Source organism: Camelus dromedarius, chromosome 11 (assembly GCF_036321535.1).
Source record: "Camelus dromedarius isolate mCamDro1 chromosome 11, mCamDro1.pat, whole genome shotgun sequence".
Lineage (NCBI taxonomy): Eukaryota > Metazoa > Chordata > Mammalia > Artiodactyla > Camelidae > Camelus > Camelus dromedarius.
This window is the reverse complement of record NC_087446.1, coordinates 57,562,221-57,617,578: the sequence shown is the minus strand read 5'-3', so window position 1 is coordinate 57,617,578 and position 55,358 is coordinate 57,562,221. Positions and strand designations below refer to the sequence as shown.

The window sequence follows — 55,358 nt, the reverse complement described above, 5'->3', positions numbered from 1 at the left end:
TATATTTTTAATATTATTTTCCGGTTTCAGAATTAGATTCAGAAATAGTCAACACAGAATCCAGATGGAGATTAAATTAGAAAAATGCAGTTATCAGCTTTTTGTTTTGTTTTATTAGTATTTTACTATAAAAACACAGCAAAGGTGGACACAGGTAGTTTTCGTATCTTGGCTACTGTAAATAATGCTGCAGCGAACATGGAAGTGCAGATATTTCTTTGAAATAATAGTTTTGTTTCCTTTGGGTATATATCCACTAGTGAGATTGCCAGATCATATGGTGGTTCTGTTTTTAATATTTTGAGGACCCTCAGTACTGTTATCCATAATGGCTGTGCCAAGTTACATTCCCACCAACAGTGCACAAGGATTCCCTTTTCTTATCAGCACTTAGTATCTCTTAGCTTTTTAACAATCACAATCCTAACAGATGTGGAATGACATCTCAAGGTGCTTTTGACTTGGATTTCCCTTATAATTAGGGATGTTCAGCACCTTTTCATATACATTTTGGCCCGTTTATATATCTTCTTTGGAGAAATGTATATCCAGGTCCCTTGCTCATTTTTTAACTATTATTTGTTTTTTGCTATTGAGTTGCATGGGTTCTTTATATATTTGGGGTATTAACCCTTATTGGTTTGCAGATACTTTCTCTCATTCTATACGTTGCCTTTTCATATTCTAAAAATCATTGCCAAGACCAATGTTAAAGAGGAATATTATTCAGCCATAAAAAGTGAAGAAAATCCAGCCATTTGTGAGAACATAGATTTACTCGGAGGTGGGGACATGGGGATTATGCTAAGTAAAGTAAGCCAAACATAGAAAGACAACTACTATATGATATCACTTATATGTAGTATCTGAAAAAATTATTTTTTCTTGATCAGGCCCATTTATTTCTACTACAGACCATTTAATCATAGACAATGAATAAGGTGAATGTTCTCTGTGGCTTTATGGAGCCTACTTTGTGTCCTGCATTGGGTCTATTGACATCATGAAGACCTGAGCTGTCACTGTCCATTGGAGAAGCTTAAGGAAGATTATTATGTCAAATATCCATACAGTTCAATAATTATTTAAATTTCAAGATGGAAATCAATTAAAAACTGTTAGTTTTACACAGTGAAATTTAAATGATGTAACTGAAAGCAAAAGATTACCTCTGAAAAATGTATTCAAATAATGAAATCCAAATCTCCATTGAATGTCATCGTTGTTTTGAACAAATTCCCCTTGAGACAAATATAGTTACACTGTGCGGTGATGCAATCCCTATGGTCTCCAGTAAGAATATAAATACTACCTGTTCCATCACCATGTTATAATTTGGAATTATAGGATGTCTACAAGCCTGACAAGGAACAGAAAGTTTGCCTTGTGGTTCTAGGTATGTCCTCCCATTCAAAATTGTCTGCAAAATTACACTGAGGTTGTAGAAAGTAGATTCTGTTAGTTTTGGTTTCCAAGATTTTAGCTGCGTAAATATGGTCTTACTTTTGTCAAATCAAAATGAGTAAAAATACGTAAGAACAAGAATAGATAAATGGCTAGAAAATTTCCCTTTCAAGCCCTTAAGTGCAGCTCTAAGGGAAAACTGTGGAATCCAGAGGGACGGGGTATAGCACCTTTGTATTTAACTCTTCTCACTTAGGTTTCATGTGGCTCCTTTACGACTGAAACGCCTTCGTACATATTACTCACATCACAGTCTGTGTATATGAGTAGAATATCAAGATAAAAACAAAAATCAGATTATGTAAATTAACGCCATTGTTTTCTCTGTTTCTCTGAAAATCCAGAACTCAAGGTCAGGTAGAAGTTTTGCATGCAGTTTAATTGGGCAGTTATTTCCAAAGCTGTAGCAAAAGGAATCCAAGTGTGTAGGTCGCACGTCAGACCTCTGATCCGAGGAACGCTCCCTTCTCTGAGTCGGATGGAGACCTGCGCCAGGTGACGGGATTCCTTTAGGCATTAGCTGCGCTCTCTGTTGTCGCCACAGATGCCTGGCTCTGAGCCGATTATGAGTGGAAACCGGTCCCTCTGCACCACGTTCACGTTTGTGGCGTTTTCCTCCCTGGAAGAGTTACAGCCTGTGCTCTTTGTTGTGTTCCTAACCATTTACTTGTTCACGGTGGGAGGGAACCTCCTCATCATCTGCTTGATCGGGGCCACCCCTTCCCTGCACACGCCCATGTATTTCTTCCTGGTCAACGTCTCCTTTCTGGAGCTGTGCTACATCACCAGCGTGGGGCCTCAGATGCTGGTGCACCTGCTGGTGGAGACCAAGACCATCAGTGTGGGAGGCTGTGCAGCTCAGATGTACGTATTTACCATCCTGGGACTGACAGAGTGCTGCCTGCTAGCAGCCATGGCTTATGACCGCTTTGTAGCCATCTGTCACCCGCTGCATTACACTCTGCTGATGGGCCCTCCCGTGTGCCTGAAATTGGCCGCAGCATCGTGGACCACCGGGGTCGTGGTGGAGTCAGCCCAGACCACGTGGGTCTTCACTCTGCCCTTCTGCGGAACAGGAGAGATTCAGCACTTTCTTTGCGACATCATGCCTGTCGTGAAACTGGCTTGTGTTGACACGTCCCACAATGAGACTGTGCTGTTTGCTGTGTCCGCGCTCTTCGTCATGAGTCCCCGCCTGCTCACCCTGTGCTCCTACGCGCGCGTTCTGCTGACCATCTTGGGAATCCCTTCGGCCGCCGGCAGACGCAAAGCTTCCTCCACTTGCTCCTCTCACGTCCTGGTTGTTTCTCTCTTCTATGGCACCGCCCTGTTCGCGTGCCTCCAGCCGAAGGCTGCGCACTCTCCGCAAACAGACAAAGCCGCTGCGCTCATGTACACGGTGGTCACGCCCGCTCTGAATCCCGTCATCTACACCTTGAGGAACCAGGACGTGAAGGAAGCCTTTCAGAGACTAACACGAAGGAGCCCTTTCAGACAAATGGCCTGAACCTCACACTACCGCACAGAGAGGTCACCCAGGTGTCTGATCGCCCTGCCAACACGGTGCGTCATTCACGTACTTACAGGATGGCGACCAAGAGACCCTTGGATCTGTTCCATGTTTCTCAATGTTTAGGCAGGGGAACTATGTGGTAGGGTCATTTTTCTATCATTTGCTTATTAAATGATTTAAATTATTTATCACTTGTTCAACAATATTCAATGAACAAATGTACTGAGCATCTCCTGGGTCCTGGACACCATTCATTTTTTCCCTTCTACAGTGGTAGTGGAATTAAGGTTAGTATGTTTCACACCATTTGACCAAAGAAAATGAAATGTTCTTCTCTAGAAAAAAATTAAAAATGAATATGAAGTAATTAACACATTTTAGTGCCAAACATAGGATGCTGTGATTTAAGTCCTGAAGTGGAGTACATGCTCCTAATTAGTCTGCTCTGTATACATCTTAATAATCAGGCATCTGAAATAATCAACTGCTAATAAATACTGACAAGTAATGTACACTGTGATACGCCTCTAAGTATTTAACTTGTAAATCCAGTGAGGGACACTGAATTTTTGTCCAATGCTAGATTCTTCCTTTTCTCTTATCTGCTGATTTCTTGGTTTTTCATATGAATTAAGTTTTAGAGAAATAAACATTATATATATATATATAGGCCAATTATAAAAATATGACACTGCTATTCAAGTTTTTTTCCCTATTTATCTAATTTTAAAATTGTGATTGTTTTTGCTCTCAATTTTTCTATCATTCTCTGCACAGTTTATTGCTTTGTTCAACTGATTATTCTAGTCACATTGAATTTCAAAGCAGTTCCTCTCCAAGGTAAAAGTTTAAAAGACTATTTTCCACACATATCATTAGAGACCTATCAATACTGACTGTTGGTTTAGAAGAATGAGGAGAAGATCCAAAAAAGCAACCTCAAATATGCCCTATTATATAATGTACGGCAGGGGAAAGATGTGCACAGATCCTGAGTTTAAGTAACAGAAAGTCATGGACACCAGTGAGATGCTTTCTAGTGCACGCCCACTCCTGGGAGACAGGCCCACTCCTGGGAGACACGCCCACTCCTGGGAGACACGCCCAGCACAGCTCCCCAGGTTAAGACTACTTGACATGACTTCCAGGCCTACACGGATTTTCAGTACCAGAAATCTTCAGTATACTCAGTACCTCCACCGACCTCCAAAATGATAAAACCTGATATGACATTTATCACTATAAGATTTTTTTTAAGATAGTAAAGCATTTTAAAAGTCATGTAATAAAAATTGATATTATATTCACTGGAACTATGCTTTTATGCTCTGGAGTGGGGCTTTTTTCACTTGTTTATCAATTTCAGAAGCAGATACAGCTGAAGGAGAGGAACTTTAAATTCTTAAGAAGACTGAGAATGAGCCAATAAGAACTGGGTTTTCTAAAAAGGTGGAAAATCACCCCAGCCATCTCCAGGCACCCACCTGCATATAAGGCTGACTGAGGAGGGGTGAGGCAGGTTGAAATTGTTGTACTTGTAAGACTGGGCTTCCTGGGGAGATGTGCCTTCCACTTCTCACACTAGATGGAAGGGAGGGCTGTGAGCACATCTAATTATATTGAAGGTGTTGCTGGTGCCACAAAGAGAATCATCGTCGGAAGCGGGATGCCTGCTAAAAGGTGAAACTGGACTACAGGTCTCCATTTGCATGTTTGCTGAACGTGGCACCTGGGGCAGCTGAAGTCCTCCCACCTGAATGGAGCCTCAAATGATGACATGTTAAAGACCGATCTTGCTTGTATCCACTAGTGTTTGGAGGGATCTGTGAACATCAACGTCAGGGCCATGTCATATCCAGTTATTGCTGTACTTTTGAGGTTCACTGTAGCAATCTTTAAAAGCAAGGTTTGAAAGGAGTGGATTAGAGAATGCTTTAAAAAATAACCAACTGAAATACAAATTTAACAAAATATGTATAAAATCTATATGAGGAAAATTACAAAGCTCTGATGGAAGATAACAAAGAACCAGAAAAATGGAAAACTAATAGCTTCATATATCAACAACTGAGCCACAGTGTAAACTACCTGGGTTTCACCCAGTAAAGACATTTGCCCTTTTCCTCTCTCTCACCCCTGACTTAATTCCCTGGGTGACACAGGGTCTAGAAGCTGTTAGGCATTGCCTGAGTTTCGAATTAGATGTGTTTCCAAAATTTCAGTTTACTAAATTTCAATAATTAAAAGATATCTGAAAGTTACAGAAACTGACAGAGATAGTCCAGGGCTATGAAAGGAGGACTCAAACGAGCAAGATTAAACAGTGATTGGAAAAAGGCAAAGCCAGGTCATAATTCTGTTCCTAATGAACTGAGCATTGTTACAAATATTTGTTTTTGTTATATGAAAGCCAGTGACACACATAGCATTTATGCTATACCCCGTCTTAAGTAGAAATTTGAATGGCTAGAATCATCTATCCTCACGTGATTTCTCCAGTTTGAGAATTGACCAAAAACAATGAGCATCTCATGAATGGAAAATTGGTAATCTTTTTATAATTAACAGGCTGATCTATAAATTAATAAAATACGGTGTATGTAAATCTTATTCATTTTATCTTCAGAGTTCTTATTTCACTAATATTTTTAAAATTTCCAACTACTTTGGTAAGAAAGCCTCCAACGCATACTAGAAATATTAAACCCAAACTTCACTTTTTAGAAGAAAGATATATTTGCTGTTCCAGGCACACACAGCAGGAAACTTCTTTTTTTTAGAAGAAGCTGTCATTTCAACTCAATGGAAAAAAGACAGAGGAAGAACAAGTGTTGGGCATATGTGAAATTGTAAAAGTCTATTTTTTTTTTTTTTTGGTAAAGATTTACTATCAGAATGTCCCTTGTAAAGGTTTTGAAGACACTTACCATTTTTAAGCCTCTTTTGTCCTAAAAAAAAAAAACGTATTTAGCCAATTCCTTCAGTAAATGATCTATAAGACCACGAAGACCAATTCCTGAAGCTGGCTGATAACATAAAGTCTCTAATGTTATATATCTTCCATTGACATTTAGATACGTCCCCTTTTCATCTTAATTTCAATAATGCATTAACCAGTAACCTCCCACAGTACCAGTTTTGAAATTTGAGATCCAGTTTCTAATTGATACCACACTCGGAAATTCGAGGCATCCCAACAGGACACACCCAAACCAAACTTGTGAGTAAACCCCACCTTGAAAAATATGCCAGAATTTTCCATTCTATATCTTAGCACAAATTACTATACCATCCACCCTGTACAGAAGACAGGAATCTCGGGATTGTCCTTGTAACATAGCTGTCTTTGTCACTATATTCAGTCTCCCGTAAAAGAATGACAGTGATGCACAGGAAACTTATGAAAATCCGTCTGCCTCTCCTTATTTCTGCTGGCATACTCCAAATTGTCATCATCCTTCACCCTTTACTTGACCTCTTTGCATCCACTAGGACTGAACTTTCTCAGTCTGTTCCAAACTACAGTCCTGCTGATAAGTTGTACAGTATAACTTTCATTATACCGCCACCATGTTCAAGCACATACAATAGTTCCTATAATTTTTAGGGTGAAGACTGAAACGATTAACATGGCCAAAATGACTCCATATGATCTGGATCCTCTTTGCTCTCCCAACCTCAGCTAGCACCGTGCTCTCTCTGTTCCGGTTTCAGTGATTTTCTTTCAGTTTCCTGAGTACCATCTCATCATGTAGACAGAGTGCATGCTGTTTCCTCTCCCCAGAACCTCCCACTCCAATAACTATTCCTCTCATCTAATTAATCCATGTTCTTCCGTCAAATCTCAATCAGTAATCACTTATTTATGAAATCTTTGTTTTGTTGCCACAATGCCATCTTTTCTTCCTATTATGTAATTTATGACACTACCTAACTTCCTTTGGGTCGCAGGTTTTTCCATACTTATGGTGCTTTCATTGTTCATTTAGTTGCGTTTCTTTTATTAATACCTGTATTTTCACTAAATTGTAGATTCCTGAAGGCAGGGACATGTCTTATTACTGTATCCCCAAAACTTAGTTCAGAGTCTGATAATGATAGGTATTCAATTAATTTCAATGTAAGAGTGAAAAACTGAATGACATAGTTATTTTCAAGATTTAAACCCATGTGAGATATTCAAGTTTACATTCCTTCTTCAAACTGCTTGTTATTACCCCACAGATCTTGTACTTTTCAGATCTTTCTCCATAGTTAGACAACGGGCCATTGTGAGAATGTAATGTAGATCTTCGCCTGAAGCCACCTCTCCTTACAAGAAAGGGGACAATAATAATTAGATCAGATATTCATTTGGCACCAGCTGCATCCCAGGCATGTGTTTTACAAGCCTATCTCCCTTGTATCTCACAACACTGCAGGGAGGGTATTATTATTTCCATTCTAAAGATGAAAAAACAGGCACAGAGAATATAAGAAACTTGCCAATGGCAACAGCATTTGTAAATGATAAATTCATGACCTTAAATATTATACTATTATATATTTTTAAATAAGTTATACCCTTTTCTTCAGGGTTCACATTTAGAGGTGACTGAATGGTGCAGCAGTCCACTTCCTCCTTGTTGCAGATATGAAGAAAAATTATTTATAAAACATACTCAAAATGTTTTAGTTAATTCACAGGAAATTCCCCGCATTGTCTTTGGCTGTGGCAATGAGGTCTGCAGCTGCCTTGGAAAGATCATAACTTGTTTGAGCAAATGATACTCAGGGCCTGATTAGGCCTGGTCCCAAATATCAGCTTTCTGTTGATAATGAAAACAGAGGATTCGGGAAGTTTGAACTCGAAGAATAAACTGGTTAAGGTGAACAAAATTTCTTAAGCATAAAAGCAAAAAAAAAAAAAAGGCTAAAGAAAAAACACAGATATGGAAGGTTAATTCAGTCACATGGTATTAACGTACCTAACCTTACCCCAATCCCCAAACCAATTTAGCCAATTTGTATTTTTAATTTCAAAAATTTTATAGGAAATTAGAAGTATATAAAATACTCAGTTTATACATTTTCTTGACACTCCACCAACCATGGGTTAGAGGAAAGAAATCTATTTTAAATATGTTTCACTATGCTTTCAGTTAGCTACATTCAGAGGCAGTTTATTTCACTGTATGGAGTTAGGAAGACCATCAATCGACTTGCCTATGAAGAGCTCCCTAACAGTGCCATCTGGTGGACGGAATGTGTGGTAATTGTATCTGAGTGCAGGTTAAGTCTGGACATTTTTACACCTTTAAAAAAAATCCGACACTTTGTGACATTTTTAGCTATTAAGATAATGTGACATATGCAATTCTGTTAAAAGTATTACATTTATTAAAATTATTTAAAATTTACTCAAGGACATAGGATCCTTCCCTCTTTTGCTTCTTCACTGTTTCATGTGTATACCAAAGGAAGAGCATTTCACATATGACTCATTTTTTTTTTGTCACCTATTATTCTCAACAGCATTTATAACTCCTTAGAATCCCTCTCTACAATAATTTATAAACTGCATTAGAAGAGCTGAGTATCATACAAGAAGAGTGAAGTCACTATCATGAGACATGTAAAGGACTGATACAAGGGGTCTGATTTATTCACAAAGGTGAAAAGGGTAGAATTTAAAGGAATGGGAGGAACTCACAGGAAAGCACTCTTCTGCTTAGTATGAAAAAAAACCTTTCCAAGAGGCAGAGCCATTTGAAAATGAAATAGACAGCATTCAAAAATATGAAATGCTCAATTGATGAAGCTATTTAAGTATATGCTAACTGGTTATTTGTTTAGGAAGCACATAGAAAGGATTCACTTTGAATTTTTTGTTAAGTTAAATTATTTAAGGCACCTCCATGAAATAAGAAAACACATTTTGCGTTTGAAAATGTTAAACACTAAAAGAGGGCACCTAAAATGTAAATCTCCACTGTCATCCGCCTTCCAGATCCCCACCCTCTATCTTTAGGTAGAATGTGTTTTCCAGTCTTTGGAGGGATTATTTATATGCATGAATGCTATAAGATAGACAAGTGTAATTAAATGTAATTAAGAATAATTTCTGTTCCATAATCATCTGATAACCTATCATCAAAACAAATTCTCTTATTTAACTAAAAATGATAATAAGAATATCTAAATACTTTAGGGAAAGCTTTAAAATTTAAAACATTACCTCTCTTAGGTAAAATAATTAATCCCCCATCTAGAAATGATATGAGATTCTTGGAAATGTAAAAACATTTATGAATTATGGCTTAATTATTTAGTGTCTGAAATTAGCCTCAGTCAGAAGGTATAATATGCATTATTTTTGATGAACAGCTGGCATAATGCCTTGTTTCCTTTTTCAATTATTCTGAACATATAAGTAGAAAGACTCTACACATTGTTTTATGTAGTTACAGACAGATTTATCATTTTCACCTTTTCACTCACTTCTTTCATATTTACCAGTTTTAATCATCACAGTCAAATAATTCCTCCCCATAATTATCTTCCCCGAGTTATTTCAAACTCTTGGTGGGTGACAGGAAGAAAACTCTTTTGTGGTGGCTAATAGATGTCTTTGAGAAGATTTGGACGAGGATTTTTCGATAGCCATTCCTCAGATCCTGTGTATACTTAATAGCTACTACAGGTTGCTTGTGCTATGATTTTGATATTTAATTGATATCAAATCCTAAAATCATGAGTGGTGAAATTAATTCTTTATTTGTGTGGCTGCTCTGGTTAAAAAGACTGGTTGAGATCACTGCATCACACTGTGATAGTACGTAACGTAGTTCAAAACAACTACTCAGTCTAATCAATCAAACGATAGCCCCGAGGGGGTTATATACATCTATGTATGTGTATAAAACATCTATAATCTACATTTGTGACCTTGAAGGGAATATAAATAATGAGTACGTTAACTGAGGAAGTAAAATTGTAATGTATTTATCTAATTGATTAATGGAAATGCCTTCTTTAATTCTCCCAATATATAAAATGACTATAACTCAACAAAAAGTGATTAAAAAAATTCTCCCAATAACAGCATCTCAAGAGAAATGATTTAATGGCATCTTACCATTCAAACTGATTTTTAAAATCTATACTTAAAATGCCAAGAAATTGGGTAAAATATTGTTTTATGTGTGTGTGAGAAGTAAGAGAAACAGTGATTCAAATTTGTCCATGTATAGAGAAAACAGTTTTAGAGAAAGAGTTTTTATTTTTCCCTATTTATTCTAGATTCTATTTATTAAACCTGATGAATAATATAAGATCATTATTTCCACTGGAGGAATAATAAATGTAAATAAATTCTGAACTAACTTCCAGACAGTAAGAAATGTAAAATGAGTTTAAACAGAAAGCTACAAAGTATTCCTTCAAATAGATTTTTTAAAATGTGGTCAAGGGCAGATAAAATTCCCCATGGAAGGAGTCAGAAAATAACAGTGTTTGCATATACACTAAAATTACTTTTAACATGTGGACTCTTTGGAAACTAATCCATTAATGCTGACATTCACCCAAGAGATTCCTGTGAGGATATGTGTGTTTGTCTGTGAGTGTAGGACAAGTATGAAAACTTAAGCAAACACTTGCTTCTGACTCTATATTTTAAAATATTTAATGTACCACTTAAAACTGTTTCAAGCTTGTGTTGTCCTATAATCGCCTATTCAGAGATTTCTTTAAGTTCTTTCTAATTTTGTTCTTTGACTAAATTTACTTTTTAATAGGGCCCAATGAGACTGATTAAAATTGTGAGTTATTTTGCATGGGCTTTATTTAAGATAATTCATAGCAGGATACAAAAGTTACCTGCTATGGGAATCATCCGGTTGCCCTGGCATAACCTACAGCTAATTATGGCAAAACCAGATCAATTTGTCTGAGGAAGTTTGAGGAATTAGCTACCCTATCCCCCAACTGTACTTTGAGACCAGTGGAGTCCCATTTTCTCATTAACCTTCTCTAAGGCATGATTCTGTCTCTCTTAGGTCTCTCTCTAACTGGCACACTTGCTGTGAAAATGCAGTATTATTTTAGACATCTGTTGGGTATTACACTATTTGGAAACCATCAAAGTAGAACTGGTTCCAAACATGCTACCCTGAGGATGACTTCATCATTAATTAAAAATATTTGTATAATATTCTCCAAGGACAAAGATGATTAATGGCAACAATAGAAGAGTTCTCTGTGAGTTTCTGATTGGTCTCCAGGGTTTGCTGCCTTAAAGATGTAAGTTTCTTTTAACTATAAACTCCGGAAGGTACATTAGACACTTTAAACGAAAAGAGTATCTTAGAGGGATTTTGTCCTCTGGCATAATTAAGACGGTACTCTCCTTGGAAAAAAAGTGAATCAGAAATTTCCTCACCAATTATTCAAATCTTCAGGACTGGGGTGGGGGTGATACCTAGTTATTAAGAAATATTTTTATCTTAACAAGTCTAAGTTGAGGTAAGCTACTGTGAAAAAAATATGGAATTTGATATAGAGAGTGCTGAAATCTAGCGGTGAATTGGCACCAATAAGACGTGTGCCCATGGGCTAATCATTCTACATTTTGGGGTTTTCACATTTAAAATTCTCAAGAATTCCAGCCTTCTATCACAGACTCTTTTAAAGACCAAATTAAAAAACCCATGTAAACTATCATATACCCCATTTCCTGTTCTTTTTCCCTGGCTGAACCGTATTCAGCTCAAATGACCAGATACCTAATCATGTTTTACAGAAAATAAAACAAACATTTAAAACAGGAGGTTTGTCAATTCCTTTAAATTATTCACTCTAGTTTCACAATTCAGCTTGTCATGCACAAGTTATCATATTCAAATGAGTCTTCAAAATTGCCATGTTTTTCTTCTTCACACTACTTGGTTCAATCCACAAAAGGGAAATAGTATTGAAAATTTATAATATGAGCAGCATAGCAAGATATATTTTTAAAATTTAAATATAAGCATAAATTTACTATAATGAAAGCTATATTGGCAACAGAACAAGTTGAAAAATTAATAAAACTTCAATAAATTTTTGTTACTTATGTATGAAACAATTTACTATACAGATAAAACACATTTCCCCAAAATATCTATAGAAAATGATTAATTTGATAACACACTAAGTTAAAAAATAACATTTATGAGATACAAATATAGGACAAAATCAAAATTTCTGAAAAATTATAAAACAGGAAAATAATTTTTAAGAGAAAAAAAGAACAGGAACTAACAAATTTTGAAAACAAAGCAGAGAAAACCTAAAATAATTCTTAATTCTAATAGGAAATTAAACTTGAAATTTGAGGTAGTAGAAAATAATGTTATGTAGTAGTATGTATAAAATTATAAAATGAAAATATACCAATATTGAAAATGCTATGATATTTAAATAGTTTTATTCTACAAAAATAAAAATAACTAAGATAAATATTGAAATCAAGAAAAGGAAAATAATAAAAGCAAGAATAGAGAATTACCATGGTTATCATTAATGAACAATTCATTTATCATAAAAATGTGTGTGTATATATATATGATACATTGTCTAGTGGTACAGTATAACAACAAAATCACAGAAACTGAAATAAGGTTTTAAAATTTTTTTCAGTGTTTTCTTGGTGATAGTGAGTGTGATGATGATGAGATTGCCAGTGATGCTCAGCAAGTAGGTGAGAAGCAAGAAGATAAATAACACAACTTTCAATTGTGGGTCATCAGTCAAACCTGCGAGGATAAACACTGTCATTCTTATACGGTTTCCCATTACTGGCCTACACTCTTCCAGGTCTACATAGGAAAAATAGGAAATAAAGAAAATGATGATTTCAATGGAAAAATAATAATGATAACTAGTGTTTAAGGTAAAGTTAGCAAAATTATGTTTCAGATAGAATAACACAATGCTCATTCAAGTTTTAACAATGGTTAAGCCAGGAGGAACAACAGTTTGCTTGTCCAGAGTATCTGGACAGATATATCAATCTTAATTGCAGTTCTAACGCAGAATAACCTATGTGATGGTAGTAAATTTTGATTGTTTTTATGTGAATAAATTAGAGATAAATTAAATAGCCTTAAAGTATAGAAAAATGGTTTTTCCTGTCTTGATTTTATTGCAAGAGTTGGGATTAATGTCATTTCCTGTTTAATTAAGAGATTTGCGTAAGAAGCGCAAAATGATTCCTGTCATGTGTATATCAGCCCGTGTTTTTCATTCACACACACACACACACACACATACACACACACACAGCCCTAGCCATCGTTAATATCATGGCTAATGTACCTACACCATTTTACTCAATCAAACTCAAATGCCTGATAACTGTGCCGTGTACTTCCATGGCTTGTGAGATCCTATTTCAGATAAGTGAATGTGAGACATTGGGAATGTATTTATTTGCTGTCCTCATTAGTATTTCCTTTCTCAGTCTCTATTACTGCTCTCACACTTCCCATTTTGGTCCCTGCCCCCCAAATCAGCAGAAATAATCTGAAAATTTCAGTATGTGTAACAAGAAATTGGAGTTTTCCTCTACATGTTACGATTCTGAGAGTAGACCAGGTCAAAAAAAAAAAAAAAAAAAAAAAAGAAGTGGAAATACAGGACACACGAGCAGATAAAAATATATAAACATGTGTTCAGGAAATTGTGGAAGGCTTAAGAGGAAGAGAAAAGAGAAAGACAGAGACTTATGGAAACCTAGAAAGGCAGAAGGGCTCTTAGAGATAGGATAGTTGTTTTCAGAAAAATTTAAAAGAAGATGGGAATATGCAAAGAAGTCATTTTTTAAAAAATTAAAATATTTAAAGTTGTAAGTAAAATAAGTAATGTAGTAAGTAAAAATTAGCAAATAAAAATCGTAAGGAGGAAATTGTGACTAACGAAATTTCTCTCCATCTGCTTCTGTTCTTCACACTTAACACTTTATTCTTTGCCCTAAATATAGACTGAAAAGATGAACAATTTTGAGATCAGCAAGGCTGATCGGGAGTGAGTGATCGGGAGTGAGTATTTGGTAATTTCAAACATATATAATGAGTCTCAGAATTGTTGGCAGAAAGTTAGGAGGCACCCATTTCCCAATCCCAAGGATATTTAAATGTATGACTAACATGTCATTAAAGAAACATTAACTGTAGGTAACCATTCTCCACACTGGGCATATATCAAGTGAGACAGCCCTGCTGTTCAGATTTGCAGAGCTAACAAATTCAAGGTCAGGATTCAGTTTGAAAGTGTATTTTTCAAAGCTGTCCTCTTAAAAGTACAACATTTTGTACAAATAATTTTAGACCAGATATAGTGTATTTCTTTAACAAAAAAGGTCAATGATATTGCTAAGGAAATGTTACTTCCTCAGTTTCTTCATCATCAAACACGTTAAGATGATTAAGTCTTTGTGATGGGCACTCTAAGACAATGTGTTCTGCATTGAGGTTATCAAGATTATTATTTCCACTCTCTCAAACACACATTTTTATTGAAAAGGCATATCTATCAAGAAAAATAAGCATAGAAGGACAAATAAAAGTTGTTCCAGTAATATCTAGAGAAGCTTAAGGATTCTAAGATTAAAGAATGAGATCTGCTCTCGTAATAACATAGACATATACAACAGAAGTGACTGTTCTTATCCTGGACATTGCTTTAACATTCACATAATCATGAAGCAATGTATTTCAATTTTTTTTATTTACACAAATGGCTCAATGGCAACAATAGTAGAAATGCATGTATCTGAACACATAATCAGAATTTTACCATGTCAAATTACTTCTTTGTCAAGATTCAACAATCACAAACACCAGCTAATTCCAACACACACTGTGAAAAAATAACAAAGTTCACATTACAAACCATTAGCAAGGCAGGCCTATGAAGGTAATGAAGTTTAGTTTTGTTAGATATTGTCAGTATTAGATAAATTTAAAAAGGAAAAGTTTTTCAGTACTAAATTATCATTGTACTTCATATGTCTTCCTTCATCATTTTCCTCAAATCAAAATTTAAAAGGTTAAAAAAAAGAGATTAATAATGGGAAAAACAGAATAAAAGTAAGTTAAAATATATCTAACAAGAAATATGGTCTTTAAATTTTAGACATACCAATTCTTTTTATCTTTTTGAATCCAAAGCCGTTTGTCAAAAATACTTACAAACATCTTTTTTAAGGCAATAGATACAGACATTAATTCTGACAAAATCCTCTCTGCTTCAGTGTTCAGCTCCTTTACCATCATGCTGAACAGAGACACTGATGTTCCGTTCCTGTTGGAATGGATCTCACTCCACCCCTTCGTCTATGCCTGTTTTTTCTTACCCGTTTATGGCAACTTGATAAAAGTAAATGCTGTGTAACTAAAGCTTTTTTTTTCCCTCAGATATTTGGACTAGAGTATAACATTTTCCCATTACAACAATTTGATTATTTGTGTGTGGAACACATTTCCAAGCATTACCCACAATGCCACAAAAAGTTAGCCAACATTTATCCCATGGAGTATTTATGCTTTCCGTGCCCTGAAGGAACAGATCTAAAGATTATGAAGACATCTCAGGAGGATATGAGATTCAAGGAAATCGTTTCCAGAGGATCAAAATTATACGTTATACAAGTGTTCTTCTCAGGCACTAAATATTTTAAAAAGTAAAATTATATATTAAAACAAAAACCTCCTTTATGTCTCCAGAGAATTCAGTGTCGATTTCCTTAGTATATTTTGCCCTCCCACACACTCAAGTTTTGAAATCCCAAACACATACGGAAGGATTTGGAAACAGAAAAGAAAATATTATTTTAATTGGTAATAAAAATTGACTATATAAGTCAGAGAACTTGGGCTGTCATAGAAAAATGTGTCCCTCAGGCCAAAGGCACCAGTATTAATTCTCCAGACACGTCTACCACTTCGTGTCCTGTATGACCTCAGCTGCTTTTCTGAAAGCTGTCTTTTCTCCAAACAGTCTCTGTGGTATTTTCTACTGGATTTTAAACTGATATCTCATAACTAAGCATTCTCTACCTTTTCTACATTGAATGCGTATTTATCAGTGTCTGTAGCTAGCCTTCCTTGTGACTTGTTGTGTCCATGTAACTAAATTCTGTCCAAAGGATGTAAATGAAGATCCCTTGTTCAACTTGCGTGGATTATCTTCTGATTCAAGTGGTTGTTCCTCCTCTTCCACTTTGCCCCCCTCTCACTATTGTTATGTAGATGTGGTAGCAGGCCTTTTTTGAGCCATGAGTACGAGTAAATGACTAGGAAGGGTGAATAAGGAAGACAGAACACATCCAGAATTCTGACACCGCTGTAGGTCATACCAGCATAGAAATACAATGACTTTAAGGAAGAGCTTTGACATACCAGCCCGAACATCTAAACAGATAAAAATAAATTAATTTTGTTTTAAATAGCTCTGATATTTGTCAGTTATTGTCCAAATACCAGTTATCTTAAGTTGTTAATTTCTTTATATATTGTGCACTAAATATATGTAGATCTTGAGTCTCTTTCTATTTGTGTGTGTGTGTGTTTTTTTTTGTTTGTTTTTTAACTTTTGATCATTTGAAACTCTGGTATGCTTGTAAATTGTTTCCTCTATACTCATAACTATATGCAAATGTTAAAGGCTCTGGAAAATGATTTATTTCTACAATTAGGATTTCATTTATCTTGACCCACAGGTGAAGGTAGACAGCCTTGGTCAAAACAAGGAATGAGATGATGTTTCGTGCTTCCTATGTTTCATACTTCTTGAGAAATGATGAATTCATTGTGTTTATTCTTAGGATATAAGATTACAGTGCTCTGAACTGAAAGCCTGTATTTTACCCAGGGTCTTTCAACTTGGCAACATAAATGGCAAAAATGTTCAGAGACTAGCAAGAATTTCTTCTAAGATTCTTCATCAGCTAGCTGCTGCTTTATACTTGTGGTCTCAGGCTTCCATTGCTTGAGGATTGAGATTGATTAAACGTGTTGATGGAAAAAGCACTGAAAAATGTCAGGCTGATGAGTCTTCAGTTGCTTTTTAGACAAGTTTCTTTTCTCCAGGAAAGGTCCCGCTTACACTGATAGATAAGGATTCCCATTTGTTTCCCTCCAGCCTCGTGCGGGAGAAGAAAGCTTTCACACACCATCACTGGGAGTGATGTTTACCACCAACTACGTGGAAAAGAGCAAAATATTCTAATACAAAGTTGTCGAATATATGGGATCCTCTTGGTAAGTATCCTCTCCAAGACCCAGGCTTCTCAAGTCCTAGGTGCTATTTTTGTTCCCTAATGACATCAAGTAGTTTTTGTTGACATTTTGGGGGACAGATTGATTTTCAGTAAACTCTTTCATTTGGGAAATTTTTTACCCAGTTTCTGCTAATGTAAATATCTTGTATTGTAACCAAACATGACCCTGTGGGGCCTTCCTAGGACAGAACCACCCCCACGTCCTCTGCCTGCCTCTTGCCTGTAGAAAAGCTGTCTTCTCCCAGACCTCCTCTGAGTCACAAAAGCCTGACTCAAGAATTAATGATTAAAAGGATGTGAACATGTAGGGACAGAAATAGCAGTGGTGCTGGGAGAACTGGTAACAATTTTAAACAGTGTATCAACCATGCAGCAATCGCAGAATCTTTAGTTCCTTCCTGAAGGACATAGGTAACAGCGTCTGATGCACATGCCTGAGTTGTTTTATAGGTACTAAAACCCCCACCAAATGGACGAAGTTAACTGCATGATGACTGTGAACACGGCCCCCAGACCAGATAAGCCTTAACTCCTGTGACCCTGCCCTGTCACCTCATCATTAGTCAGAGAATTGTGCATGAGCTGATCATGCCCGTGTGACTCTCCTCCTTCAAGTTGATTTTAAAAAGGCTTCCTTGAAACCCATCAGGGAGTTTGAGTTTTTTGAGCATTAGCTGCCCACACTCCTGGTTTTTCACCTGCACTTTCCTTCACCACAGCCTGATTGTGATTTTACTGAGCATGGGCATGTGGACTCAAGTTTGTTTTAGTAACAGTATGATCATTATGCTACCATCAAAATAAAAAGATATGTCAAAGAAAGAAGCATTGGTACATTGCAATTAACTGAAGTCCTGAATGCATCTGTCTTTCATTAGTTTTCTTTGAACAAGAAAAGTCTGGAAAGCTGCCAAGGGCTGGGATGTACAGAGTGGCACAGAGATAACATTTATCAGATAGAACAAATAAATAGACTCGTTTTGATTATGAGCATAGAAAATCCAACCTGAAATTTCTAGGGATGCTAGCAGTTGCTAAGGTTCCTTACAGGAAACCAAGTTACGTCATTGGTATTTACACTTCCCCAGTTCTTTCTTGACCCTGATTTTCTGTATACTGGCTTCATAGTCATGTAAACATGCCCTCTTTCGTGTCTCCCAAAGACCCTAGTTTCTTTTTTTATATTCATAGCTCTAATTCTAACAGAAAATAATATTCTCTCTAACATTTACATTTATTGACTTGAGTTTTACTGAACTGATTTTGCCCTCATGCCTAACTAATTGAGTCCTTGTTTATAGAGAGAAAATGGTCATTTTTGAAGCCTGGGTTAGAGGTGCAACCTTGAACTGATCAGGGAGTCCAATGGCTTGATTGGCTAACTGTGGTTTATGGATCCTAGTGTGGTTTATGAACCCACGGGTTCTTTGGAAGTCATCCTCCACAAATAAATAAATAAGTAAAAGGACTGAGATAGAGCTCAAGATAAAGGGGTGTGTGTGAGAGAGAGAGAGAGAGAGACAGAGAGAGAGAGAAATTATGAGATTATCCCAGGCATACAGAAACAATTACCTACAAATTTCAAGACAGTTTAACTCTGTGCCAGGCCGTATATTAAACATGTAAGAAGCTTCTCCAAGTACATACCCACTCTATTACAGAGCTTTCCAGCTTTTTAAATGGCATGTCACATGTGTTAAATGACAGGATACTACAGTAAATTATATCAGCCTGATGTAACCTGGTGTGACATCAGGTTACTAGGAGTCTCTTTTTGCACCTGAGTGTCTGAGAGCCTAAAAGTCTCCTTTCGCACCTCCAAACCCAACCCACAAACAGAAGTTACCGCTCTCTGGGCATGCCTGTACCCTACTCTGCTGCAAACTCCTGGGGGTGCTGGTTCTGAGTAGCACACAGCCTTTGGAGTCAAACAGAAATGAATTTGAGATCTGTCTCTCTTACTAACTAGCAATGTGATCCTGGGTAATTTACTGTTACTTATTGAAGTTCATTTTTTTCACAAGTTAAAATAAGGATAATTTGTTACAAGTTGTCTTGTTTTGTCTTGATTTTGAAAATTCGGATAGTACATACAGACAGCTAGGATGATGCCTGGTACAGAAATAGTAGTTCTTAATAATGACCTAAATAATATTAAAAATACTTTCTAGCCTACTTTCCTATGCAGACTGTAGTTAGGGGTTTGGAAAGGAAGTATTATTCATAAATAAAAAGTGTCTGGGACCACTTTCTCTGTGTAACTGTCCTTAGCATCACGTGCAAGAGTTGTAGAAGTCGGGGTGTTCAGGGTTTAGAATCTTATGGTACCAATTCCAGCAAACATTACACATAGAGTAAGAATGTTCATAGAATTAGTGCATATTTAGTTTTCCCTTCTTCATTTATACACTATCATGAGTGTTCTTTTTTACTATATTTGAAAATGTAAGAAAAGGGCATGGGTAAGTTAATCAAATTATCGAATAAATTAGGAGATAGTTGAAGAAAACTAGTATGTAAATTGGAACATTAACCATGCCATACGCCTTCTCTCTAACTTGTCCTCAGCTAATTTTTATGATAAACTACTTATTAGGTAAACTTACGCATACACACTATAGAGAGACATATAATGGACACCCGTGAACTGGTTCTTCAGCTTCCGCTGTGATAAACACTATGCTATTTCTGTTTAGTCTTTAGCTCTCTCATATTTTTAGAGCACAATTTTAAAACAAACAACAGATACCATATCATGTCATCCCTAAATATGCCATTATTTAACAGATAAGGAATTTAAAAACGTAACTCCAGTGACATTATCATAGTCCACATGTTTTTAAATTACTCAACCCCTTAAAAATGCCACTTTGCAGCTTATTTGGCTAAGTCTACATGTTTCACTTGATGGATACATCGTTAGTTTTTAAAATGTCTAGAGTAATATCCCCTAACATCTTTTTTTCTATGCTTTTGGTTTGTTGAAATAATTGAGTTATTTTAATATAGAATATGCCACTTTCTCAACTGAATAGTTTGGATCCGTCTGACATTATTTAACACGATCATCTGTACTTGTGTTTTCTATAAAATGGCAGCTACATATGGAGACCTGATTTTTAAATAGTTTTAAAATATACGACTTCAATTGTACCCGGAGTTGTTTTAAATTAAATCTTACATGCCTATGATCACAATCTTATTACTTGGTAGAATTCAACAATTTTATTGGATTTTCTGGTTTCTGTTATGACTATTTTTTATTTACAACTAGATTACATGCTTCTAAAGAAAAGGACTCACGTGGTTTATTTTGTTGTTTTATTCCTAATAGTATATGCTAAGTATATTCAGTAACATAAATGAATTAATAATTAGCATTTAATAATTTCATCCAACAGTTATTTTATACTTTCACATTGGCCTTATAATATCTCAAAATAAATTAACTGGTTATGATTATATTATTATTATTATTTCTTATATGATTATGTTATTATGTAGACTCTAAAAAACAGTTAGTTCCAAGGTGAATAGGAAATGTCTGGTAAAGTATCAAATTGACCTCTCTGGCCATATTTTATTCTTAATCAAAGTTACCTAGATTTACTACACCTCATGACTCAATATTTACCTACCTATATGGAATAGCATGTAACAAAAATACAATATACCATATGATTTTTTTATAACACTAGCATAGTTTGAATTTTTTTTTTTAATTCTCAGGACAAAAAATGGCATTGCTATTTTAATCTTAACTTCCCACTTTGAATATCTTTATTTATAAAGAATAGAAAATGTGTATCAAGACAAAAAGCCAGTGATAAACAAATTCCAAAGAAGCCATATCAGATAATCATTTTGAACTTGCTAAGATTTTTTAAAAAATCAAATATGAGAACAAAATTTACTGCACATACATAGAAATAATTCAGTCTCCATGAAATAATGCATAAAATTGATTAAAATAAACTTTCAAATATTCACTACACTTAAATGAGTGAAGAAGAGAGAAAGGGATCAAATTGGAGAATGTTTATAATGGAATAAGAAAAGAAAGTTTTGCTATTTTGAAATGGAAGACATCATTGGGAAACAACAGCGAATATAAACATCATGACACAGCAGAAAGAAGTGAAAGGACAAAGGTAGTGCCATCAGAAAATCAGGACCCAATCCAAGCATTTCCTTTGCCATTTTCCTTAATAATCAATTTCCCTTATATACTTCATCATGATTTTACCTGGATAAAGACAGAACTCTTTGTAGCAGGTTCTTAAATGCTTGCTTCACCTGCTGGTTCCTTAGAGTATAAATAAAGGGGTTCAACAGTGGGGCGACAGAGGTGTTGAGAACTGCAACACCCTTCATTAAGGATATCCTCTGTTTGACCGAGGGTTTAATGTACATGAAGATGCAGCTGCCATATGAGAGGGAGACGACAATCATGTGAGAAGAACAAGTGGAAAAAGCCTTTTTTCTCTGATTGGCAGAAGGAATTTTTAAAATCGTCAGGGCAATATAAGTGTACGATAGAATCACTAATACCAAAGTGACCAGGAGAGTCACCAAAGCTAAGATGAAACTCATCATTTCCAACAAATGTGTATCTGTGCAAGAGATCTGCAGGAGAGGAGCGGTGTCGCAGTAGAAATGATCAATGACATTGGAGTCACAGAAATCCAGGCTTAAGCCTAAAAGGAGTCCTGGAAAAATGATGAGGAAACCAGCCATCCAGGAGCTAAGGACCAGCTGGATACAGATTTTGCTGCTCATGATGGTTGTGTAGTGCAGGGGCTTACAGATGGCGACATAGCAGTCATAGGACATGGCAGCCAGGAGATAAAATTCAGATGCACCAAGAAGGAAGGCAAAAAATAACTGAGCGGCACAACAGTTATAGGAAATGCTTTTGTCACCAGTTGCCATGCTAGCCAGCAATTTGGGGATACAGACTGTTGCGTAAGAGATTTCTAAGAAAGAAAAGTTGCGAAGAAAGAAATACATCGGGGTCTTGAGATGAGAATCCAGCTTAGTGAGGGTGATGATCATCAAGTTGCCTGAGATGCTTAACAAGTAGGTAAGAAGCAGGAAGACACAGAGCACAATCTTCAATCTGGGGTCCTCTGTCAGTCCTACTAAGATAAACACTGTCACTGTTGTATGGTTTTCCATCCTTGCCTTCTGCTCTGCTTCTGCTCTGCTAAAAATATTGAGAAAAAATTATGTAAAGGGATTGATAAAACATGAAGATAACTATATCAAAGTATTAGTCATTGCTAAAGGAACGCTTTTTGGGATGTGATTCATGTAAGATAAACGCTAGCAAAAGCTGTTACTTTTGAGAAAAAGCAAATATGTTGTACAAATCTGATGAAATAGAAGGGTATCTTATAAGTCATGTTCTATTCTGGTTTAGTTATATTTATCATAATGAAATGAAGAGAAGAACATGCATGTGAAAAAAATTGATTTCTTCTTTCCTCAGTATGTAAGGGCAAAAATGTCATATTACCTACACTCAGCCTGACTGCTGACCATATAAATATCACCTCAAGGAGCTGACTATGAGGGCAATAGAGAAGGAAGCGGTATATGATGGCTGAGAACAGAAATCCAGCTTTAGGTTTAAGCTACACAGTGGAAGTAATTCAGTACAATAGTGTCAACACCTCTTGAGTTGTTTGGCCTTTTGCCACATCTACTCAGCTAACCAACGCTCTTCGTCTTAGTTCTCTCTTCTCTTTTACCATCTCCTCTTCCAATACTACACCTATCTGATCACGTAGTAAACCTGATTTGAACAAAATTAAACAGATTTGGTGTTTCTTCTGGTTATAGTTCTGAAAATGGAAAGAGAATAATACGATGAAATGCAAACAAAGTGAATAAGGTTCAGAGAGAGGGGAAAATGAAATAAAGTACAATAGAGGATAGATAGATAGTAAAGGAAGATGATAAAGAGAAAAACCTACCATTAAGACTGAATTTGAATTCAGATGAGACAGTGACTTCTGTTTAGCTCTTGGCTTCTTAACTGATATATAGACCGAGACAGCAAAATTGTCATTTACCTCTACCTAGGAGAACACAGGAGAAACTCTAGTAAATGTGACTCTGATAATCAGTGACTAGGCAGGTGTTCAGACACTTACAGGTAATACTGACAGTCTTAATATAATATGGTAAGTCAGAAGCCAAGCTGCCTGCAATGAAGTTGATAATGTGGTTGAGAATTTTATAAGCTCTTATTAAGCTAAATATGAAAAACTCCTAGGGATAAACATTTCATCCCTTGAGGGCCAGTTTCTTCTTTGATGACTTCATCATCAATTACGCTTCTTTGGTGACTTCATTATCAATAGCAAACACTTATTAAACAATTTTTATAGGTCCATGGAGAATGCACTGTACTGTGTTAGACAGTGCTCCCGACTCCTGCAGTTTACCAACTTATTGAGGAGGCAGGATGCACATGTGACTATAGCAAAGTACTGTGTTCCATTAACTTAAGGGTAAATAAGAGCCATTTTTACTCTATGGCATTGGAGGCTAGGAGAGGAGGTTTCTCTGGGGCTTGGGACAGTGGGGAGAGATTTACAAGAAGGAATGTTAAACGAGAGGGTGGATCCTCAACTGGGCATGTGAGACAGACTAGGAAGCAGAATAGGTAAGAGAAACAAGTGAACAAAGGTGCATAAGAATGAAAACTCGTGAAATAATAAAAATTTAGCAGCGAGTATTTACATTAAAAATTGAAAGGAAATTTTACCTCCTTTCAAAATCATGAAAAAAATTTTATTCAAAACTGGTGACATTTGATAAATCAATTTCAGGTCTTCCACAATTACAATCAAGTTAGAAGGATTAAATTTAAATCTACTAACATAAAATACTCTCAGAATGTTAAGGTGATTTATTTTCAATAATATTCAGATGTATAAATCACCTGCAAAATACACTAAAATTTACACACTGTTACTCTTAAAGGTATATAAACACAATTACTTAGGCAAAGGATTTTGTCTGTTGATGTTTACGTTCCTTATATCTCTGCTGCAGGACGAAGCACTCAGATTTTTTTCCCTCCTTCCCAGGTATCACACTGAAATAGGTAATTTTTAAAATAAGTTTAACACTGTGAGCATTTTGTGCTTAGCTGTTTGTAGCTCAGATCAGCAATTTAGAATATCCAGGTATCTCTTTTGTTCTTCATATTTACTATATTTCTAAGTTAATACAACACAGTAATTAAATTAAGCAACCGTTTATCATAGCAAGTGATTACGGTTGCTTGTTTCCAGGGGATGCCCTAAGCAGTATGCAAATCTCTCCAAAAAATTCAGGTTCAGAGGCAGTACTTCCCTGAGGATCTTTGGTTTGTTTACTATGTAAGAGATGCCAAAGTGTAGAGGCATCTCTCCTTAGTTCTCAGGAGATCTTCCTTGCACAAAATATACTATATTGAAGTCACCACGCATCCCATTTACCTTCATTTATTTGTTAATTCCTTTCTTCCATCCTTGAATACATGTTTGTCATGTGCTTGAAACGTGTCAAGCATGCTTCTATGCCCTGGGCATAAAACTGCAATCAAGATACATGAATATAAAAATTTTGAATAATCAGTGACTGCAAAGTTCCTACATTTGAAGAATGCCATAAATTTACAGAATCAAGAAGGCAAGGTAACTCCCAAGTGTGATAAAATGCCTAAGCATATAATCCCACTGCTAAACATCAAAATAATGAGAAAATATTTAACATAGCTAGAGAAAAAAGACTTACCACATACTATGAATATTGAGGAACATTTACTTAAACAATTTCTAACCTCGTCACAAACATTGGAGGCCAACAAACAAAGGGTATTTTTCAGTATTTTTTCCCTTAAAGTCACACATGCAGGTGGATGCATGGAGATGGCTGGGGTGATTTTCCACCTTTTTAGAAAACCCAGTTCTTATTGGCTCATTTTCAGTCTTCTTAAGAATTTAAAGTGCCTCTCCTTCAGCTGTATCCTCTCCTGAAATTGCTAAACAAGTGAAAAAAGCCCCACTCCAGACCGGTCACATGTTTAAAAGCATAGTTCCAGTGAATATAATATCAACTTTTAGTACATGATTTTTTAAATGTTCTAATATCTTAAAAAATTTATAGTGATAAATGTCATATCAGGTTTTATCATTTTGGAGGTCGGTGGAGGTACTGACTACTGGAGATTTCTGGTACTGAAAATCCGCGTGGGCCTGGAAGTCATGTCAAGTAGTCTTAACCTGGGGAGCTGTGCTGGGCGTGTCTCCCAGGAGTGGGCGTGTCTCCCAGGAGTGGGCGTGCACTGGAAAGCATCTCACTGGTGTCCATGACTTTTGTTACTTAACTCAAGATCTGTGCACATCTTTTCCCTGCCATACGTTATACAATTTGGCATGTTTGAGGTTGCTTTTTTGGAACTCTTCCTTATTCTTCTAAACCAACAGTCAGTATTGACAGATCTCTAGTGATATGTGTGGAAAATAGTCCTAAACTTTTACCTTGGGAAGGAACTGCTTTGAAGCTCAAGCAATAAAACAGCACACAGGTTTGGTAAAGAGATCGATTCCATCTCTTTTCCTGGGAAGTCAGCATCACTCTGGAATCCTGGAGAACTGGAGGTTGAGAACATCCAGAAACTACTTCTGGCACAAGTGTGGATTTCTTACTAGTTGGTGATAAGCAGCAACAGCAAGTCTCTAAGTGGTTTTGCAGAGCAGTGAGTGCTTGTTTGAAAATGAGGGCAAAACAAGTGAAGAGATCAGACCCTCTGTGATGCCCAGCAGCTGCTGGATTGGGGTGTGTGTGTGTATGTGTGTCTGTGTATGTGTGCACCCACACATGTGAAGTATTTGTCACGTGTCTCAGAGCCCACATGACCGAGGGATAGCTCTGGATGGGGTGGGGCTCTGCTCTCACACAGGTGGTGCCTGGACAGCCTCCAGTCCTACTCGTGTGAGGTTTCTCTCATTCCAGGTCATCACAGTGTCCCATGTGTGATCACAAACACCCACTTCTCAACAGGAGAGAAAACACATTTGTGTGGTTCACTTACAGGAAATAAATATATCTGCTCAGCTTCTACTTGCAGTGATGTTTAGTCTCTGAGTTCTTTCCAGTTGTAATTCTACTGATAAATAATCCAAATTCTGACCATCACTGCCCTGAAACTTAGGAGCCTGGTGATAATGTGACTGAAATGATAGATTGAACAAAGCAATATACTGTGCATTCAATGCAGAGAAAGACAAGAAGACTGAGGACAAAAACAACCACAATTTAAAAACTAGATAAATAAGAAAAAAACTTTGAATAAGAGTGTCATATTTTTATCATTGGCCAGTAAATATAAATTTTTTTCTCTAAAACTTCACTCCTATAAAAAGTGAAAAAGTAAGTCATAAGAGCAAAGGAAGAATCTACTTTTGGATAAAGAACCAGGGTTCGGAGGAAATGTACACATGACAAATATAATTAACTGCTGTACATTATACATGAAAGTTGTTAATAGATTAAATCCTAAGAGTTCTCATCACAGGAAAAATATATTATCTATTTCTTTAGTTATCTAATTGTATGAGATGATGGATGTTCACTAAATTTGTTGTAATCATCATCCCATGATGCATGTACGTCAAATCTTTATGCTGTACACCTGAAACCTTATACAGTGCTGAATGTCAGTTATATCTCAGTAAAACTGGAAAAGAAAAAAGAGGCAGGGTTCCTCACTGGATTTACAAGTTAAATACTTAAGAGTTGTGTCACAGTGGACATCACTCATCAGTATTTACTAGGAGTTGATGTTTAAGATGCCTGATTATTTAGGTGTATAGAGGCAGAATAATTAAGGGAGTGCACTCCCCTTAAGAACTTAAATTCTAACAGCTTATATTGACATTAAAATGTATTAATTACTTGGTATTCATTTTTATTTTTTTCCACAGGAAGAACATTTCATTGTCCTTAGTCAAATGGACAAACAAACTAGGCTTAATCCTACTACCACTGTGGAAGGGAAAAATGAATGGTGTCCAGGACACAGGAATACTCAGTAAGTTTGTTGATTGAATATTTTTTTGAACATTGTTGATTGAACAAATGATAAATATTTTAATAATCCTGTAGTTCTTTTTATTTAAAAACATTGAGAAACATGGAACAGATCCGAGGGTCTCTTGGTCGCCATCCTGTAAGTACGTGAATGACGCACCGTGTTGGCAGGGCGATCAGACACCTGGGTGACCTCTCTGTGCGGTAGTGTGAGGTTCAGGCCATTTGTCTGAAAGGGCTCCTTCGTGTTAGTCTCTGAAAGGCTTCCTTCACGTCCTGGTTCCTCAAGGTGTAGATGACGGGATTCAGAGCGGGCGTGACCACCGTGTACATGAGCGCAGCGGCTTTGTCTGTTTGCGGAGAGTGCGCAGCCTTCGGCTGGAGGCACGCGAACAGGGCGGTGCCATAGAAGAGAGAAACAACCAGGACGTGAGAGGAGCAAGTGGAGGAAGCTTTGCGTCTGCCGGCGGCCGAAGGGATTCCCAAGATGGTCAGCAGAACGCGCGCGTAGGAGCACAGGGTGAGCAGGCGGGGACTCATGACGAAGAGCGCGGACACAGCAAACAGCACAGTCTCATTGTGGGACGTGTCAACACAAGCCAGTTTCACGACAGGCATGATGTCGCAAAGAAAGTGCTGAATCTCTCCTGTTCCGCAGAAGGGCAGAGTGAAGACCCACGTGGTCTGGGCTGACTCCACCACGACCCCGGTGGTCCACGATGCTGCGGCCAATTTCAGGCACACGGGAGGGCCCATCAGCAGAGTGTAATGCAGCGGGTGACAGATGGCTACAAAGCGGTCATAAGCCATGGCTGCTAGCAGGCAGCACTCTGTCAGTCCCAGGATGGTAAATACGTACATCTGAGCTGCACAGCCTCCCACACTGATGGTCTTGGTCTCCACTAGCAGGTGCACCAGCATCTGAGGCCCCACGCTGGTGATGTAGCACAGCTCCAGAAAGGAGACGTTGACCAGGAAGAAATACATGGGCGTGTGCAGGGAAGGGGTGGCCCCGATCAAGCAGATGATGAGGAGGTTCCCTCCCACCGTGAACAAGTAAATGGTTAGGAACACAACAAAGAGCACAGGCTGTAACTCTTCCAGGGAGGAAAACGCCACAAACGTGAACGTGGTGCAGAGGGACCGGTTTCCACTCATAATCGGCTCAGAGCCAGGCATCTGTGGCGACAACAGAGAGCGCAGCTAATGCCTAAAGGAATCCCGTCACCTGGCGCAGGTCTCCATCCGACTCAGAGAAGGGAGCGTTCCTCGGATCAGAGGTCTGACGTGCGACCTACACACTTGGATTCCTTTTGCTACAGCTTTGGAAATAACTGCCCAATTAAACTGCATGCAAAACTTCTACCTGACCTTGAGTTCTGGATTTTCAGAGAAACAGAGAAAACAATGGCGTTAATTTACATAATCTGATTTTTGTTTTTATCTTGATATTCTACTCATATACACAGACTGTGATGTGAGTAATATGTACGAAGGCGTTTCAGTCGTAAAGGAGCCACATGAAACCTAAGTGAGAAGAGTTAAATACAAAGGTGCTATACCCCGTCCCTCTGGATTCCACAGTTTTCCCTTAGAGCTGCACTTAAGGGCTTGAAAGGGAAATTTTCTAGCCATTTATCTATTCTTGTTCTTACGTATTTTTACTCATTTTGATTTGACAAAAGTAAGACCATATTTACGCAGCTAAAATCTTGGAAACCAAAACTAACAGAATCTACTTTCTACAACCTCAGTGTAATTTTGCAGACAATTTTGAATGGGAGGACATACCTAGAACCACAAGGCAAGCTTTCTGTTCCTTGTCGGGCTTGTAGACATCCTACAGCTGCAAATTACAATACAGTAACAGAACAGGAAGTATTTCTACTGTGACCGGAGACCATAGGGGTTGCACCACTGCACAGTGCAATTATATTTGTCTCAAGGGGAATTTGTTCAAAAACAGCAGTGACTAATGTTAATGTAAATTTGGATTTCATTATTTGAATACATTTTCCAGACGTAATCCATTGGTGTTAGTTACATCACTTAAATTTTAATGTGTAAAACTAAAAGCAACAAAAGCAAAAATAAACAAGTTGGAATGCATGAGATTTTTAAATCTTCCACACAGCAAAGAAATAATCAACAAAATTAAGGAAGCAACCATTTGAATGGATTTCCAGTATGTAATTTAAATAATTATTGAACTTTATGTATATTTGCCTAGTAATTGTCTTAAGTGTCTCAGCTGGACAGTGACAGCTCAGGTCTTCCTGATGACAATAGACCTAGCGCAGGACACAGAGTAGACTCCATAAAGCCACAGAGAACATTCACTTTAACAGGCATCCTGAATTCTACAGTGAATTCTACTCAATAGCTTTGAGCTACCTGTTAATTTTAAGCTACACATTGGCCATTGACAACTTCAGAAAAGAATAATTTTGAAAGAATGGCAAGAGGACAAACCAGATTCACGTTATTTCTGAATAAAGAAGTGAAGAAAGGAAAAAACAATGGAAATAACAGGATGGAAACATTTGGCCATGAAGAGGAGGAGACAGAGAGGGTGACCTAGGGAAAAACAGAGGATAAGACAAGGTTATTTATGATTGTTCTTCAGTATGTTTTCAAGATGGAGGAACAGGAGCGTATTTAATAGCTGTTGTGAAGGAGTCATCTAAAGCTAAGTCCCTCCCCATCTCCCCTGTACATATAGTTTGAAAATAGAGTAATACAACCTTAATTTTAGAGTTTTAGTTGGCCTAATTTCAATATTGTTGTGCCTTGGGAGGCCTGTGGAGAGGAGAGGATGGCCAGTCAGTGGGGTAGTTACAGTTCACATTTCTTAAGTTTGCCCTCTTATACAGCTGCTGTTTATGGTGCCCCCAAACAATTATAATAGTAACATCAGAAATCATAGCTTCAACAAATTTAACAAGAAAGAAATTATTTCAAGTGTCTTTTCTGATCACAATGGCATGAAACTGGAATTTCAGCTCATGTGGTGTCTTCAACAAAGAACAATACATTTGTAAAGAAATGACAGGAAAAGAAAAGCAGTTTTAGGCTTCCGTAGGTGGCCAGGTAAATACATGTGGGAAGAAACCAATGAAGTAATAAGTATTGTTTGCACCTTCCTCTCGTCAATTGATAGGACAAGAACTATAAAGAGGCAAAAAAGCAGTTTATTTTGGATCTTAGATCTGGAATTCTAGTAGTTCTATTTTTTTTTATCGTTTGAGGAGCCTCCAAAGTGTTTTCTATAGTGGTGGTTCCAATCTACATTCCCACCAACAATGCCCAGGGCTTCTCTTTTCTCCTTGTCCTTGCCAACACCTGTTATCACCTGTCATGTTCATAGAAGCCATTCTCATGGGTGTGGGGATATTTCATTGTATTTGCATTTCCTTGTGGCTATTGTTGTAGAGCATCTTTTTATATACCTGTTATCCATTAGTAGACATTCTTCGGAAAAATGTCTATTCAGATCATCTGCCCATTTTCAATCATATAATTTGTTTTGTTTTGTTTTCCTGTTACTGAGTTCTATGAATTCCTTATAATTTTGGCTATTAACTCCTTATATAATAATTAGTTTGCAAATGTCTTTTCCCATTCTGTAGGTTGCTTCCTTATTTTGTTGATTATTTCTTTGCTGTGTGGAAGATTTTTAGTTTGATGCATTCCCACTTGTTTATTTTTGCTTTTGTTGCTTATGCTTTTGGTGTCATATTCGACATTGCCAAGAGCAATATCAGGGAGTTTTTTCTTCACGTTTTCTTCTAGGAGTTCTACAGTTTCATGTCTTATATTTAAGTGCTTAATCCATTTTGAGTTAATTTTTGTGAGTGGTTTAAGATTGGGATCCAGGTTTATTTTTTTGCCTATGAATATCCAGTTTTCCCAGCACTGTTTATTGAAAAGACTATTCCTTTTTCATTAAATATTCTAGGATCCCTTGTCAACTATTAATTGACAAAAACATGCATGGGTTTTTTTCTGGGCTCTCAACGTTGTTTCATTGGTCCATGTATCTATTTTTATACCAGTATCTTACTGTTCTGATTACCACAGCTTTGTAGCATAGTTTGGAAACAGGAAGTGCGATGCCTCTACCTTTCTTCTTTCTTAAGATTGCTTTGGCTTTATCTGGTCTTTGGCGGTTCCATACAAATTTTAGAATTGCTGTTTTCCTATTTTTGTGAAAAAATGCCCTTGGAATTTTGATAGAGATTACACTGGATCTATAGATGTCTTTGGAGATTATGAACATTTTAACAGTATTAATTCTTCCAATTCATGTAAGCAAGATAATCTTTCCATTATTCTTCAATTTCTTTTATCAATGCTATAGTTTTTAGTGAACAGATTGTTCACCTTCTTGGTTAAACTAACCAATCCAGAGCCAACTCCCCTCTATCTGGCCCACACGCCCTGGCAGACAATATTCCTCTGCCATAATATCCCAGGGCCAGGCAACCAGATATAACCCCTATAGCCTAAAACTCACTGACATTAGTCAAAGTAGCCAATCTTAAACTGTTCACCCTGCTCTACCTTGCCTTTCTCAGAGAGAACCGAATAAAGGCCCTAGCCTAGTGCTTTTTCCTTGCTTTATTGGTTTCTTTTCTTAGTGTCATATATATCTGACTCTTTGTGATCCATGTAGCCTTGAATAGATGTCTGTGCATTTGAAGGAGCAAACACCTCATTAAGTCTTTACAGGCTGGTTTTTGCAGGTAAAGTTCTTCCCCTGTGGGTTCCCTGAGCTGATGGAACTACCTCCAGAATCGCAGTCATACTGGTTTGGAGTGAGTTTAAGGTTCTGCAGTGGGGTCTGTGAATGGCATGCATGTTACCAGGAGTTTAAGCAGGCATCAATACTGCCTGGTCCTTAGGTGAATGGGACTTCCTCCAGTAGCCTGTTCAGAAGGGTGGCAATGGGACAAGGATTCACTCCAGGATCCATATTTGGATGCTTGGTCAGCAGCCTAGTAACAGGTACATAGATGGACAGGAGTGTCGCTTACTGGGTCCTTGGACCTTCAGGACTGCTGACAGACTGTGGCTGTGAGGGGCCTGGATCCAAATATCAGACCCTTTCAGGATCCCTGGGGGTGCAGACAGAAGTGTCTTCTGGGTCAGCAGGACTGTTTATGGACTATTGCTGGGATGAGCTGGAGTCCAGTTACAGGGCAATTTCGGAATCTACAGCCTGACCGAGTCTGGGGGACATACCTTCCAGGCTCCCAGACTGTGGCTGAGGGGGGCTGGAGCTGGTCCACAGATCGGTGCAGGGTCCACATCCAGGACTGAGGACTGTATGCCTATTACCTGACCCAAGGATGGGCACGATTCCCACCCAGTCCCGTGGTGCATGGTGCTGGGGACAGAGCCAAGCTCGATGGAGCTGTATTTGAGTCCTCAGGGTGATGGAGATGTTTCTGGGGCATAAATGAGTTAGCCACGTGGATGGAGGCCTGCAATCTAAAAATGGCTCCTCTCCTTATTGGACTGTCCTGGGGCTGCACAATCTCCTACCTCAATCCCAAAGCTCCCACAAAAGCACTTCTGCCCACGGATGGAAGACAAATTATTGTGGTTCAAAAGGAACATGAGAGGGAGATGTCTTATTTGGTCATCTCGAGGATGTCACTCCTTTCCTCTTTGTAATCTTGGAACAATACTTTTCTACCACATAATTTTATTATTTTTTAATACATGTAAGATACTATTTTATAATACGTAAGAGAACAGATATGCTTTACTTAAATTGGAAAGCATTATATTCCTAAAAAATATAATAAGCTAATCAAGCAAATATTATGACTATAGAGATTCCATCAAAAAGGTTTTTTGAGTTGAAATCTACTGAACTTAAGATAATACAACTAGAAATCAACAATAAAAAAGATACTCTCTAAATAAATCTGCTATACTGAAATAAGAAACCGCAGCTAAATAATCCTTAGATGAAAGATAACAGTAAAAATGAAAAGAAAAGGCATTTATAAAATAATAGAAGCAAAAACAAGTTAAAGTGCAAAAGTTTTCAGCATAATTCATTAAAGCAAAAACAGAAAAGAAAGCAACCAAGTAGTCAACATATAAATTCACAAACAAGAGGTTAACAAAACCAGATCTTAGGTAAATAAATTTAAATAATTATGTAAATATACAAATAAACACACAGATATTGATTAATGAATGTAATGGTTGTATTTATGTATTATTCTAATAGCACAGTGTTTATGAATTGCAATTTTGAATACATCTAAGCAAAACAAAACCACAACAGCAAACCTATGTAACACTCAGATATCACATCATAAACTACTTTAAAATAATGACGTGGATCTCAAAATTCTAATCATACGAGGTCAGATCCTTGGCAAATTTAATTAAGGAACAAAAAAAGAATAAAATTCTAAGAATTAAAAATTAAAAGTATAGATAACCATAGACATCAAAAGGATTACATTATTACAAGGTTGTTTATGTCACTCTATGGCAATATTTTTTCACATCTAGAGGAAAATAAGGATTTTCAATCAATATGTAAGTTATAAAAATGATACAAGGTAGAAAGTAATGAGACCAATAAGCACAAGTAATATTGGATAGATGATCAAACTCTTATTATTAAGACTCCACTTGTAAGTTAGTTTCACAGCATCCATATCACATTTATTTCTTTAATTTTTATTTTTTGCTCCTTGATGAAATCATTAATGTTTGCAAGATTCAAGGATATTATGGGTATAATTCTTTATATTACCTCTTTGTATTTCTATTTGAGCAAAGCCAATAATGCATATTACTATAGCATTTCCAATTCTCATTTACAAAGATTAGACAATGGCAAACTTGACTACGTTTTGAAGAAAACAAAGAGCACAGAAATTTCAATAGTGTCTCTGTCTTTCTCTCTCTCCAAATGTATACATGGATCTATAGATATTCCTTTATATTCATATATATTTTCAGATATATTAGCACATATGTGTTTATTCATTTTCTAGTATTCACAAGTTGTGATTTTGAATATACTTAAGCAAAACAAAACATTAACAAACCTATGTAACAAACAGATATCATACCATAAAATAATTATGTAGAACTATGAAAAATCTACACCTGTTTTTAAGCTCGTTTTAAAAAGACTATTGATGTTAAAAATAAAATAACATTTAATCTTCAAAAATTTAGATGACTTTAGTTGAAACTAGTCCATAAATATGTTGATTTTAGCCTAGTCTACAGTTTTATAGCTGGTTGGAGCTCAATGAAAAGATATTTTTCTCAACAGTATCCTTTTCACAGCATTTTTCACCTCCCTATTCCTTAGACTATAAATCAGAGGATTCAGCATAGGGATGATAAGAGTATAGAACACAGCTATAACCTTGCTTTTCTCTGGTGAGGAGATGGCCCCGGGTTGGGCATACATGAAGAACACAGTCCCATAGAATAAACTCACCACAGTGATGTGAGAGCTACAGGTGGAGAAGGTCTTGTTCCTGCCATGGGTTGAGGGGATCTTTAGGACAGTGGAGAGGATATACACGTAGGAAACCAGAATGACAGTTGTGGTGGTGACGATGATGAAAGCAGACAGAATAAATAGTACAATCTCGTTCACAAAGGTGTCAACACAAGAGATCTTGATCAGGGCTGGGACATCACAGAAAAAGTGGTCCAGTCTGTTTTCTCCACAGAAACGCAAACTGAAGGTGAAACCTGTTTGTATCATGGAGTTGATGCAGCCGCAAATGTAGGAGCCACTCACCAGGTGAACACAAGCCTCCTGAGACATACGGACAGTATAGAGGAAAGGCGAGCAAATGGCTGAGAAGCGATCGTACGCCATCACCGCCAGAAGAAAGCCTTCAGTCCCCACAAAGAGAGCAAAGAAAAAGAACTGCGTGGCACAGCCATTGTAAGAAATTCTCTTGTCCTTGGACAAGAAAGTAGCCAGAGTTTTGGGAGCAATGACAGTGGAGTAGCAGAGATCTAAATAGGACAAATTCCTGAGAAAGAAATACATCGGTGTATGAAGTCTGGAGTCTGTTTTAATGACAACTAACAGGCTGATATTTCCCACCACAATGACCATGTAGATAAGCAAGAAAAGTAAGAATAAGAGAATCTGTACTTCTGGAGATGTTCTGAATCCCAGCAGGATAAACTCAGTCAGCTCTGAGTAATTTCTATTCAGCTCACTCTTCATTGCTGAGACCTGTCTGAGAAAATGAGTGGATGATCATGAACCCTATGGAAAGCCTTGTCAGCTTTTGGCTCTTGAAGCTCCCAGTGAGGAAAAAAATGCTAATAGAAAGTGAGGTTCTCCTGGCAACACAATCCCACAGAACAGCTTTACTTTTGGAAGTACCAGTACCAGAAGATATTATATATATTTTGTTCTAATATATTTAATGTCAATATGATATGGGAACTGTGGATGGGAAAAGAATGTCTGAAAGAGTGATGTTCTCAGTCATTTTATGTCATTTGTTCAGAGCTTTGGATCAGATAGAGTGAGTCCAAATTTTACCTCTTTGAGTTTAAACGGATCCAAGATCACCACCTGCATTTTCACTGCATTGAAGTCGTCTTCTGTCAAATGAGAAGTGCTAATAATACCTGCTTTATAGGATTCTTGTGAGAATAACACGAAACTGAGTATGAAAAGCGGTATCTGCGTTACCAGAACGTCTTAAATGCAAAATAAATATTAAATAAACCATCAAGCAAACAAAAACCTAAAAAATTACTTTCAGGTTATCCATCCTACAAATGGATAGCAAGTGAAAACTTGGATCAATTCCTTTTCTTGCTCAGAGATGCAGTTAATTTGGCTGTCTTAAAACATTCTACTCTGTAAAAGACACCAGGAAGCATGGGTTAGTTTCATGAGTTAGAATGAAGCACCAGTGTTAAGGAAAGTCACCTGAAATGATAAATCAACTCTAACCGCCTACACTAACCACACACTCTTCAGCCTCTACCGCCTACCCCACACACTGCTTCACTGATGACCAGTAGCTCTGCTCCCTTTTCGGCAGTGGACTCCAGCCCATTCTTTTCCTTTTGCTTTCAAGCATTAACATCTTAGATATATGAACTATTCCGCTTATGTAGAAGCAAACTTCATGTCTGAAATACAAGATTAACTTTCCTAAGAAGTTTTTTTTTCTCTTTGTATACATTGTTAATCAAACAGAAGACATTAACACAAATACTATCATAGGGCAGAAAAAAATCTGTATTGCGTAGGTTTGACTTTTTGCTTTTTTAAATAACTATCAATGCTGACTATCAAACAGTAAAGAGGTATGTGGATAATATCAATAATTTATAGATACTGAAAAATTAAATCCAAATGGAAAAAAGAAATTTTATGTTATAAATCTGATTTCCATTACTATCTTTAATTTCTGAACTAACAAGAAAATAATTCTTCCCTTCAAGGAACTTAATATCATATTTGAAGTCACATTTTAATTTGGAAATTTTTATAAAATCAAAAGTACAATAAAGTCAGAAAAAGTGAAACTGACTTAGCCTCTGTTACTATTTTTTTATGAAGTCAAAATGTCTTATTAGTTAAAAGTGTGGCATTTTAATTCACATAAATCTATGTTTTAATCCGTATCTTGCAATTCACTGGCTAATACTGGACTAATTGTTCAAATTCCCATTAACCTCTGTTTTCTCATCAGCAACATACGTCATAAAACATCTATTCCCACAGGAGGTATTGAAAGGGTTGAATTAAGTGATGTATATACATAAAATATGTTGAGCCTGGGAAATAGAAAGTGCTCATTAATAATAGATGAATAATAGATTGAACAGGAAAAATTTGCTAAATTAAGAAAACTATCCTCATAAAAAGTTGTGATTTTTAAAAATCAGTTATCTTACTTGAGATCCAGCAGATTTCAAAAGAAGCCTCACTGAAGACTTTTAATAGTTCATCGTTCCTTTAAAGGAAGCTTTGATGAAAAAGCAGCTAATTGCAGCCACGCTTAACGGTATATATTCAACTATCTGAGTGCACTCAATAAGTAGACCTATTTATTTTTAAGTTTCATGTATCTCGTTTTTATTTATTAGAACCCCCCCCCCAAAAAAAAAGAATCTTGGACTGAGTCTTCAGTTTGGCATCAAGAAATAGTCCTACACTTTATATTATGCAAAGACTGAACTGAAAATTCCTCCCACCTATTACCTACTAAAAGTTCTAAATCCTTTGATCTAGCCATATAGTTATTCTTAAAACCAAGAAAATAAGTGAGATATATGTATATAAATGTGTGGTCTTTTTGAAAGTAAAACGGGCCCTGGAGGTCAATTAGGTCAGTGTTTGCCAAACTTCCCCGTACTTCAGAATCAGCTGGGGAGATTTTGTTTTGCTTCACTGTTAATACTGATTCTTGGATCACACCTCATTCTTAATTAGTCTCAATATTGAAAACTGTCTATTAGTGAGATGAGTGCAGGGAGCATTCATTTATTTTTTAAGATTCCCAACTGACTCTACTGAAGTCAGTCCCTACATAGAATTTTGAGGACCACTGAATTTGGTCTTCTTATTGCTTCCTGACAGAATAAAGTTAATCAAAGTCATTATTAATTATAAATATTCTTCTGAAAAGATATTTTTCCACCCTTCATTGCATTGTTTTACAAATAGCACACTTCCAGGAATTTCTTTTATTCAACACAAATATGCAATATGTATAACTCTTTTCTTATTTTTCTAATGCCAACGGATACTAAAACTAGATCACTAAATGCTTCTCATATAAACCAGGCTCACCCCCAATTCCAGGACATTCCTTTAGTTTCTTTATATTTCCATTTTAAACATGTAGTTTTATCTTGGGTGCTAAAAGACCTTTTAAAGACTGGAATAAATGTAGAGAATATATTTTTTATGTATGATGAAGTCTTGATCTAGAATATTTGAGGAAACTTCTGAGATTTTATGAAACCAAATAATTGCAAATAAAATTTTGTGCATTTATATGATGGATAAGTTTTCAATTTTATGTCAAACTAAAAAGTTTCTAATGTAAAATTGTTAGATATAAAAATGACAAGTTAAACGCATACTAAGTCAAGAGTAATTGGACAATGAAAACAAAAAGCATATGTGGCTTTTTTTAACCCTTCAAGTTGGCAAAGTATTTTTTAATATGCTTCACTCAGTCAACTAATAGCATAATACTTGGTCCATTAGTAGTATTATATTTGTTTTATTATTCCTTTTATAAATTTGTTGTGTGTACTAGAAAAAACATATTTTATAAAATACCTTATAATAGCTACCAACTAATTTAAAATTCTGTAGCAATTAACTCTGCCAGCACTTATAAGTGCTCTCCCCAATACAGAGTGTCAAACATATTTAAGTCTCTTATCTTCTCTGCTGCAGTGATTTTTGGAAAGGAAACAAGGATTTTTTCCTGGTCTATGAATGATAGACACCCCAATCACTTATGATAAATCAAAGAGAGTCAAAAGAGAAAGGATAATACACTATGACCAAGTAGGTGTCATCCCAGGAAGGCAAAGCTGGTCGCATGACCCCAAATAAGGCAATTTACTATATTAACAAGGTAAAAAGGAAACTATGCCTACATAAAACCAGACATTCATTCCTGGTAACTCTCAGCACCTTTCCTCACCCTGATAAAGGGCATCTTTGAAAAACCTATAGGCAATATCATCCTTAATGACAAAAGATAGGGAGGGAAGACAGGGTCAGCGATGCCAGAGACAACTTCATCTCAGGATACAGGGCGGTACTGGGGAACTTTGCATGGTTCTGGTTATTTCCAATCAAGCTCCCCTCCTCAAGACCATATGATGGGGATGGAAACCAGGTAACTAGGAAATAATTGGAATTCTTTACCATTGTCCTGGAAGTTCCATTCTATCACAGTATCTAGTCTTTGCAACTTAGACTTGGAGTGGACAACAGCCACTAGATGGCAGCAAACTGCAGCTGCATCTAGCATTTGCTTCTGGAGCCTGCACCCTCCCAGAATCCTCACTGGTTCCACAAATCCTTGCCTGGATCATACCATTCCATTTATTTTTAAATCTATTTGTTCACATTTTATAAACTCTTTTTCTTACTAGTTTTAGCTTTTTAAAAGAAATAAAATTTTTTAGTCAAAATGAGACTCTAAGCCCTTGGAAAGACTCTCTGAAAATAGGATATAGTCTTTGTTAAGGAGACACTCACTGGCCAGTGCAAGAAGCAAAAATAAATAGATATGACACATTTAAAATGCAATAGAAAATACAAGGCAGCATAGAGAAATATATGATTCTCATAATGAGTTCTAAGAATTAAAATACTAAACTATTTTTCTACATATGTGCACAGAGTATATAATTTAAATATCAATAAAATAATAGTGCCCTCTATTTCTCATCTGTCAACTGATACAATATTATCTGGAAAAATTCTGTTACATTCCAGATCATTTGTTTATATATAAGAACAACTGACAGGTATGTATAATCTTACAAGGTTCAAAGAACAATACTATTTCTAAAAGTAAAAGATGATGTTAACAATTTGTTGAATCTTAAAAGTTGAAAGGTAAACAGAGACAAACTCACAGATATAGAAAACAAACTTATGGCTACCAGGGGGGAAGGGAGGACATGGAAGGAAAAATTGGGTGTCCTGGATTTGTAGATACTAACTACTATATATAAAAACTAAACAACAAGGTCCTACTTTATAGCACAGGGAACTATATTCAATATCTTATAATGGCAAATAATAAAAAAGAACATGAAAAGAAATATATATATGTATATATGAATCACTACGCTATACTCAAGAAACTAAAACAACATTGTAAATCAACTATACTTTAATAAAAACACATTAAAATTTGTAAGACACAATTATAGACACAAGTGATGTAATACAGGCTTATACATGGAAACGGCAGTATTTTCTCTACTACAACATACAAAAGAGGAACGTACACAGAATATGAAAATATAAAAATGAAAAAAGTAAAATAAAATACATTACGACAATGAATGTAAATGAGATATGCTACTTTCCTTTTAAGAGAAGTACCCTTCTGATGAGGAAAAGGAAATTTGATTTATAAAAATCACAGCTATAAGAGATTTCATAGAAAAGTTGAAACAAAGCATAATATATATAATTGTGAATGATATACTACATTGTGGGTAAATACAATAACCTTCTCTTGAGTTCTCTAAATTATGTTTGGTGGTTGAAAAAAAAAGTTATAATACTGTCTTTGTAGTTCTAAATGTATATTATATAGATTAAATATTTAAGAAAATTACATGTGAAATGGGAGAGGATAAACAGACATAAAGAAAGAGTAAATTCCTACATATAAACATGACTCATCAAACACCATGAAAAACCACAGCGAACAGTATCAGGAAAATAAAATGACAATTTGCTAGAAACCAAATTTAAAGCCATTTCATTCATTAGATAAATTTGTGGTTTCAACAGAAATATTAAAAAAAAGAAATGTAACTAAAACTATCTGAAAGAAAAGAGTTTTGAGAACAAATATGAAATCGTCTCATGAGTGGATACAATTCCTTATATTTATGATAGTAGAGCAAACCTTCTACCCAATATGACATCAAGTACATTCATGAACAAACAGAAGTATGAAAAGAAACAAATATTTGTTTAATAGGAAGTTATTTTGCAACAAGGATTGCATTTCCTCATTGTTCAGATCGTGAATTAAATTTGCTAAGATGAACAAATACTATAAAAAATTGTAACTTCTGTCTCTGTCTCTCTCTCTCCTCTTTATTCTGCAATATTTTTTAATTGATTAAACCAGCAAATATACCTGGGAAGTGTCCTTAGAGAAATTCTCTCCTGGGGAGGAAAACCAGAGTGGTGGCCATTCCCTCTGCAAGATAGTCACCGAGGACTAAAAGTCCTTCTCACCAATAATGTGTTCTGTATCACAAAGCAAAAAGAAAAATGAGAAAATATTATTAATCCATAAACTCACCAGACCTTTATAAAACTGGAAGAGCTCTCTAGAGGACATGAGAGCTAACCTTATACTTACAGAAAAAAAATTCAAGAACACATTTGGATGAGGAGTACCTGATTTGTCCTTTATTTTCATGATTTACACAGAGGGACATTCATGGTTTTTCATTTGAATAAATTAAAATCCTTATTTTCAGAGATTCATTTCTTATCTCTACTATAAATATATAAACAGTCAATGGAAGAGTTGGGGAAAAGGGAGAGATTTCAAAACAACATAATTATTAGCAAGACCAGGCAGTCATACCTCCATTTGTTATTTCAAGGCACAAGAAGAGGTGGTGTTAAAGGATCTCAGAAGCCTGGGAACTTTGTCAAGACTGAGAACCGTGGTGGGGTTTGCCCACTAGGTGCTAGAACTGAAAAAAGATACACTCCAAGAAGCATGTTAAAAGAGAAAGACAAATGCTGGAGAGGCTGTGGAGAAAAGGGAACCCTCCTACACTGCTGGTGGGAATGCAGTTTGGTGCAGCCACTGTGGAAAACAGTATGGAAATTCCTCAAAAGACTAGGAATAGACTTACCATATGACCCAGGAATCCCGCTCCTGGGCATATATCCAGAAGGAACCCTACTGCAAAATGACACCTGCACCCCAATGTTCATAGTAGCACTATTTACAATAGCCAAGACATGGAAACAGCCTAAATGTCCATCGACAGATGACTGGATAAAGAAGAGGTGGTATATTTATACAATGGAATACTATTCAGCCATAAAAATGACAACATAACGCCATTTGCAGCAACGTGGATGTCCCTGTAGAATGTCATTCTAAGTGAAGTAAGCCAGAAAGAGAAAGAAAAATACCATATGAGATCTCTCATATGTGAAATCTAAAAAAAAAAGAAGAACATAAATACAAAACAGAAACAGACTCACAGACATAGAATACAAACTTGTGGTTGCCAAGGGGGCGGGGGATGGAAGGGACAGGCTGGGATTTCAGGGTCTGTAGATGCTGATAGGCATATGCAGAATAGATGGGCAAGGTTATACTGTACAGCACAGGGTGATACATACAGGATCTTGTGGTAGCTCACAACAAAAGGAAAGTGTGACAATGAATGTATGTATGTTCATGTATGGCTGAAGGATTATGCTCTACACTGGAATTTGACACAACATTGTGAAGTGACTATAACTCAATAAAAAAAATGTTAAAAAAAAAAGACAGAGAAAGAAATACCTTCTCTTCCTACATCCTCGGTTCTGCCTTGATAGTGTGAAAACAGCCATTGACAATAGGGGAATGAATGACAGCAACTGGATTTGGCCCACAGGCTATATAGTTGGATGATCACTGCTCTAGAATATACAAAGTTTCCTCAACTAACATTTTGGGAAAAAAAAGAATCTTACATTAAAATTTTCAAAACATTCCACAATCGAGTTCTGTGGCTTCATACTAGTTTGGCAATTTTGTTGCATTGGCTTCTGTACTATAAAAGAGGAGGCTTTCATTTCTCCTATGTAGATGGCACGTTAAAATTCCAAAATATTTTAGTAGTAACAGAACAGTGTTCTATAATGATATCCATCGAGAAGATAGCGGGTATCACACACGTTACTTACAAAAAGGTACTAAGTTTTCGTGGAACAAACACAGAACAGGAGAGCAGGAAGTTTTTGAATCATTCAATAAAAAGTTCCAGAATCATTGAGTGAAACCTAAGTAATTCACATTTTTATGATTTGAGTATTTTTTTCCAAATATTTACAGGTAGCTTCCCCTGGATCTTTTTCTGCTAGTCTGGAGTTTGGGCTGCCTAGAGTCTAGGTAGGGGTGTACTGGAAGACATAAATAGTGAACTGTCAATTCACTGGTCCTTTCAATTCTTCTATCTTTCCCAATTCACTTGCTCCTATTTTTAGAAACTTCAAATAGCTATTCCATAATTTCAGTCCAAGTTTGAGAGCTGCATTAAATAAGAGATAAACAGGATGGAGTGTGACTACATCTACCCTCTTTTTTTAATTTCTGAAAGTTATTTTCACCAGAAATAAGGTTCTGTATTCACAATTTTTAAAAGCAGTTTAAAGATGTCCACCCGTTGTCTTCTGGCTTGCATGATTTCTTACAAAAAGTCTATGCTTCAACTTTTGTTTGCTTGTGTGTAATGTCTTTTTCCCTCTGGCTACTCTAACAGTGTTCTCTTTCTCACTCATTTTCGTAAGTTTTATTCTGATGTGCCTTCATCTGGTTTTATTTATCCCCTGCTTGAGTTTTGTGAATTTTCTTGCATCTATATATTTATAGTTGTCATCAACTTTGAATAAAAATGTTCTTACCACAGCTTCTAATATTTTTGGCCCTTCTTCCAATTACATTTGTAGTATTTTCTCAGCTGTCATTGATTGCTCATTTTCTTCTCTTTCTAACTCAATGCTTATGTTTGATTTGTTTCTATTGCTATGTATTCAAGTGCACAATCTTTTCTTCTGTAATGCGGAATCTGCTTTTCAATCCATCCCCTGTATTCTCAGTTCAAATATTGTGTTTCCCTGTCTTAGGAATTTCACTGGTTTCTTTCCCACATTCTCCATTTCTTTTTTTCATTTATTTGCATTTACCATTAAATTCATGTGAGTATTTATAAGAGCTTTTATGGTCAATGTCTACTAATTACTTATCTATGTCATCTCTGCATATGTTTCTAATGGGCTGTTTCTTGTGGTGGTCACATTTCCACATTCCTTCATAGGTCTAGTAAATTTTGGTTATATGCCAAACATTAAAAATGTTTCACTGTTCGTTGTTTGGATTTGGGTTTTGTACCTTTAAAAAATACGGGAATTTGTGTTAGTAGGTGGTCACTTACAGATCAGCTTCATCCTACTGAAGAGTGTTTTTAAGTTGTGTTGAGTCTGTTTTAGACTAGCATTTACTTTAGAGCTGCTTCAGTTCAACTACAAGGCATAACCCTTCTGGAGCCTTGACTGAATGGCCTTTATTTGTAAGGAAGTCTCCATTCTGGATAGAGAAAGTTTTATTGTTTCCCAGCTTTATTTTACCCAGGTATGAGGGGGTTTTGCCGAATATCGTGAGTTTCCTTTTATGCATATGCAGATTATTATTATTCAGCCAAAAATTTAATGCGATTTATTTTCTGATTTTTGGAGCTCTTTCTTACCATTGATCTTTCGTCTTGAGTTGGCTACCCCACAAACTGGTGCTGCCGTGGTCTCTCCAGAATTCAGCCCCTGGACTCAGCAGCCGTTTCTGCTCGCCGAGCCTGGAGAAGCGCGGGTTCCCGGGCGCCCCGGCGGGCGCCGCGTGAGGGCGGCGCGAGGCGAGGCGGCGCGAGGCGGGGCGGGGCGGGGCGCGGCAGCCGCAGGCGTCCCGGGTCGCTCCACTCCCCGCCCCAAGCGCGCGCTGGCCGCCCCACGCCGCGCCTTCACACGCAGCGCCCGCCCAAAGCGGGCGCCGGCGACGCCGCGGTGACGGCCCCGCCACGGTGAAGCCCGAGGCGGCGGCGGCGTCGGAGGTGCCGGGCCAGGTGCCGGTGGAGGAGCTGCTGCGCTGGAACAAGGAAGGGCGGGCGCGGCGGCGGCGCCGAGGGCGAGAACGTGGGCCTGCGGCTGGAGCAAGGTGGCCTGCTGCGCGACGTGAACCGACGCCGTGGCAGCACCTGCCGGAGAGCCGCTGTCTCAAGCATGTGAACCAGCGGGTGCAGGATGCCATCCCGGAGCGGCGCCAGCTCTGCTGCTTCCTCGAACGACCGGCCCAAAGGGCGCAAACTGGCGCGCGAGTGGCAGCGTTTGGCGCCAGGCGGCCGGCGCCGTGTGGCACGAGACGGCCCTCTCGCAGCAGAAGCTGCGGGAGCTCGAGGCGCGCCCGGAAGCTCTGTGGCGCGAGAAACTGGAACTCAAGGAACAAGTGCTGGTCCCGGACGAGGAGCGCGTGACGCTGGCGGGGGGCGGCTGCATCGACAGCAAGGCCGGCTTGAGCGGGCCGCGGGGACCCGCGCTGTAGGCGAGGCAGTAGCGCGTCGAGGGCAGGCAGTGGCGGCAGCCCGGGTCACCACCCCCACGCTTCGGCTGCTGCACCCCCAGCCACGGGCCTCTCAAGGCCCCTGACGACAAGACCGTCGCCACACGCACGTCGCTGGATGACCTGTCGGCACCACAGCACCACCGAAGCATCCCCAACGGCCGATGAGGTAAGGACGGCACTAGCCGGACAGCGCGGGTCTCTAGTCCACAAACCCTTATCCTACAGGTGGAGCCCACTCCAGATCCTTCGTCCAGTCGGCATCCAGACTCTGGGCAGGGAGATCCCGAGCCCACCCTCCGTAGGGCCTTGGGCAGTGGTTTTTCTGGTTAAGTGATGGAGACGTGTGCCTGTTCCGCTCTGAATCCGCCGCAGACATGGGACCCCACCAGACTGCAGAAAAGTTTCTGCCCTGCGGAATTACCAGTGTTAGAGTCTGGCACTGTAGGGCTGGCTGGAGGCACCGTATTCCAGCCTCGAAACCCTTGCCCGGGAGCCGGATGGTTTTCCTGGGGGAAAAAGAAATGAAGGTCCTTTGAGCGAAAGTGAAATTTCCCTTCCTATTTGGAGCAAGAGGCAGCCCCAAACCTGAGCACGAGTGTGCCGGGGCTGGAATCCCACCTGGGCTTCTCCGGAAGGAGCACAGGCGGCTGAGCCAGAGGACCAGAGGCGCAGAGCCTTCCTGGTTTGCTGTTAGTCCTATACTTCTCAGGGTCCAGAGACCTCTCTCATCCGAGGCTCTAAGACTTCCCAAAGGAGTATGTGCTTGGAATGGATCCTGGCTTTTCGTCTCCGTGTGCCTCAGTTTCTTTATCTGTAAAATGGAGATGATGGTTCCAACTTCCTGGATTTAAAATGCAGATAAAAGCCTCTGAAGGGATTTGTAAACTGTTGGGTCACCTTACAGGTAGTGCTAGGGTTGGCGGTGGCCAGGGTGTGGATGGGAGGATCTTCCGCCACACAAAAGCTCAGCTACTGCTTTCCACTCTGCTGTGACTTTGGGGCCCAGGGCAGAGGGCTCTGTAGGAGCAGAGCACTGGGGGCCCCATCCCCAGCCCTCTGACTGGTGTGTCTCCTCCCTGCCTTCCTGCCCTACATTTTTGGTAGCTTGGCTCCTACTTCTGGTTGCAACTGCTGCCGCCGGAACTGTGCCTGTAGGTGGAGATTAAATGGCCCTTTCTGGTTCTCTTTAAAGATTTTCTTAGTTCAGAGAAAATATATCTAGGCCTTAAATGACTGTTCTTCTCCAGAGTGACAGCCTGGGGATGACATGAGGATGGGCCACTCTCTCTTTGGTTTGGTGGCCATGTGGCCTCTGCAGGTGCCTAGGGGTGGGGGCCTGGGTGGAAACTGGACTTGGGGAGGTGGGGTGCTAGCCCAGCACAATTTGTCCTTTATTTACCTTCCCAGTCTGTGAGTTCAGGCAGGACTAGGTGTAGAGGGGTATTTTGTTACTGATTAGCAGTCTAGGGCTACAGCTTGGGTTTCTCCCTGTAACTCTGTATGCACGCCCATCTTTCACCACAGGCTCCTTACAGCCAGTGGAAGTAGCTCAAAGTTAAGAGGTTTAATTCATTAAAGTTGCACCATCTGTGGAGTGAGGAAACCCAGTCCCAGCCTCTCTGGCCTCGTCTTCTAGGTCGGATTTTGGGGCCTCAGTTTTCCCAGGCACAGTATGAAGCCGGGATTGCTGCAGTCCTGTGGCTAGGAAATGAAATGTTCCTGGTTTTCATCTGTGTTATCAGATATGTGGCAAGAGTGATTCTCTGCAGGGCACCAAAGTGCTGGAGTGTCAGAGGATATTTGCAGAAAAGTTCTGCCATGTTTTGGACAAGGAGACGCAGACTCTGGCTCAGGATTTCCCTGCTGCAATGAATGGTGCAGGAGTTGAGGACTGGGTTCCACCTGAGGTTTGTCACCCCACTAGGGGGTGGGTAGGGTGGAGTTGTAGGGTTTCCTGCAGAATGCATGCTCCCCCCAAGTCCCACACACACGTGGAACAGGACTGCCACAGATTTTGTGGTGGCAAAACTTTATGTTGGGGTGAAATAAAAATTCAGCATTATTGTCACAAATTTCAGTTACGGGTGGAATTACTGCCATTTAGTTTTGTCTCTTAAAGTCCTGTGTGACCTTAAGATGTTCTCCCAAAAATATGAGTAGGATGCCTGGAAACAAGGAAAGGCCTTTCTCTTGGAAACCACTTTTCTGTACTTGGACCTGTAGGGAGGTTTTTTGGTAATAACTTTATTTTTAAAAAATTTTTATTCAAGTATAGTCAGTTTACGATGTTGTATAAATTTTCTGGTGCACAGCATAGATTTCAGTTATACATACATATTCCTTCTCATATTTTTTCATTATAGGCAATTACAAGGTATTGAATATAGTTCCCTGTGCTACACAGTAGGACCTGTTGTTTATCTATTTTATAGGTAGAGTTAGTATCTGCAAATCCCAAACTCCCAATTTATCCATCTATCCCTCTCCTTTCCCCCCTGGTAAACATAAGTTTGTTTTCAGTGTCTGTGAGTCTGTTTCTGTTTTGTAAATAAGTTCATTTGTGTCTTCTTTTAGATTCCACATATAAATGATATCATATGGTATTTTTCTTTCTCTTTCTGGCTTACTTTACTTAGTATGACAATCTCCAGGTGCATCCATGTTGCTGTAAATGACATTTTTATTATTTTTATGGCTGAGTAGTATTCCATTGTGTGTGTGTGTGTGTGTGTGTGTGTGTGTGTGTGTATAATCTCACATATGTACCTCACAACTTCTTTATCCAGTCATCTGTAGGTGGACATTTCGGTTGCTTCCATGTCTTGGCTATTGTAAATAGTGCTGCTATTGGACCTGTAGTTTTAAGGTGAATGAAGAGCGAGCTGGAGATAAGAAAAACAACAAGCCTCAGTCTGGGTGGTGGCGAAAGTGGAGTCAGCTACCAGGCTGTGCCTTAGGTACTTGCTCTCAGATCATCCTCCCAGGAAGCCTAGGAGGTGGTATGATCGATCTCCATTTTACAGCCAAGCAGGCGGAGGCTCAGAGGAGTTCTGAGTGTTTCCTGAGATAGAAATGTCTCAGTTTCACTGACTGGGCGGGGCTCTCAGGGTCCTCTACTGCTCAGGCCAAGGGCTGGCTTGCATCTCTGGCCTGTTGTCATTTTGACCAATACTGTTAATCAGCAGACACTGGTGACTCCTTATCCTTGATTCCTGACCCAGGTTTGCCATCCTTCTCCCATCTTGGGATGTGTCACTTCCTTATGGGTGAACACTGAGCAGATGGTTGATAACCTGACCCAGAGGGTTCAGACTGTCTTGTGTTCACATATCCGCTCTTCCTTTTTTCTTGGGCCAGTTACTTATCTTCCCTGAGCCTCTCTCTGTTCTTCTTCTGTAAAGTAGGGCAAAACCCATATCCCTTTATCCATGTGAGGTCAAAAGAGGTCAGGATCAGTCAGCCTCAACTGTTGTCAGAATCCATGTCACGCACGTTTCTTCCAAGTTTCCTCAAGAAAAAAACTTGGGAGTTGTTGAGGGTTTGCCAAACAGACATCAGGTTTCTCTTCAGAACTCAGTTTGCTGTTTAGACGGACAGCTCCCTTGAATGTTCCTATTTTGTTCTAAGACTCATTACAGGAGTTTCAGCCAGAAGTTCCTCCAGTCTTTCCAAATTTCACAGGCCTCAATTCACCCAATAGATATTTTCCTGTATAAAAAAACCTAAACTGCTTTCTCTTTCTACACTGACCAGATTTTTAGTAATACTATATTATAAGAAGGAGAAGCTCTGGCCTCATATCATTTTTCAATTTATATCCTGAAAAAATTCCAGATAAATTCTAGAAATATTTTTTTAATTAAAAAGGGATTTTCTAAAATCAAGATTACAATTAACTTATGGAAATATTTAGGAAAAAATATCATCCTTATACTATTAGGCTTGTTAAGTCTCTGGTTTTAATCTAACCTTTCAGTCACACAGTAACTATGATGGAATGTTTAAATATAAATCCTGATCTCTTATAAAATATTTCTACTAGAGATTTTAAAAATAATTTTATTGAATGCTATCATTTATTCCATTATATTTTCTAACTGATTAGTATTTAAATATAGAAAGGGGGCAGGTCAGTGGTAGAGCATGTGCTTAGCATGCATGAGGTCCCGGGTTCATTCCCCAGTGCCTCCATTTAAAAAAATAAAGTAAGATAAAATAATACTAGACAAATGGATATTTTTAAAAATAAATAATAAATTTAGGAAACCATAAAATTAGCAAAACATCATCTAACTTCAGGTTTGTGATTTACAGGGCATTTGTGTACCATGAAATATATCTGTATCAAGAAATACAGGAAAACTAAAATTTGGAGTGAATTTTTACATTTTAAAATCGTAGCAAATAGCAATTTACTACATAATTTAAAATGTTTATGTAAAACTTTTCTCAAATAGTACCAACTTTTCAGTCTGTTTCTCTATGCTTATCGATTCACCTGCTGTGACAGTTATGACGAAGTTTTTCTTTCTCAGTGTCCTCATGGACAACAGCCCTGGAGCCCACACTTAAGTCTCCATAATTGACTCTAAGATAACTCCTCTCCCAGTGGGATCCCTCAAAGAGAATGAGCAAAACCTCAGTGCTGAAATACCCTGAAGAAGGTTTCACAGGAGTACAAATAACTAAGGCCATCATTAACGCCACTGTTGATGCTCTAGCTCAGCTTCATGGACTCTGGATGACACAGGGTTGCTATGGTCCTTAAATAGCCATGGCTACACTATTATCCTTATTTTAAGACACATAAAACATACTAGAATTCACGAAAGGAACTTTCCTCTAGGTATTTTCCTGAAGTTTGCTTGCCCTGACTAAGGAGCGCCATCCCTTGAATTGATGCAGCTCTGGTAGAAAGTCAGTCATTGCACTGTAAGGACTGGAATGTTCACCAGCTTCTCTCTCTGCTTCAAAACGAGGGTGAAAAGACTATGGCATTTTTTAAACAATTACTAATGGAAATGAAATATTTATAATGAGTCATAAAAATGCATTTATTTGGGGGAATGGCTTTGATCTGAGAAAAGGAATGTGTATTTGGAAAAGCTTTAGAGGGTTTTGTTTTACCTCGGCTTAGTAATTTTTTTATGTAATCAATTTTAACGTGTCAATAATGTCTATTTTATTCTATTTTCAAAGATGGATACAGATGGGTAATGCAAACTAAATAAATAGAGGTATAATAAGGTCAAAATATTTTATAATATTTATTACCATTTTGTACTGATTCAAATATTGATTTGACTAACAACAGCTACAAACACTCATAGATACTATTATGCAATACTCTCTTTTTAATTAATATTACTCTTATTTTTGCATTTTAAAATCATAGCAAATAGCAATTTACTACATAATTTAAAATATTTATTTATCTAAAACTTTTCTCATATAGTACAAACTTTTCAATCTGTTTCTCTATGCTTATCAATTCATGTGATGTGACTATTTTATATAAAGATAATTTTTAGCTATAAACAATACTAGAAATTCATATGAGAGTAAGTTTAGACAAAAAAATATGCTATTATCTTAATGAAGTCCTTGCAAAAGTATTATTTAAATAAAATAACCAAAGAACTTCTTTCCCTATTTAATAGAATAACAGTTTCAGAAGCCTAGTGGTATCTGATACAAATTCTAGCTTCTTTTTGGCATTAAAATTGCTTCATATGCATTAAGCTGTAAATAATCTATTTTTACACTTGAGGATATTTATGTCACTGGAATCAAAGCCAGGATTTGTTTATTTTGCCTGTGTGTCTCAGCAGGTTTCTGCCATGGGAGACAGGGGAACAAGCAATCACTCAGAAGTGACTGACTTCATTCTTGTAGGCTTCAGGGTCCGCCCAGAGCTCCACATTCTCCTCTTCCTGCTATTTCTGCTGGTCTACGCCATGGTCCTCCTAGGGAATGTTGGCATGATGGCCATTATCATGACTGATCCCCGGTTGAACACACCAATGTACTTCTTTCTAGGCAACCTCTCCTTCATTGATCTCTTCTACTCGTCTGTTATTGCACCCAAGGCTTTGGTCAGCTTCTGGTCTCAGAGCAAGTCCATCTCCTTTGCAGGCTGTGTGACCCAGCTCTTTCTTTTCACCCTCTTCATTGTGACTGAGGGGTTTCTCCTGGCAGCCATGGCTTATGACCGCTTCATTGCCATCTGCAACCCACTCCTCTACTCTGTCCAGATGTCAGCACATCTCTGTGCTCAGTTGGTGGCTGGCTCCTATTTCTGTGGCTGCACCAGCTCAGTTCTTCAGACCAGCATGACATTTACTTTATCCTTTTGTGCTTCTCGGGCCATTGACCACTTTTACTGTGATGACCGTCCACTTCAGAGGATTTCGTGTTCTGACCTCTACATTCACAAGAAGGTTTCTTTTTTCTTATGCAGCATTATCATTCTGCCTACCATCATCATCATTATTGTGTCCTATATGTATATTGTGTCCACAGTTTTAAAAATACGCTCCACCGAGGGGCGTAAGAAAGCCTTCTCCACCTGCAGCTCTCACCTGGGAGCCGTCAGTGTGCTGTATGGTGCTGTCTCTTTCATGTATCTCACTCCTGACAGATTTCCTGAGCTGAGTAAAGTGGCCTCCTTAGGTTACACCCTAGTCACTCCCATGTTGAATCCTTTGATTTACTCTCTGAGAAACAGAGATGTCACAGAGGCTCTGAGGAAGATCCTAGAGAAAAAAAACACTTGAAGTTAATTCTGTTTGAACAGTGACGTAATAGAGAGGCCTGGGCATAATAACAGATTGATGAAGAGTGACTCAAGAAGTGCTCTCATTGATTATAGAAATATTTAATCTCAGAAAGTTTATTTTTTTTTGAATTCCATGTGCTTACAGCCTAAGAATACATTTGGACTATGCTTTGTCTGACTGTTGATTTTGGATTTGAATGACTTTCTCTGTGTTTCATCTTCATTTTGAGTAAAGATAATGATTGCCATGTAATTTTTTTTAGGGATTGTGTATTCCAGGTTTGCTGCTGGTTCTCTGAGATTGTGGTTTGAGATGGATTGTTTGTCTTGAGTCAGTAACCTATGTTATGTGAACATGTGTGTAACTGATAGAGGTAACAAAGTCTAATGTAATAAGCAGACAAAACAGAATATCAGATTTACTGAAAAAATCTTTTTGGAAGCTTAGAGAATGAGATACTCTGTAGTGCAGAGTCTGAACGGTGACGTGTAAATAACTCTAAACTGTCTAGAGGCTAAATGCATGACATAGTTATTTCATGGTTTCTCTGCCTTGAATCGTTATTAGTCCCTCGCATTTGAATACCTGCTAAGCTAATCAATAATTTTTGAAACTTCTCCCTTTTCACAAGAAAACTGTAATAAAAATAAATGAGAGTAGAGATAATTTGTATTTTGTTACATATGCCTTTTTGAGAATTCATTTATCAAATTAATATTTATTGAATTTTGATGTACTCTATAAAAATTCCTAGGTATAAATAATTTCTGAACTTGAGCTCACAATAAAAAGGGGAAAATAGCTGGAGAGAGAACTAAAATGTCATATGGTAAACCCAGTGAATAAAGGCATATATAGAAAATACAAAGAGTGTAGCTTCTGACGGTGAGTGATCTAAATGACCAGGGAGAACTTCATGGGTACGTCTAAAGCATAGGTGGAATGAAGCAAGATGAAATAGACAAGCTTCTGTGTAAAGGAAAATAAATGCCTATATGTTAAAGTGCCTGAAGTTTACTATCTGGTTTTTAGTGCTCAAGAGAGGGAGTGAGAGATTAGATAGAAAGAAATTCATGGAAATCATGCAGACCTATATGACAAGCCAAGGAAGATGACCTTTATTCTCCAGGCAGCAGGAAGATTTTTTTTAAGATAATACTGTGTTCAAATTGGCATTTTATGAAAATCACACCCATGGCTTGTGGTGGGTAAGTATTCATGGGAGAAGAATAGTCACAGAAAGTGTGTGATTGTCCAAGTGGGAGGTTTTGGTGGCTTTAAAAATGGCAGTCATATTAGAGATAGTGTAGAGACGGACTATCCTTCAGTTACAGGTAAACTAAGCTGAATATTGATTGACAGTTGATAAAATGAGAGTGAGGCAGAAGTGAGTAATGACTTCTAATGTTTAAGCATCTCTGACTGAGTACATGCTACCTCATAAGATGAGGAAGAAAATATGAATAATTGTAGTTCATCATTAAGAGTTAAGAAAAGAAGCTCAGGGCTCATGCTGAGCTCTCAGATTCTGGTTTTGCCTGTGTGCTCGACGGTCAACCGTCTTGACTTTACAGTAATTCTTTTTTCTCAGTTTAATATGAGATTCCTGATATCTAACTGGAAAAGACCCCGCACCTGGGATTTAGGTAAGCTGAATTAAAAAGAATTGGGAGCCTCGTTCATTGAAGGCTTGTTCCATTACAGGACTCAGAGTGTTGGCTAAAGGATTCTGTAATTTACTCCCAGAGGAGTGTTAGTAAACTATGCCTAATAACTTAAATAGCACACTTGTCTAAAACATTATTACTTCTTTAAACTCATCTTGTGACATCCTGTTTAACTTATAATTATAGCTGTTTGTAGACTCATGACTAGTAAGGTTTTTTAAATTTAAATGATAGTGTTCATGGTGTTGGATCCTCATCAGCTGCTCAACACTGACAATAGTTACATTAAAAAATTTTAGCTTATGTTTCACATCCAGATTTTTATATAAGAAGTATCTAAATAAATCAGTTTATTAATAACAATAAATATTCTTTTATTATAAATAATAAATATGTAATTGTTATACATAAGTAAATAATAAATTTTCTATTTCCTTGTGTAGCTTTCTGTTTTGTAGGTGAAAATTAAACTTTTATTCAAAAAAAGATATTTCTGGGTCATTCTCTAAAATGAAAACCCTTGAATCTAAACAAAGATCTGCTCATTTTTTTTCAAAACACTTTATTGAGGAATAATTAGTGTGAAATAAACAGTATGCATTCAAAGTGCACAATTGTGTGAGTTATGACAGTTTTTACATCAATGAAAAAATCATCACGGCAAGATAAAGAACATTTCCTTCATTTCCAAAAGGCTTATTGTGCCTTTTTTCAGTCCATGCCTCCCTCCAAGCCCATTTCCAGATAACCAATGATCTGACAGATAATGGAGTCATACAGTATGTGCCCTTTTCTCTCAGGCTTCTTTCACTGAGTAAAGTGATTTTGAGATTCGTTCATTTGTTATGTATATAATTAATTCATTTTTGTATTGCTGAGTAGTATTCCATTTTCCATTGCACTCTTTAATAAATAGGCAATTGATGTGTGTTCAATTTTTAGATATTGTGAGTAAAGCTGATAGAAATGTTCATATGTATTTGCCTAGACTTGTTTTCCTTTCTCTTTGATAAATTTTGAGGATTGAAATCGTTAGATCTTACAGTAAATGTATTTTGACTTTTGAAGATACTACCAGGGAAATATCTGGAAATAAAGAAAGAAACAAACAAACAAACAAATTTATGCAACAAAATCTACTGTCTTGCTGGAAGAATAGCGAGAATCTGTGACATTTGAGCCAGAGCCCAGTCCCTCCCTCCACTCTCTCATTGCAGCACAAGAGAAAGTCCACTCAGGCAAGTGCAGGCAAGAACATAGAGACCCCTCTGCCCCTAGATCTCTGTCAAAGGCTGCCATATTCCCTTGACAGTGGCAGCTGCAAACATTTCTTAGCCCTCCTGCTCCATGTTGAAGAAGCTCTATTCAAGGCAAAGTAGCTAAAACATCTGGGGGTGTCTACTCAGCCCCTAGTCATAAGGTAAAAGTTCTACCCTAAGC

At 37.6% G+C, this 55,358-nt stretch overlaps 5 protein-coding genes across 5 annotated transcripts; 2 read left to right on the top strand and 3 right to left on the bottom strand.

Moving 5' to 3' along the window:
- Positions 1–1,706: 1,706 nt before the first annotated feature.
- LOC105101025 (olfactory receptor 10C1) lies at positions 1,707–3,067 on the top strand. Its single transcript, XM_010994113.3, has one exon. It carries the CDS (start codon positions 2,009–2,011, stop codon positions 2,969–2,971), a length of 963 nt encoding a protein of 320 aa, XP_010992415.3. The 5' UTR covers positions 1,707–2,008; the 3' UTR covers positions 2,972–3,067.
- Positions 3,068–21,521: 18,454 nt separating this feature from the next.
- LOC105101026 (olfactory receptor 6C76-like) lies at positions 21,522–22,493 on the bottom strand. The gene has a single exon (XM_010994114.3). It carries the CDS (start codon positions 22,455–22,457, stop codon positions 21,522–21,524), a length of 936 nt encoding a protein of 311 aa, XP_010992416.3. The 5' UTR covers positions 22,458–22,493.
- A 5,058-nt stretch (positions 22,494–27,551) lies between these two features.
- LOC105101027 (olfactory receptor 10C1-like) lies at positions 27,552–28,849 on the bottom strand. Its single transcript, XM_010994115.3, has one exon. The coding sequence runs from the start codon at positions 28,545–28,547 to the stop codon at positions 27,585–27,587; it is 963 nt and encodes a 320-aa protein (XP_010992417.3). The 5' UTR covers positions 28,548–28,849; the 3' UTR covers positions 27,552–27,584.
- Positions 28,850–34,656: 5,807 nt separating this feature from the next.
- Positions 34,657–35,604, bottom strand: LOC105100991 (olfactory receptor 9S13). The gene has a single exon (XM_010994076.1). The coding sequence runs from the start codon at positions 35,602–35,604 to the stop codon at positions 34,657–34,659; it is 948 nt and encodes a 315-aa protein (XP_010992378.1).
- A 15,696-nt stretch (positions 35,605–51,300) lies between these two features.
- Positions 51,301–52,248, top strand: LOC105101028 (olfactory receptor 9K2). Its single transcript, XM_010994116.3, has one exon. It carries the CDS (start codon positions 51,313–51,315, stop codon positions 52,246–52,248), a length of 936 nt encoding a protein of 311 aa, XP_010992418.3. The 5' UTR covers positions 51,301–51,312.
- The last annotated feature ends 3,110 nt before the right edge of the window (positions 52,249–55,358 follow it).

Bases quoted from the DNA above. Each gene is read 5' to 3' on its own strand.
- LOC105101025 (XM_010994113.3), top strand. From the start codon at position 2,009: ATGCCTGGCTCTGAGCCGATTATGAGTGGAAACCGGTCCCTCTGCACC.
- LOC105101026 (XM_010994114.3), bottom strand. From the start codon at position 22,457: ATGGAAAACCATACAACAGTGACAGTGTTTATCTTAGTAGGACTGACA.
- LOC105101027 (XM_010994115.3), bottom strand. From the start codon at position 28,547: ATGCCTGGCTCTGAGCCGATTATGAGTGGAAACCGGTCCCTCTGCACC.
- LOC105100991 (XM_010994076.1), bottom strand. From the start codon at position 35,604: ATGAAGAGTGAGCTGAATAGAAATTACTCAGAGCTGACTGAGTTTATC.
- LOC105101028 (XM_010994116.3), top strand. From the start codon at position 51,313: ATGGGAGACAGGGGAACAAGCAATCACTCAGAAGTGACTGACTTCATT.